The sequence below is a fragment of the Ricinus communis genome, chromosome 9 (genome assembly GCF_019578655.1).
Source record: "Ricinus communis isolate WT05 ecotype wild-type chromosome 9, ASM1957865v1, whole genome shotgun sequence".
In the NCBI taxonomy this organism is placed as follows: domain Eukaryota; kingdom Viridiplantae; phylum Streptophyta; class Magnoliopsida; order Malpighiales; family Euphorbiaceae; genus Ricinus; species Ricinus communis.
The window spans coordinates 25,850,288-25,922,376 of record NC_063264.1 but is presented as its reverse complement, the minus strand read 5'-3'; the positions used below and the strand labels follow the sequence as shown (position 1 = coordinate 25,922,376).

At 30.7% G+C, this 72,089-nt stretch overlaps 7 protein-coding genes and 1 non-coding gene across 10 annotated transcripts; 4 read left to right on the top strand and 4 right to left on the bottom strand.

The window, feature by feature from the left end:
* The first annotated feature begins 16,852 nt into the window (after positions 1-16,852).
* Positions 16,853-20,345, top strand: LOC8269043 (trifunctional UDP-glucose 4,6-dehydratase/UDP-4-keto-6-deoxy-D-glucose 3,5-epimerase/UDP-4-keto-L-rhamnose-reductase RHM1). Its single transcript, XM_015726656.3, has 3 exons — positions 16,853-17,010; positions 17,909-19,493; positions 19,607-20,345. The coding sequence occupies exons 2-3, from the start codon at positions 17,922-17,924 to the stop codon at positions 20,048-20,050; spliced, it is 2,016 nt and encodes a 671-aa protein (XP_015582142.3). The 5' UTR covers positions 16,853-17,010; positions 17,909-17,921; the 3' UTR covers positions 20,051-20,345.
* A 2,039-nt stretch (positions 20,346-22,384) lies between these two features.
* LOC8269042 lies at positions 22,385-24,068 on the bottom strand. The gene is made up of 2 exons (XM_002531193.4): positions 23,332-24,068; positions 22,385-22,871 (listed from the first exon to the last, which is right to left on the bottom strand). Exons 1-2 carry the CDS (start codon positions 23,854-23,856, stop codon positions 22,824-22,826), a joined length of 573 nt encoding a protein of 190 aa, XP_002531239.3. The 5' UTR covers positions 23,857-24,068; the 3' UTR covers positions 22,385-22,823.
* Positions 24,069-30,716: 6,648 nt separating this feature from the next.
* Positions 30,717-35,690, bottom strand: LOC8269047 (eukaryotic translation initiation factor 2 subunit alpha homolog). The gene is made up of 7 exons (XM_002531197.4): positions 35,186-35,690; positions 33,796-33,852; positions 33,626-33,712; positions 33,407-33,553; positions 33,156-33,260; positions 31,408-31,506; positions 30,717-31,146 (listed from the first exon to the last, which is right to left on the bottom strand). Exons 1-7 carry the CDS (start codon positions 35,567-35,569, stop codon positions 30,991-30,993), a joined length of 1,035 nt encoding a protein of 344 aa, XP_002531243.1. The 5' UTR covers positions 35,570-35,690; the 3' UTR covers positions 30,717-30,990.
* A 2,083-nt stretch (positions 35,691-37,773) lies between these two features.
* Positions 37,774-37,880, bottom strand: LOC112536662. The gene has a single exon (XR_003080632.2). It is a non-coding gene; the product is annotated as a small nucleolar RNA R71 (small nucleolar RNA).
* A 2,988-nt stretch (positions 37,881-40,868) lies between these two features.
* On the top strand, positions 40,869-48,248 carry LOC8269048 (protein FLX-like 1). Of its 3 annotated transcripts, none has more exons than XM_015726652.3 (5): positions 40,869-41,001; positions 41,184-41,872; positions 41,987-42,150; positions 43,181-43,263; positions 43,452-43,736. In XM_015726652.3, exons 2-5 carry the CDS (start codon positions 41,265-41,267, stop codon positions 43,542-43,544), a joined length of 948 nt encoding a protein of 315 aa, XP_015582138.2. In that variant the 5' UTR covers positions 40,869-41,001; positions 41,184-41,264; the 3' UTR covers positions 43,545-43,736. The 3 variants fall into 3 exon arrangements, with proteins under 3 accessions (XP_015582138.2, XP_025015231.2, XP_002531244.2); XM_025159463.2 differs by lacking the exon at positions 40,869-41,001 and adding an exon at positions 48,181-48,248 and having other exon boundaries at positions 41,015-41,872; positions 43,452-43,562; XM_002531198.4 differs by lacking the exon at positions 40,869-41,001 and having other exon boundaries at positions 41,016-41,872.
* A 9,998-nt stretch (positions 48,249-58,246) lies between these two features.
* Positions 58,247-61,429, top strand: LOC8269049 (probable sodium/metabolite cotransporter BASS1, chloroplastic). Its single transcript, XM_002531199.4, has 7 exons — positions 58,247-58,901; positions 59,593-59,686; positions 59,773-59,806; positions 59,895-59,949; positions 60,282-60,365; positions 60,443-60,730; positions 60,904-61,429. Exons 1-7 carry the CDS (start codon positions 58,395-58,397, stop codon positions 61,054-61,056), a joined length of 1,215 nt encoding a protein of 404 aa, XP_002531245.1. The 5' UTR covers positions 58,247-58,394; the 3' UTR covers positions 61,057-61,429.
* A 5,657-nt stretch (positions 61,430-67,086) lies between these two features.
* Positions 67,087-69,082, top strand: LOC8269052 (mst2 complex subunit nto1). The gene is made up of 2 exons (XM_002531202.4): positions 67,087-68,652; positions 68,800-69,082. Exons 1-2 carry the CDS (start codon positions 67,672-67,674, stop codon positions 68,851-68,853), a joined length of 1,035 nt encoding a protein of 344 aa, XP_002531248.2. The 5' UTR covers positions 67,087-67,671; the 3' UTR covers positions 68,854-69,082.
* A 634-nt stretch (positions 69,083-69,716) lies between these two features.
* Positions 69,717-71,360, bottom strand: LOC112536661. The gene has a single exon (XM_025159464.2). The coding sequence runs from the start codon at positions 70,548-70,550 to the stop codon at positions 69,783-69,785; it is 768 nt and encodes a 255-aa protein (XP_025015232.2). The 5' UTR covers positions 70,551-71,360; the 3' UTR covers positions 69,717-69,782.
* Between the last annotated feature and the right edge of the window lie 729 nt (positions 71,361-72,089).

Genomic DNA, 72,089 nt, shown 5'->3' with positions numbered 1-72,089 from the left:
CATGGAGAACACCAAAGAATATCTAGAAAATTAGGTATATGTAAGTGATAGATTTATAATAAATTAAACTATAAGTTTTTGTTAGGAATTTATCCAATTACTTACAAGTTGTACACCCCTCAAGGTATTTTCTGGTAAATAGCTCAGATCTAAATTAATTGTTTCATTGGAATTTTTCTGACATTCATCTCTTGTCAAATATTTGAGCATGTATTCTGTTGAATTTTCCAATTGTAGCTGAGAAAATTAAAATATAACAGTTTAGTAAATGAACATTTTCAATTAATGAATATTTTTATTATTGATGTACTCATAAATGGTTGTGTGGAGAAGAAGAGTCTTCTAGGCATGCTTGGAATACTTTTCTCAACCATGTACATTCTTACACTCCATATATCCATAATGTTTACTAAGACTTGTTCATCTCCATATAAGCTCTTGAAATCTTCACGAAAGCCTAGCCATTTTTGAAATCTAAACATACATTCACTATATATAAAAGAAATAATTAGTTAGATGATGTGATATTCTATATATAATTTAAGAAATTAAAATATTAAAATATTAATCTTACTTTTAATAAGTCTCCATAAATGCATATTCTGATATTAAGCTCTCCCTTACAGTGACTTCTGTCAATTTCTGATTGTATCTTGTCCAAAAAGGAGACCTCAACTTGAATGAAAGGCGCTTGTGTTTTCTTACTGGTCTCATTCTTTTGTTTACATCCTTCATTTCTGACTCTGACTCTTCATTTATTCTAGATTATATACAGATAAACATTAATAAAAAAAAGTTAAAAATATTTTACACAGATTTAATGAACATTTTATTAAACAATGATAGAACATTAAACATATAGTTAATGAACATTTAACATTTATGTACTGAACATTCATAATAAAGCAGATACACATTATATAAATAATTAATGAACATTCATGACAAAGTACGTGAATATTATAGAGATGATTAATGAATAAATTTATAAAATTTAATGATAATACTCATCAAATGTTTTTCTATCTTCAACATATTATTTTTCAGCAGTTGGCGTTTGTGGTTCATTGTCTCTTGTTTGTGGTGGATCTTGTGCTAGTTCTAGGTTCTGGAATACCAAGAAATACTGCATTATTGAACATTTCAACATCTTCTTCATTCATTTGATTGTGTCTACTCTCTTCATCTGGTGTAATCCTCAATGAAAATGTAGGTTGGTCAACATTTTTTGTCTGTTTCATAATTGCATTTTCAAGCTTTGCTACTGCTTCAAGAAATTTTGGATCATTGAAGAAATCATCATCTTGATCTTCATTTCTTGAAGCAGTTGGTTTTTCTTTCTAGGAGGTTGTTAAGTTGTTGTACATTTCTGAAACAGAATTAAAGATCTTCTTAAGAATATCATTTCTCCAAACTCTACTACTGCAGTTGCCATTTTCTTCAATGCAGCAACAACTTCTATGGATAAAGTTTCTATTAATGAATATTTATTCTATAACACATGAAACTATTATATCTAAGTAATAAACATTTAGCTTTCTGACATTATCTCTAGTTTATGTTGATTCTTGACCAATGTTATCATCAGCAGCAACATTATCTTCTACCTTTTCTTTTTTCAAAGATTTTTTTAAGGCTCTTACAACCTTTTCTTTTCCAAAAGAGCCTTCTTCCATTTTTTTTTTACTCTTTTTAAAATAGCTTTTTTTTTATCCCAATTCAACAGTACTGAGAATTTTCTATCAACATCTCTTTTTTTGAATTCTACTCTATCTAGGTAAGATAGCTATTTATTGAAAAAATAATACAGAGAAAATACATTATTATACTAATAAACATTCAACATATTTGTAATGAACATTAAGCAGATATGATATAAATATTTTTTTGATAGATAAATGAACATGAAAGATAGTGTGTATGCATATTTTAAAATACATTAAGGAACATTTAATGAGGATGAGGACGGGTTTATGATCGAAGAGGATAATATGGAAGATGATGCCCATGCTAGTCTTATTGATGTTTTAAGACTATTATCTTTCTCTTTTTTCCTTCTTCTAGTCTTTTTTATAGATCTTAAGACTATGATATTGAACTGTCAAGGGACCTCTTTTCTTGATTTTCGCAAGGCCTTTAAAAATATCGTTCATAATCATAATCCTTACTTGGTGGTCTTACTTGAGTTGAGAATCAATAATGTGAAAGCAGATAAATGTATTAGGAGCAGTGGGTTTGTGAGGTCTCATTTTGGTGAAGTTGTGGGGCTTCTGGGTGGGATTTGGTTGTTGTGACATGATGAAGTTATATTATAGTGCTTAAAAGTCTAAGCAATTTGTTCATATTATGCTTGAAGAAAGATAAGGGCAAAAGTCTTACCAATATGTTGTTGTGGCCTCTATTCATAAAATTTTGTGGCTGGTTCTAGATAAAATTCCAAAGTCTATCAATGGAGCTTGGCTTGTGGGAGGGGACTTCAATGTGATTACTCATGCTGCTAATAGGAAAAGGGGTTCAAATCACAAGAGTGGTGTCTATAACTTATTTAATAATTGGAGATGGATAATAAGATGTATAATTTGAAGTTCAAAGGGCCTAGACTTACTTGGGCTAGAGGTGGGATTTGGGAGAGGCTTAATAAAGCAGTCTGTAATGATCAACGATTTATTAGCCATACTAGAGCTATGGTTTTCCACTTACCTAAGATCCAATCGAATCATATGCTGATTATAATCCAGTTTGATGGTCATAAAAGGAATGATGCTCACAAGCCTTTCAAGTTTTTGGCTTCTTGGTTATATTATGAAAGTCTCAATAATTTTGGTTAGACTGATAATTTGGAGGCATCAAAGAATTTCACTATTGAAGTTTGGAAATGGAATCGTGATGTTTATAAAATTATTTTTCAAAATAAACCGGTTCTTATGGCTAAACTCTTAGGAAATCAAAAGGCATTAGAAAATCATGATTCTAAAAATTATATGGAATTGGAAGTCAATTGAAAAAGGAATTGGATGAGATTATGGTGCATAAGGAGCTACTTTGGTTTCAAAAGGCCAGAAAGGAGTGGGTAGTTTATGGAGATCGTAATATATTACCACTGGAAACAATCTAAAGATAGAAAGTTAAAACAGCAATATAATTGTTGTTGTTTTTGTTACTGTTTGAAGTGCTCAACCTTGGTGCCAAGTCTTCAGCCGAAATTCTTGCTTGTTTACTTAATCATGTATACGTTAGTTGTTCCTATTTCATTGCCTAAGAATCCTTCATTTATTTCCTTTATTTTCTATCAAGTAGTTTGTATCTTCTTATATAATACAGGAATAAAATATCAATAAAAATACATAGAGATGCATTATTCAATTACTTTTGTTGTTCTATCTTTATTTTTTAGCTATTACTTCTGTTGTTCTATCTTTTTTCTTAGCTTGGTATCAGAGTCTTTACCTGGGCAAATTTCTCCAATCAAACACCAATCATGACCACTCCTCTAGGAATTCCAAGCTTAAGTGAACCGAATATTTTATCTAGTTTACAAAATAGAAGTTTACCCACTCAATACAACGCAATCAAACTTGATCGCACAAATTATCTTCTATGGGAAACCATGATTATGCCAATCATCAGAGGCCACAGATTAGATGGTTATGTTCTTGGCACCAAGTTAGTCCTCGAGAATTCATGCCAAGAACCACACCAAGGAGTACAGTTAAAATACCAAATCCTGAGTATGAAGAATGGCTTTCAAATGATCAATTACACTTGTGATGGCTTTACAGCACCATGAGTTTAGACATAGCCTCTCAACTAATACGGAAATCAACATTGAAAGAGTTGTAGGATGCAGCAAAAGAATTGTCGGGTGCACATACAAGAGCAAGAGTTGTCTACTACAAAGCTGAATTACAGAAAATAAGGAAAGGAGGAATGAAGATGGAGGAATATCTGACCACCATGAAAGCATTGCTGATAACCTTGCCCTCTCAGGTAATCCAATACCTTTATCTGAACTAATTGTTTCAAATTTTAAGTGGTCTTGACACAGAATACACTCTAATTGTCACTCTTCTTATTAAAAAAGAGTCAGTATCCTAGATTGAATTGCAAACGACTATGTTGACATATGAAAGTAGATTAGAGCAGCTCAATACCTATTAAACAGAGGGTATTAATTTGAACCACGCCACTGCTCACTTTGCAATGATCAACACTAGCAACATGCTATTTAATTCCAACAATGCATAGGGCAAAATCAATCAAACTATAACAATACAGGTGCTAGAGGCAGATTTTGCAGAAGAGGAGGCAAAAGCAATGGAAACAAACTCATGTGCCAACTTTGTGATAAAGGAGGCCACACTGCCTCTATTTACTGAAACAGATTTGATCATAATTTCATAGGAAGCTCATCAAATCAAAATCCAAATGCCCTCATAGCAACTTCTGAGACGATTGAAGATCCCTCATGGTATGCCGATATTGGAGCCAGTCATCATATGACCAACAATCCTCAGAACCTACAACACAAGCAAGACTATAATGGTAAGAATTCTCTTATTGTTGCCAATGGAAGTAAGCTTGGTATCAATCACATAGGTAACATAAAACTTGCAACAAAATGTGTTGTGTGTTCCTAAAATTACAAACAAATCTGCTAAGTGTATCTCAATTGGTGACTGATACCAACATGAATACTATATTTAACTCTTATGGTTGTTTTGTGAAGGACAAGCAGACAGGACTGGTGATGCTCAAAGGGAAGCTTGAATATGGCCTATACAAGCTTGAAGTTGCGCCCTCCTCAAAGAAGTCTATTTTTTCAAAATTAAATTCCATAGTCGTTTCTCTAATTTATCAAAATCAGAGTCATGTTTGAATTCGTTGAGTCCTTCAAATGTGAATGTGTGACATAGGAGGTTAGGCCATCCATCTAAAAGGGTCTTGTTTCAAGTTTTAAAAGAGTGTAATTTTGATTCTACAATTAATAACATTAATTTCTATGATGCCTGTCAGTTTAGAAAATCACATGCCTTACCTTTTAAAAATTCTCTTTTCCAAGCAAAAAGTGTTCTTGATTTAATCCACACTGGCCTTTGTGGACCTGCACCATTACTTTCATCATCTCAATATTAGTTTTACATTTAATTTATGATGAATTTAGTAGATTTACTTGGATTTATCCTCTTAAAGTGAAAAGTGATGTTGTTCAAGCTTTTAACCATTTCAAAAACCTTGTTGAAAATCAGTTTGGAACTAAGATAAAACTGCTTTACTCAAATTGTGGAACAGAATACTTACCTTTCTCGAAAATAGTTCAAAAATCATGAATTATTTTTAAATACACTTGTCCATACACCTCAGTTCAAAATGGTAAAGCAGAAAGAAAACATCGCCACATCGTTAAAATGGGTTCAACTCTCTTGGCTCAAGCTAAAATGCCATTAAAATATTGGTGGCAAGCTTTTAAAAGTGTTGTTTCTTTAATCAATATATTACCAACTCCTATTCTTCATAATATTTCACCAATGCAAAAGTTGTTTGACAAAATTTCAAATTATTCATTTTTAAAAGTTTTTGGATGTAGCTGTTTTCCATGCCTTCAACCATATCAAAGTCATAAATTTCAATTTCACTCCACTAAATGTGTGTTTTTAGGATACGGTAAATTTTTCAAAGGGTACAAATGTCTTACTTCTATAGGAAAAATCTATATTTCAAGGCATGTGGTGTTTAATGAAAAAGAATTTCCTTTTGCTAATGGTTTTCTCAAAACCAAAACTATTTCGAATCCAATTCTCGTTTCTTCACCTTTTTCGTGGCACATGATGTCAAATAATTTGAGTAACGGTGTAGCTTCTCCTTGTATAGATCATCAACAATCTTCTCCAGTAGCTTCACCAAATCCTGAAAGTTCTACTTCGCATTCACCAAGAGAGTCAAGTCAAGTTGAAGCTGCATCAGATTCTGGCATTACTGAACTAGATCAATCCACAAGTGTCGTTGGAAATGAAAGGCTGGAAAAGAGTGGAAAAATTCGGTTGAATGATCACCCTATGGTCACAAGGGGAAAGAATGGTATCTTTAAGCCAAAAGTGTCATTTACTAGTGTTGTCAAAGTTGTTGAAGTTGCTGATAACCAAGATGCAACGGAGCCTCAATATGTATCAGCAGCTTTAAGAAGTGATAACTAGAAAAAGACAATGCAAGCTGAGTATCAAGCTCTAATTCAGAATAAAACATGGCACTTAGTCCCTCCATCTTTGAAGCAATCTTTAGTTTGAAGCAAGTGGATTTTCAAGCTCAAATATAGTCCAAATGAGTTAAATATAGTAGAGTTGATTTCTTTGAGACATTCAGTCTTGTCATCAAGTCCACTATAATAAGGATTATGTTGACTCTTGTTGTCTCAAAAGGATGGGAGGTTCGACAACTGGATATTAATAATACATTTCTGAATGGATTGTTAGCTGAAGATGTGTATATGGTACAACCAGAAGGGTTCGTTGATCTTGAAAAACCAGATTTTGTATGCAAACTTGATAAGGCCATCTATGGACTCAAATAAGCTCCTCGTGCTTGGTTTGACAGGTTGAAGAACACGTTAGTTGATTGGGGTTTCAGTCATTCCAAGTGTGATACATCTCTCTTCTTTTTCAAGTCTCACAACAAAGTCTTGTCTATACTTGTTTATGTTGACAATATTTGGATCACAGGCAATGACAAAGAACTTGTACAAGCTTTCATTCACAAGTTAAATAAGATTTTTGCTCTAAAAGACATGGGGTCTCTACATCATTTTCTCGGCATTGAAGTTTACATAGATGAGATTGGCATGTTTCTTACGCAATCCAAATATATTAAAGATTTGCTACAAAAACCTAAAATGGAAAATGCTAAGGCCTGTTCAACGCCTCTTGCTATTAGGAAAAATCTATCTAAAGAAGAAGGAGAAGTCATGAGGAATCCAACTTCTTATAGACATATTATAGGAGCTCTTCAGTTTCTCACATACACTCGGCCAGATATAGCATATGCTATCAACAAGTTGAGTCAGTTTCTTCAACAACCAACTTTGGTTCATTAGCAAGCAGTCAAAAGGGTTCTTCGTTACTTGAGTGGAACTATTTTAGTTGGGTTGTATATCAAATACAATGACAAGCTTTATTTAAGTGGATTTTCTGATGCTGATTGGGCGAGTTGCCCAGATGATCGTCGATTAGTTGCAGGGTATTGTGTTTACTTTGGTGACACTTTGATTTCTTGGTCTTTTAAGAAATAACATGTTGTAGCAACATCAAGCACTGAGTCTAAGTATAGGGCTTTAGCAAATCTTGCTGCAGAGATGTCGTAGATTACTTCACTTCTCAAAGAATTTTCATTCTCTCTACCTTCCAGACCCATAGTGTGAGTTAATAACTTAAGTACAGCTGCTCTCGCTTCCAACCCTATGCACCATGCCCAAATGAAGCATATTGAAATGGATGTTCACTTTGTTAGAGATATGGTTTTAAGGAAAGATTTGAAAATTCGATATGTTCCATCACATGATCAGATAGCAGACTGTCTTACAAAGGCGCTAACAAATTCTCAGTTTCAATTCTTGTGTGACAAAATCGGTGTGGTTGAATCACCTTTTCGTTTGAGGGGGGAGAGTTAAAACAGTAACGTGATTGTTATTGTGTTCTGTTACTGTTTGAAGTGCTCAACCTTGGTGCCAAGTCTTCAGCCAAAATTCTTGTTTGTTTACTTAGTCATGTATATGTTAGTTGTTCTTATTTCATTGCCTAAGAATCTTTCATGTTTTCCTTTTAATTTATGTCAAGTAGTTTGCATCTTCTTATATAAATACAGGAATGAAATATCAGTGAAAATACATAGAGCTGCATTATTCAATTACTTATGTTGTTCTATCTTTATTTTTTAGTTATTCTATCTCTTTTTTTTTAGCTTAGAAAGAGAATAGAATTAAGGCGCTAAAAGATTTGGATGGATGTTGGCTTAATAAACAAGAGTTAAGGAGCATGTTGATGATTTTTTTTCCAATCTTGACTCAGTGGATTCTTATCCAAATTTTGTTTATATGTTAAGAGGCTAGTTCCTTATGCTTAATCATGATAAGCAGAGTATGCTTCCTAGGAATGTTGATGACCTTGAGATAAAGAATGCCTTTCTTTAGCCCTTTAAAAGCCCCTGGGATCAACGGTCTGCATGCTTTGTTTTTCCAAAGTCAATGGGATAAGATTAAGGGATTTGTTTGCCCTATCATCAAAGGTGTCTTCAATGGTCAGAGTGTGCCTCAAGAACTGAATAAAATTCTTTTGGTTTTAATTCCCAAAACTGAATGAAGATTGTATGAAGCTTCTTCGTTCTATAAGTCTTTGTATGGTCATATATAAAGTAGTTACTAAGATTATTATGAACATATTGAAGAGTCTCTTCCATAGATTTATTTCTCTAAGAATGTGCTAATTAGAGTCAAGCAAGTAGCAATGTGGGCTTCACAATAACAAATGATCTAGGCTGCTATGTAGAAGTCCCTCTTTTAAAAAAAAAGAAGGCTGTGTGAATATGACCACTTATCAATCTATTATTGATAAAGTTGAGAACAAATTGTCGGGATTGAATGTGAGTACTTTGTCTTTAGCTAAGAGAATAACACTGACTCAATTAGTTTTACAAATGGTTACAATTTTTGCCATGCAAACAACAAAGTTCTTGAGTTCAGTCTACGTCAAGAACAAAATGCAGATTCAGAGGTCTATTTGGGGAGGATTTAGGAAGGGAATGATCAGGTTTTATCTTGACAATTGGATCATAAAGGATCTGCCTTGGATTTATTTCTCAACAGTTACAATCCCAAAGCCGCCATTCACTGTTTCTTTCACTACCACTTAAAACAAAGGAAATATAAAACAAAAGAAAAAGGAAATTCTTAATGAAGCAAAAGAAGTTAATATCTGGAGAATAAACTAAAGTTTTATATAAATAAAAAGAATTACATCAGTTGTTGATATTTAAAGACTCAAACATAACTAATTCTCCTTAAATGAAGATACAAGAAAATCCTAATAGATTTGAGTAGAATACTCTTTTATTGATACTTCACTATTTGACTGAAACTAACCCAAAAAATAGGAACAGAAAATGACTTGATCACAGTAAATAAATAACAACAAAATGAACCAAAAGAATGCAGTAATTTATATAAGACTCCCCCTTAGTGCATACTTACGGTCAACGACACTAAGAGTAGCTTTGAAGTTTTCGAACTTAGATCTGCCTAAAGCCTTTATAAATATATCTGCAACTTGATTGCTAGTATGAATTCCTTTTTAACTCAATTTCCTGGTTCAATACTTTTTCCCGAACAAAGTGGTGACGAGTTTCAATATGTTTTGTACGCCCATGAAAAATTGGATTGGAAGCAAGTTTGATTGCACTTTCATTATCACAATGAATTTGCACAGCATAATCGACCTTAGAAAAAATCTCTCCCATCAAACATTTTAACCAAATGCATTCTTGTGCAGCCATTGTTGCTGCCATGTATTCAGCTTCAGTGCTAGACAAAGCAACAGTGGGTTGCTTCTTACTGCACCATGAGACAACAACTGAGCCAATATTAAAACAGTACCGTGAAGTTGAACGACGATCACTTGCATCTCCTGCCCAATCCGCGTCAGTAAAACCATATAACAAAAAATCACCTGATTTCTTGTAAATAAGACCAAAATCAGTTGAACCCTTTACATATCATAGAATTCTCTTGGCAGCATCTAAATGAGGAGTTCTTGGATTTTGCATAAACTGGGAGATAACACTAATAGAATAAGCAATTTCTGGTCTTGTAATTGTCAAGTAGATCAGACTCCCAACAAATTGCCGAAATGTTACAGCATCCTTCAACAATTGCCCTTCTTCTTTGTTAAGCTTGAGATGTGGTTCCATAGGAGTTGACATTTCCTTTGTCTCCCCCATGCCAAAACGCTGCAAAAGACTCTTTGCATATCTTCTTTGAGATATAAAATATCCCTATTCTATTTCCTCCACTTCTAGGCCAAGAAAACATCCAATCTGACCCAAGTTTTTCATTTTAAAACGAATTGATAAATCATTCCTTAAACGAGAAATTTCAGCTTCATCGCTCCCGGTAATTATCATGTCATCAACATACAACAAAACCAGCAAATGTATTTTTTATTCTAATTTGATAAATAAACTCGAATCTGAATCAGAAACTTTGAATCCACAAAAGATGAAATATTGAGAAATTTTACCATACCAAGCACGGGGAGCTTGTTTGAGTCCGTACAATGCCTTCTTCAATCAACAGACATGATTAGGAAGTTGTTCGGAGGCAAAGCCTTGAGGTTGTTCCATTAAAACTTCATGATCCAACTCAACATAAAGAAATGCATTCTTTACATCAAGTTACCAAAGCTTCCAACTTCTAAATGCAGCAAGAGAAATGACTGATCTCACAGTCACCATTTTTGCAACAGGACTAAAAGTCTCCTCATAATCAAACCCATAGCTTTGAGAAAAACCACGAGCAACCAGACGGGCTTTGCATCTGTCAGTTGTGCCATCTAGTTTCTTCTTTAAACGATAAACCCATTTGCATGTAATCGGTGTGCAATTTTCTGGCCTTGGAACAAGCTCCCACGTATCATTTTTCCTTAAAGCTTCAATCTCTTCTTTAATTGTAAGTTCCCATTCTTGACAGCATTTAGCTTCATCATAACACACTGGTTCTTGTTCATTCAGTGCTCCAACAAAGAAGCAAGAGGTTACACTACAGTGATTAAGTTGTACTTCATAGTCTTTAAGGTGACATGGTTGCTTTTTGTCCCTCAACGATCTTCTAATTGTTTGTTCACCATCTTTTGAACTTGTGAAATCCATTCTTAAGGCTGCTGATTCATCACTTCTTTATGCATCTGCTTCAGGGAATATCTCCAAATTTTGTTGATCATCATCAAGCAAAACATTTTTGTTGGTTGATTTTTGAGCTGAGTACAAAAATGTCAGCTCATCGAATACAACATCTCTAGATGTGATAAATTTCTTTGTTTCTGGATCTATACACCTCCATCCTTTCCTACAAGAATCATGGCCAACAAAAACACATTTCTTTGCTCTCGGGTCAAGTTTAGTTCGATTAGTTTTAACAATATGAACATAACAAATAGAATCAAACACCCGAAAGTAATTTACATTTGGCTTTGAATCATACAAAATTTCAAAAAGAGCTTTGGGCAGAAGCATTTAAATGTGCATGCCATGTGATAAATCGGCTACCTCCATGGCCAGGTAAAGATAAAACAAAAGGAAATATAAAACAAAAGAAAGAGAAAATTCTTAATAAAACAAAAGAAGTTAATATCTGGAGAATAAACTGAAATCTTATATAAATAAAAAAAAATTATATCAGTTGCTGATATTTGAAGACTCAAACATAACTAATTCTTCTTAAATGAAGATACAAGAAAATCCTAACAGATTTGAGTAGAATGCTCTTTTATTGATACTTTACTATTTGACTGAAACTAACCTAAAAAATAGGAACAGAAAATGACTTGGTCACAGTAAATAAATAACAGTAAAATGAACCAAAAGAATGCACTAATTTATAAGACCACTTTCTTCTCAGTGATGGCGAACATCAAACCCATCAAAATGCCTTTTAATTTTCTGTACACTTGTTAACAAATCCACTATAAATTAGTAATCGATCAATAAAAAATTTTACAGCAGTGTTTTCTGAAAAGTAAGAATCTATAAAAAAGAGTGAAAAAGTCTTGCTATATATATCCTTGAGAGCTAGGGAGGTGCAAGTGTCGTTTAGTAGGTCAATCCCAATCCCACCTGCTCTTACCTACAAGAAGATGGTGAAAAAATAGATACAAAAAAAAGTGAATGAAACACAAAAAAGAGAATCTTAAATGGGTAATTTCTGATAAGAGAAAAAGATTAATGTAAAATGGATAATTTTGAATGGGTAATTTCTAATTAGGTATTCAATATTTATATTAGGATACAACAGTTGCTTTATTAATAACTAACGATAATTTTTAACAGAGGAGTCGATTAGTGTATTTTAATAAATATATTGTATCATCCAATCTAGTAATTTAAATTAATTTTAAATTATATAAATAATTTTAAATTCTAAAAACAGTAATATCAATTATACTGATAGTGTTAATTTATATAATATTAAAATTAATAAATAAAAATTTTAAAACTATATTTATATTATTATATCAATAAAATTTTAAAAAAAAAGTTAAAGACATTTAAAAATAGTTAGATTGCTATTTTTTTAAAATATTATAAATCAATATTAAAAATTAAAAAAATCTATTAGTTTGTATCTATAAATTTGATTTGTAATCGGAAATAATAATAACAATTTGTACAACACATGAATAAATGACTAGTTAATAATAAATTTAAATATTTTAAAATTATCAAATATAAAATCCTTTCATATAGAGAAGAAAGTAAAGTTGATAATCAAATTATCTATTAAAAGGATAATAATTATAAAATTATTTTAAAAGATAATTTTATTATAATAATTGTTTGTTAAACTAAAAATTAAATACTTAAAAAGAATTTATAATCACTACTTAATAATAAATTATAATCCCACCATCTCAATTCCTATTTGTTATGAAACAAGTAAATAACAATTGTGTTTAAATAGCGTTTTAACAATTTAGATTTTTTTTTTTTTTACTTTGTCAGGAAGCTCCATGATCATTTATATTGAGATTAGAATTTTGAAATTTAATTTTTGATTTTTGTGTATGAAATCGCAATTTTGACGTGATAAATTTCATGGTAATTTATTTATTTTAAGTAGATAATAGTTGTCACAGCTCAACTTATTATATAAACTTGTGATTGGTTGGAAATTGGGTAAAAGAGAACAAGAAAAAAGAAGGAGAGAGGAGTGTAAATGCAGGTGAGAGTTTCGAAGCTTTTATGCAGAGAAAGAAAAAGAAAAAGAGAAAGAGAGAGAGGGGGCAAGTTTAAAGAAATATTGTTGGGATAGAAAATACCCAATAAACCTTAGCAAATCCGTAAAGAAATATTGTATCCTTATCAGACCCGTATTTATAATGGAATCTTATAGCATAAAAGGTAAATAAATGACCCATATATGTATACGTAACGGAATCTTATAGACTAGCAAGTAAATCACACAATACATATTTAAATGATTTCATTCAATCCTCATAATACCCCAATTCAGGGCTTGATGCAAGTTTTATTTGATCTGAATATAATCAAAATATAGAAAGTGAATATATTTTCCAATAATACACGATTTGACTTCATTTCTGGTTTCAGATTGTTCATTATTGCATGCGCCTTCCTTCATGACTCCTTTCCCTAACACAATATATATATATATATGTATCTTAGTAGTCAGGTCAACCATATAACCGTTATTTAGACCCAGAAAACAATTAAGACTTCTATTAGAGATCAGTTCTGATTAGAGATGGCTTCATTCACTCATTTCTTCATGATATTCCTCATTTTCTCAGGTATATGTTTCATTTATCCATCAACTTTTAAAACTATAATTTTGCAGAAAAAAATGCTAGCTGTTGCAACCTATAGGATTCAGGAATTGTTGTTATGACAACAGATTTTAGAAACAAATAAAACTCCATTAGGCTTGAAGTCTTTTGTTTGTCCTGAAGCTGAATACGTGCTTGGTGATTTGATTTTTGGGTCTACCAAACTTTTAAGAAATTAAATTCATATTTTCTTGCAGCTGTATCATTGGTGCCTGATGCAAATGCACAGAAAAGATGCCAAGAGGAGTTGTATCCAATAGGTTGTTCACTTTCTGATTGCGGCAAAAAATGCTTTGACAGGCACAAGCAGATGAGTGGAGTATGCATTCCGAACATCAAAATGGAAGACTATGCTTGCTATTGCATTTGGAATTGCTAGCATCATTCTCTTGGTTTTGTCTTTAGTAATAGAGATGAACAAATGAATAAATAAAATAAGTCTTCAAATAAGAGATATTTATTCTCGGGAGGAGAGATCTTTTCTTTTCTTAAAACCTTCACAGTGAGCATAAGGGAATAGTTACTTCCCTGTTGCATATTACGCCTTTCATAAATTAAAAATTAAATTAATTTAAAATTAATAAAATATAAAATATATTATATTTTATTCATAGTATTTTATTCTAATTTTAAATCATAGAAAAATTAATAGATAAAAATAAAAAAAATGAATGGTGTGCAATGTGTCAAACAATTCTTTTAAAACATTTAATACAATGGGCATAAATAAAGCGCATAAGTATTTAATTTATGAAAATACCATGTAATTAAACAGTTTTATACCACCTGATATGGCTTGATATTTTATTTTGTATAAGTTTTTTATTGTTCAATTATGAAACATCTACTAATATTGTAACATTACATCAAGCGGTACAAAAGTATTTAATAGCATTTGATGTTTATTTATTTATTATCATTTAATGTTATTGTTGTTATAGTGGATGGTTAAAAGCTTTACATGTATATATATAAATTGAATTCTAAAAGCCTATTGAGACATGTGCATAATTTTGGCACATAAGTACAATAATTATTATGTAATTTATATATATATATATATTATAATTTATTTATTATATCTACCAATAAATTATTTCTATAACTAAATAATGGTTTTAATTCCACTTTGATTAGTTTTTATAAATATAATTAATATATTACCTAATCATATTTATAAAAAAAAAAAAGGAAAAGAATTAGAAAAGCCTATTGAAAAGAACTTGAAAATATTGGATTTGATTCTCATATTGTTAATTTTATTTATAATCAATTTATGATTAGCTAAATTTTATACATAAATTTCTTTTTCAAAGAAAATTTATAATATTATATTTTTTAAATTAAAAAACTAATCATAATTAAAGTAATAAAAACAGTTTGCATAACACAAAAATAAACAAGTAATAATGCACACAATAAAAGTTAAATAATATAAATTTATTGTGATTAATTTATTAATTGACAGTTTATGAAAACTGCTTTTTTAAAAATTAAAAAAAAAAAAAAAAAGAAAAAGAAAAGTGATTGATTTTGAAAAGGAAACTTGAATTCATGCTTTAGTTTCCCGTCCTCTTTGCCTCCTTTATAGCGAAATCACGTACCAACGTACCATTCACCACAAATTAAACCTACCACCATTTTTAAAAAACAAAATAAATAAATAAATAAAATCAAAACAAAATAAATAAATAAATAAAATCACCACCAACTCCCTCACCCTCATGAATAATTTTGGCCAAATGCATATATCACCTCTTTACCGAAATAGTAGCACCCCTAAATCTTGTTTTAATCTAATTTAGATTTAATGACGTAATTGAGCCAAACTAATTGCATCAAATAAACTCTTAAAACCTTATTTTAATCTAATTTAATATAATCGAGCTAAGCTAGATCGAGTCGAATCAAGTTTTAGATTGATTTTCTTTTTTATTATAGAGTTGAGCTCTATAAATATAAATTTATTGATGATGAATTAAAAATTAAATTGTATATTAATATATTATATAAAATATATATTTAATTAAGTTTATAACTTTAGTAAATAAATTAACTGGGTTTATATAAATTATATATTTATAGATCAATTTATTAATATTTGATCTAGGAGTTAGCTCACGGATTTATAAACGAGTTCTCTCACGACTTTAACAACTTTAGTTTTTTAAAAATATAAATTTAGCTTATTTATTAAATAAATTTTGTTAAATAATTTAAATAAATATTTTATTAAATTGAATTTTGAGAAATAGCTCAACTTACTTATTACCTTATGAATACTTTTAACTTTTATTTCAATTTTTTAAAGCCCCATATTTTTATTTTAATCTAATGTGCACATTAATTTCTATCTTTCAGGATCTCATCTCTTTCTTTAATTTGAGAATTTTAGTCTTCATTCTTTGGAGCTTAGTCTACACATTCATAGTGCCATTGCATAAAATTTGAAATTTATAATATAGAAGTGAGATCGTCAACAAAAAGGAAAGATTTAAATAAAGCCGAAACAAAATAAAAGAGATTATAGATATAAAAAAAAAAAGTCGGTCATAAGATTTTTTAAATTAAGTATAATGAGAGAGACATTAGATATTTCTTTTTATTTGGACCTATCATGTCATATCAATATATATTTTTTGTTTCTTAGTTATGAATATAATGAATAATTTATTTATTTATAATTTATAATCTATAATATACAAAAGCATAAAAAAAATTTAAATAAGCTAACATACTCTTATATTTATAGTTTACTAATTACTAATTACTCACCACTCATTAGTGAAAAAGGAAAGAGAAAGAACCAATTGAAAGCCCGGCCACTTATTTCTAATCCTAATAAAATTAATTAATAATTAATCTCCTAATTTTAATAAAATTAAGATGTAATTAATCTATAATAATTAAATACATATAATAATTGTTATATTATATATTAATTTATTAGATATATTTATATAATAATAATTTAGGCTCGACGATTAATATTAATATTCATGAAATTTATTTATATTTACGAGATATATAAAATAGAACAGAAGTTGAATAAAATAAAAGTTCTGCCAAGTTGGATTCGATTACAACAATGGCTCTAAACGCCATTATTGTGAAACAACGAATTTGGGTAAACAATTAACAAGTAAATAACTCAATCAGGAAGAATATTTTAGTCATTCTCTCTGATTTTACGGTTCCGCTTAACCATCGCAACACATTAATTGGTAAATAAAGGAGCACAAGTTCACATACATACACTATATATATATACACATTCACTGCTCTTCCTTCTCCAAAACTCTCTGCTTTAAATTTCTCCGCGTCCTGTCTCAGTGTATATCTTTCTCTTTTCTGTCTCTACAATTTTGAATTCTCTTTCTGGATTTGCTTGATCTTGACCTGAATTCTATTTGTAAGTCGATACCCTTTGTCTACTTTGTTTTTCTTTTAATTCTTTGCCTTTTAATGATATGTTAGCATGATATATTGTACGTTGGATCTTGGGATTTTAATATTGTTTACATGTTTTATGATCTGGGTATCTCTCGTTGTTGTTAGATCTGTTGTTAAAGGTGGAGAATTTTGGTGCTGTGGGATAATTTTTAAACTTTGATTGATATGCATTTGTTGCTGAGTTGAATCTGGATCTCTGTATTATGAAAGTAGAACTAGGAATATTTGTTGCAAATAATTTTAATGTCTTCTGCTGTGAAATAGCTGATCGGTGTTGCATTTGCTAGTTTATTGTGGATCTGCTGTGTGATTCTGTTTTGGATCTGGTAATATAGAGGTTGATCTTAATGTTATTATGCTCAAATTGATAGTAATTTATCTATTTTAACTGATTTTGGAGTTGAATTTCTTGAGATGTTGTTTAGGCAGAGAAGTAAGGAAATAATCTTGAAAATTGAAGCTTTTGTTTCTAAGGACTAATAAATTCCAATTGTGTTGAATTTAATTGATTTCTTTGAATTGGTACTGATGATATTCAAAAGAAAAAGGAAACTTGATCATGGTACTCATACAAATAAGGATGAGATTGATTTCCCTTTTTCTCTTCCTTTTGTTATTCAACAACCTACATAGACTCCCTATTAAAAGGGGGGAGATGCACGACGTTAATCTACCTATTTTTTCTATGATCTATTTTATTCTGATTCTTCCTATTCTACTTAAATAAGAATGATATTTGTGCTATTTACGTATTATTTTTCTCTGTTGGAATTTATGAGAGTGATTTCTCTGATATAGGGATCTTTGTCTACTTGCTTGTGGATCTGAGCTTTGTTTTTGTTTTGTTTTATGTGTAGAAACTGTTTTGTCATGGCTACATATAGCCCAAAGAACATCCTCATTACTGGGGCTGCTGGGTTTATTGCATCCCATGTCTGCAATCGGCTTATCCGCAACTATCCTGATTACAAAATTGTTGTCCTTGACAAGCTTGATTACTGTTCAAACCTGAAAAACCTCCTTCCCTCTAAATCATCACCCAACTTTAAGTTTGTCAAGGGGGATATTGGCAGCGCTGACCTTGTCAACTTCCTTCTCATCACTGAATCCATTGACACTATTATGCACTTTGCTGCCCAAACCCATGTGGACAACTCCTTTGGTAACAGCTTTGAGTTTACCAAGAATAATATTTATGGTACCCATGTTCTTTTAGAAGCCTGCAAGGTCACTGGCCAGATTAGGAGATTCATTCATGTGAGTACGGACGAAGTCTATGGGGAGACAGATGAGGATGCTGTCGTGGGAAACCATGAGGCTTCTCAACTCCTTCCAACTAACCCATACTCTGCAACAAAAGCTGGTGCGGAAATGCTTGTTATGGCATATGGCAGGTCTTATGGGTTACCTGTGATAACAACCCGTGGAAACAATGTTTATGGTCCTAATCAGTTCCCTGAAAAATTAATTCCAAAGTTTATCCTCTTGGCCATGCAAGGAAAGCCTCTTCCAATCCACGGGGATGGTTCTAATGTGAGGAGTTATTTATACTGTGAGGATGTTGCTGAAGCTTTTGAAGTCATCCTTCACAAGGGAGAGGTAGGCCATGTTTATAATATTGGGACAAAGAAGGAAAGAAGAGTGATAGATGTGGCAAAAGATATCTGCAAGATTTTCTCAATGGATCCTGAGGCAAGCATCAAGTTTGTAGAGAACAGGCCATTCAATGACCAGAGGTACTTCCTTGATGACCAGAAGCTGAAGAACATAGGTTGGTCAGAACATACCACTTGGGAGGAGGGGCTGAAGAAAACTATGGAATGGTATGTTCAGAATCCTGATTGGTGGGGTGATGTAACAGGGGCTTTGCTTCCTCATCCTAGAATGTTGATGATGCCTGGTGGGAGACACTTTGATGGGTCCGAAGAGAGCAAATCTGCATCTTTTGCTTCTAGTAATTCTAATCAGACCAGAATGGTCATTCCAGTTTCTAGAAGTAGCAGCACTGGTTCTCCTCGAAAATCCTCTCTTAAGTTCTTGATCTATGGCAGGACCGGATGGATTGGTGGTCTACTTGGGAAGTTGTGTGAGAAACAGGGGATTCCCTTCGAATATGGTAGGGGGCGCTTGGAAGATCGGTCATCAATTTTGGCAGACATCCAGAATGTTAGGCCAACCCATGTTTTTAATGCCGCTGGTGTCACTGGCAGACCTAATGTTGATTGGTGTGAATCCCACAAAACAGAAACCATTCGCACCAATGTTTCTGGAACCTTGACATTAGCTGATGTTTGCAGAGAGCATAATCTCTTGATGATGAATTTTGCTACAGGCTGTATATTTGAGTATGATGCTGCTCATCCAGAGGGCTCTGGCATTGGGTATACTGAAGATGACAAACCCAATTTTACTGGTTCTTTTTACTCAAAGACAAAGGCCATGGTAAATTGTTTTTCTTGTTTCTTTTCATTTCTTTTAACATCTGTTAATTTTGCATCCATTTTCATGACAGTTGATTAACTATTAATGCATTTTCTTTCTAAAATTTCAACCAGGTTGAAGAGTTATTGAAAGAATATGACAATGTATGCACGCTAAGAGTTAGAATGCCAATATCATCAGACCTCAACAATCCTCGCAATTTCATCACCAAGATTTCTCGATATAACAAAGTCGTTAACATTCCAAACAGCATGACTGTCCTGGATGAACTTTTACCTATTTCAATTGAGATGGCCAAGCGGAACCTGAGGGGCATATGGAACTTCACAAACCCTGGTGTGGTGAGTCATAATGAGATTTTGGAGATGTACAAGAGTTACATTGACCCAGAGTTTAAGTGGGTTAACTTCACTCTAGAGGAGCAAGCCAAGGTGATTGTCGCCCCACGAAGCAACAATGAGATGGATGCAGCCAAGCTGAAGAAAGAATTTCCTGAGCTGCTCTCAATCAAGGAGTCTTTGATTAAGTATGTCTTCGAAGCCAACAAGAAGACATAAATTGCAGCAGCAGCAGTGATCCCCATTTTGCATGTCTGAAGAGTATTGCTATTGTTTCGATTCTTATAGTTATTATTCATTATTAGGTCATCTCATTGTTTCTACCACAGTAGAAAGTGAAGTTGATTTTATTAGGTATGCTTATTTGATTTCCTCGCTCCCAGTTGTACTGTAGTCTTGCCTAGTTTTCCCTTTTTCACACTGAACTTTCAGTAGGACTTTAATATGTTTCACCATCTGCAAGCTTGCAGGAGGCTGAGTCTTACAATTTACTAGATGTGGTTTGCTGTTTAAATTAATTCTTTATTACTTATTCAGTTCAAAGAAAAATATGGCCTTTTCTTTTTCTTAGCTTCCATTCTTCCATTCCAAGTTTATAGTCCTCCTTTCTCATTCATGTTCCTGTTGTTCTTTTTCAATAATATCAATTTATAAATAAAAATCTTTTTAAATAAAAATAGCCCAAAAACAATTTAAAAAATATTTTCAATAATATCTCATTGCATCACTAAACATATCCAATCTCAATCGCTAATTAATTTTTATTTATTTAATATGATTTATGGTTTGCATCCATTGTTGTGAGGAGCTTGCAAATTGCTGACACAGAGAGTCGTTGGATCTTTGTTGAGTGCAGTATCTCTCATATTAATGTTTGTTTCCCCATTGTTTATATTTGTAAGTTTATTAGAATCATTTCTTTTGGTATCTCTTCTAATTTAACTCTAGAAATCCTAATAACACTCTTTTAAACTCTGTTATCTTTAAACAGTTTTTTAATAACTACTCCATCTCACTATTTTTAGTAAGATTTTTAAATGGTATTTGTAGGAGAAAGAAAAAAAGATTGTTATCCGCGATTGGTATGTACAACACAACTAACATGAGAGTGACACATATATATGAGTGATTTAAATTTTGATATTGAATGATAGAGACATGCTCTATTATTGTCAATTATTTATCGGTTTGGTGTATAGATAGGGATATACATTAAATTTAGATAAAAAAATTTCAAAAATGAATTATTTTATAATTATGTTTAACTATTTTCTTTTCTCAAAATAAGTGTTGTTCATTGTAATATCTACAAACACCAAAAAAGCTTATAGTAAAAAAATTGATATAATTAAAATCCATTTTTATCAAAATATTCAAAATGACTCTAAATTTTATTTCTCATTCTATTATGTTTTTCTCTCTACTTCATTAATATTTTCACTCATAATGAAAAAGGTTAGAATTTAAGAGGGATAATTAATGCTCTATTAATATTTTAAAAAGTAACACTTAGTTTAGAAAAAAATTAAAATAAATATCATTTTAAAATAAAGAAAATATTATAATAGCCTATAAATTTCTAATAAAAATAAGAGATAAATAAAAAAAATAATACCTTATGATTTTACCAACTTTTTAATTTTTAATTATGTGTGAGAGAGATATGGTCATAAATCGGAATAAGAGAAAAGAAATTTCACTGTTAAAAAATTTTGATTCGTAACAATTCAGTCATTTTCACACTGATCGACATTATTATCATATTGTTTTTCTCTGATAGTATGAGTTTTTAGAGTTCAATAACTTATAATTGTTGTTTGACCTCAAATCGTGGTTTAAAAAGTCAACGATCCGATAGAAATTGATTTAACGATCAAACAATAATGTTGTTGTAAGGATTCAACCATCTTCACTTTGATAAGGAATCATTATCATATTGCTCGTGTTTGATGATGGTTAAATCCTTATGAAAAATACTTTAATGACGAAATACTTTTTCTTGTCATAATTTATGACCCCATATATTTTTCTATTTAAAAAAAATTACACACTAAAAAATTATCAAATCCAGGTGATAAATATTTAGCCTTTTATCTCTAAAAATAATAAATCAACCAACCAACTTGTAAACAATATCTAAACAAAGTATAATTAACAGAAAACATTGGTCACGTTTTTTCCTTTTGTACAGTGTGTAACGAAATCTCGTCCATTTTATTGTGTATTTATAGGAATTGGTGATCCAAACAAGGAGTGTTGAGTTTATGCCATTTTATCTTTCCCTTTCCACTTTCTTGATGAGCACCTCTTTCTTGCTCTATGGAATCTTGAATTCTGATGCCTTTGTAAACCTGCTTTTTTTTTATTACAATGTAAACCTGTTTTGTAAATAATAAACAGCAATGCCAGACATGCCAACATTCTGTATTTGTCATGAGGTTTCTAGTGATAGCAGAGCTTGGCCAGATAGCCTTATTAGAATCTCTTTGCTGTTTATGTTTTCATTGCTTTATTCCTAAAAATTCTGCTCTCCTTCATCTGAAAACAGACTGCTTGCTGCATCAGGTTGTAGTAATTTCTTTCATCTGTAAATTGCCCATATTTACTGGTTCTTTTTCCTAGCATATTTTTGCAGTTATATATACATATATATCTCTAACCCTATGGAAAGATATATGATATTGTTTGAATGAATGACAGGTTCCAAATGGCATAGGAAGTATTCTGGGAATCACACAGTTGGCATTATTGCTTGCACTATAGCAGACTCCAGAGTACCCTTGACAGTGTCAGTGCTTTGTTGTAACTGGCTCCCATTTAGTAAGCTTGAGATTGCCTTTCATTGTACCTTAAGCCAACATATAAAATTCATGGTAAATTTTCTTATTCTATTTTTAGTTATTTCCATACTAAAAATTGGACAAATATTCTTTAGATAGAACCTCACTCCCTTAGCCCTAACTCAATTCTTAACTCAAACAAGTGACCAAGACTACAGCAAGTCCTTCAGCCTAGTTCTCACAATACCAGCTGGTTTTTCCTGCATTCACCAAGACAGTAACAAAAAATTGATTAGGATTAGGAAAAAAAAAAAAGAAAAAGGGAAAAGTATTTGACAACTTTCACTATATATATATATATATATATATATATATATATATATATATATATATATATAAGATGAGAAAATTCTTGTTTAGACCTGATTCGTGTCTCCATTTATATACCAAATTCGTAAATAATTGACAAATATTTATTAGTTTTAAATAATAATGTAGCGTTAATTATTCAATATCAAATTATAAAACACATACATATACATATAATTCTCCTATTTATTATTAAAAATTGAATAAAATTATTAAAATAAAATTAACAGAGTTACACATATATTTGTTTTAAAATTTTAAAATAATTGAATAAAATTATTAAAAAATTTAAAGTTAAAGATTTATTTAAAGGGTAATTAGGCCAAAAAGAAAAGTTGTATACTGAATCACCTGATGTTGGTGGATGTTTTCCTCCCGGGATGAGGTAAGTGAGTGATCAAGTAGACGACCTCTTTCATCATAAAGAATAAGCCCACTAAATATTGGTAGCTCACATTTTTCTCCCATTAGTATTGGCCTTTGCCAAACTGGTGAAACTGAGTTATGGCTTTGCCACCCTATGCCAGACGAATCACACCTTTCAAGCCCAAGAAGTGATGCTGATGCTGATGCTGGTGGTGGTGGTGGCCTCCCGCCGCCTTTCTCCTCCCACTTGTGAGCCTCACTCCACCTCATTGACTCCATCAACATCCTCCTTATCTTCACCCAGTTGTTAGAGTCATGAGTTTCAGACCATGTAATGGAACTTTCTGCAACTGTCTCAACATGGTTAGCCATTTGCTTTCTTTGTGCTTTTCTTTTGAGCACAGTTACAGTGCAGAGACCAATGACAGCAAAAGCACTGCACACAAACACAAGGAATGCTTCTTTTGTTGATAGCCTCCATTTATCCTCCAAATTCCACAGTGCTTCCATGGCTGGTTTTCTGTCTCCTGTTAGAACTGCAGAGAGTGAGCCGTTAATCTTTTTAGTTAATAAGCCTAAGCTTGCAAGTGAGTACGGAGAATGGTTGTTAATTTGGATATATGTAAAGGGTAGGTGAGGTTCACGTGGGATCCACCGCCGTCTGCCTCTCCGGGGTTTGCTTGCTCTGCCGTCTGCTGTGGGGTTTTCTCCTGTTTTAGGCCGTCTCACTATAATAAATGCATCTCACGAGGGATGTGAAGTTGCCATAAAATGTCTGTATAATGATAGAGGTGTGTATATATGTTGATTGTTAAATGGACCTATTTGCTTAGATGAAATCATTTTATTAAACCAAACTAAACATCAAATTATAGGTGCTGATTTTTCAATATTTTTACATATTTATTGAATAACAATTATAAAATTTTAAATTAATTTACATAAAAAGATATTTAAAAAAAATTATATAAATATATTTTAGTATATAATTTTATATAAAAGTTATATATTATTATATTTTATGTAAATTTGATCTAAATTTTATAAAAAATTTTAAATAAGTACCTAAAGATATTGAAAAATACCTGGAACTAAAACACTCTAAAATTCATCCAAATTATAATTTAAAAGTTCAGTAATTATTAATTATGTTTCTATAAAATACTCCATCGCTTCAGGTATTTTTATTTTATATAAAACATTTCACTAGTAATATAATTCTCTCTTCTCTTTCTCTTGATCATCAGATTGCAATATAGTTCACTTTGTTTTTACAACAGTTAGTTTAATGAGTAATTGTCAAATATATCATTCATTAATTAATATATGTATAACTATTTATAATTAATAGATAAAGTAAATTGAGAAATATTCAAATTTTTATTAGAATATGATAGATAAGTTGCCAAATCTATTGTCTAAATTACTATACATTACAATGAGACCCTATCAATTAATAAATGCACTATAAGTTTGTATGTATTTGACTTAATTGATATTTGTAATTCTTATTTTTCTATTGGTAAAAATTAAAAATAAAACTGAAAGATGAATTAAAACTACTAACGTTTATGGAAATAAAGTAAAATTTAAGTTTATTAGACTTAAATAAAATATTTCACTCTTTATATGTGAATATTCCTTAAGATGCTTTTTATAATAAAAATTATACTTTTTAAAATAAAGAGCATCATTGGGAATGTTCTAAGAGCATCTTTAATACACTTTTTATATATATCAAGCGACTTATTTTAAAGAGTCATATCATAAAATAACACTCCAATGCACTCTTTATTTTTTAAATATAAAATAGAGAGTCAATTTGGCTCTCTACTAATGGAGAGCCAAACTCCATTCTCTATTCTATTCTACATTTAATAAATGCACTACAAGTTTCTATGTATTTAATTTAATTATTTTTCTATTAGTAAAAGTTAAAAAAAAAACTTTAATGTTTATGAAAATAAATGTAAAATAAATAATAAATATAAAGAATATATGGACTTAAATAAAATATTTTACTCTTTATATTAAAATATCCTTAAAATATTTCTTACTATAGAAATTATGCTCTTTAAAATAAAAAATACAATTGAAAATACTCTAACATGAGCTCTCTCTCTCTCTCTCTATATATATATATATATATTAAACAATTTGAACTTTAATCATTGAGTGACTCTAACACAGTAACTTTTTAATTTAATCTAATAAATACCTTTATTTTATTTTATAACCTCTTAAACACTTTTATTTTTTTTATTTAATCTACGCTACAGCTATTTAAACACTTGAATTTTAGTCTTTCAATTATTAACACTTTTAACTTTCATTTTAACATAATAATACCTAAATTCTATTTATATAACTTTTTAAGTATTTTTATGTAACTTCTTAAGCACTTTTAATTTTTTATTTAATCTAATAGACAACTGAATTTTATTTATTGATAACATTTAAACACTTATGAATAATACATATAGATATTAAATAAAGTCATATGCTAAAAGATATTTAAATATTATTAAAAAACCAATTGAAATGTCTATTAAATAGTAGCTTTTCTGAGGTTAAAAAATAACACAAATTAAAACAATATTCATCTAGCATGTTACTTGAGACAACACTTGCAACCTTAAAATAAAGGGTTAATTACTGTGAGGTCTCTGAGGATAAAGTATAATTAACAATTAAAAAAATAATACAAATATCTATATTTCTTTTAATTAAATTTATAAAAAAAATTATTTTTTGTTGTATTAAAATATCAAAAATACAGTCTTTTAATTTTTTAAATTACAATTTTAGTTATTTTTTTATTTTTTAAATTATTTTTAGATAAAAGAACTAAAGAATAATAAAAAAATAACTAAAGAACAATTAAAAAAAACCAAAGAATAAAAAAAACAACTAAAACGGCACGATAAATTAAAAGAATTATACAATAAAAATTAATATTTTTTATTAATTTTAAAGTATTTCTAACAAATTGCTACTAGGCGTTTATGGAATTATTATAGCATGTCAATCTAGGTAGTTGCTATTGCTCCTAAGAAATTCGTTGTTTCCAGTTTACTTTTTGCATCATTTTTTCTCCCATGCTTGGAGTTGGTCAACAATTTTGAGTTAGCTCCTGTGATTCCCGTTCTTTGTGCATAAATCCTTGTGAGAATTTCGCGTAGTTTCAGAAGTTCTTCTGCTTCCAAGACAAATTCTTCTATTTGAGCCTCATAAAAACCAGCAATAGGTTGATGAATCATTACCCTGATGATATAAGAAAAGAAATGGCTATTCTATCTCGCATAATAAATAAAAAGATGATGAGAAGAGATAAAGAATAATAAGAAAACAAAAAGATAGAATTGAACAACCGTACAGGGATTGTTTATGCATTGCATACGGCTCCACAATGGAATTCACTTTTACTTACCTTTTTTTATCGAATAAAAACATAGAGTTTATCAGGTCTAAATCAGTAAATAATCCAATAATCACCCTTTCCTTGTCTTTGGAGGAGTTCAAAAATAAAACAAAATACTATGGTGGTCCCGTTGCTTTATTTCATCAGTAATTTAGCAATCCCAAAGTTTTTTTATTTGAAAAATAAATCTTTTTTTTCGTACTCTTTTATTTTTATAATATAAATAATGCTAAGAGCCCTCCAGTGCGAAAACAAAAAAAATTTTAACGCTAAAATAGGCCCCTGATAGAATAAAATCAGAAATACCCTTACTTAATATCTCACACTACTCTTTTCATACATAATCTAATATTTAAAAAAATAATTCTTATATCTATATCGAATTTGAACTACCATGCTATTATTACCTAATATTTATATTTCAATATTTCATATGGCGAAGGCATAGTTTTCTTTTTTCTTTCAAATAAAAACCCATTAGCGCCAAGTATGAGGGAATGCTAAATGTTTGGTAATTTTTCCTCCAACTAGGATAAAAAGACCAACTAAAGGCCTGTCTAGTCTCCCCGAGTATCATAGGGGTGGAACCTATTCTATGAATACCTCGAGAGGGGGGTCAACATATGGATTACTCTTTTTGTACATCGACCCAGCGTAGAAAACGGAAGTGCGCAGGAGCGAGATTTTTTAAATTAAATTACAACATGATGACACAATTACTATTCAGAGAAAGGAGGCTAAAGCTAAAGCCTTGAATTCGTCGGTTCGATATATAGATGAGTTCGTATCATTTTTCTTATCTATCTATAATGCATACTTTTTAGCCTCAACAACAAACGAACTGGAATTCTTACTTGACTTGGTTTATGCAACAGATTTTGCTTATTTGACTCCCAGGACGTGCCTAGCTATTAGGTTCTGACTCATGGATCTGCTCTAAGGAAGTACTTTGCTTCGGCGCAGGGAGTAGCGGATTGCGGAATAGTTCCTACTTTGTTTGCTGTGCCTACTTATTGTGCTGATGGTTCCTCTAATAAAGTTTAATAAAAGAAGAGTTTTTAATCTACCTTTCTTTATCTTTATTTTTTATCAATTTTTATATCTTTTCTTTTATATTAATAACATATTAATAACTCAGTCAAAATAAAATTATCTTTAAGAACAAAATGTTCGTTATACTTAATATTTTTAGTTTAATTTGTAGCAAGAAGTAACTTATTTTGAAGCGATAAGCAGATTGATTGCTCGAAAGAGCCGTACCTAGCTAAGGGAAGAACTATTCCTTTACTGATTGTAATGATATTAATGAAATGATATTCCTTTTATTGCTTGCACCTACCAGAAGAGGGAGACGTGGCCCTAAGTTTAGGTTGAGACGGGCCAACCCGAGCAGGCCTATAGGCTTATGGCCCAAGAGGCTAGGTAGCAAACAGAGTATGGCCCCAGTCCCCAAATTTGCCCCGTTAACATCCCGACAAGACAAGCCGCTGGGTTTTAGTGCGAAGCCCTTTTCGATCCACTCTCGCGTGGGCCCTCATCAAAAGGCACATGCTCATGATCAGAAGATGTCTCCCTACTACCCTTTTGAAATTTGAATTGGGTTTGGGATCGATAGACTTACTGCCTGTGATACTTAGTCTAAGTCGAGTCTTTGGTTCGACGATCCACTCGGCCGGTTTGAACTCGGGGCCTCTTGCGCTGAAGTAGCCACATCTCATTTGGTTGTCCTACTCTCATCCCCGTCGAGACCGGATTAGGTCGGAAATAAACCAGCCTTTTAAGATCACCCACTTTATCAATGCGCGCGATGTTGGAATGCCTTTTCCCACTAGGATTTCAATATGAACTCTGGCCTCAACAAGATCATCTAAGTTAAATGTCTCTTCATTAATAGCTACTAGGGAAAAAATGCTTGACACCACTTCGCTCTAGGAAGTGGAATCCCAACAGTGAATAGGCAGACCGTTGATACCAATCCATTGTTTGAGAGTCTCTAGGGGAAAGGTGGCGCAACCCGGCCACCACTCTAGAAGCTGAACTATAGCGATGATACTAACGATGTATAGCGCAGCTTGTGCCATGATTACTGTCGATTTTTCCCATGTGGTGTTGAACTTTGCCCCCATATGCTAGCTCCCAAAGACCAATGGGAGATAGAACTTGTTCCCTAGGAAATGCTTCACCGACCTCTCCAGTTTGGTCGAAGCGCTTTTTCGGGTTTATTTTTGGACCTCGGCAAGGTATCCTTTTCCCAACGCTTTAGCTCTCACCTAGACCACCTCTTCGGATTTTTTTCCGAATGAGCTCTTACTATTTCCCTTTCTTCCTTCTTGCTTATGGGATAATTAAACGGCCTTTCCAGCTTCATCAAAATCAGATTCTTGTATCTATGTTAAAAAGCTAAACTCAGAGCCTGCTGAGAATGCCTCCGGAAGGAGTGGAGCCACTCGACTGTAAAGGAGAGGAGCTCCTGCTTTGATGCTGGCCAATTGGGAGTAGGTTCCGGCTGCTCTTTCTGTGATGCTATTTTGACCTCGTAAAGATATTAGGAAATGGGAGTTGGATTTTCTTAAGATTAAGGGAGAATATCAAAAGTTCTTGGCTTTTAAGAAGCAATTTACTTCTTTTTCTGGAAGCTAGGGCAAGGCAAGGAATTTGAAACCCAAGTGGCGAATCGTAGGGCATGGAAGGCAATTCTATCAAGTAAAGCTAGTTGTCAGTCAGGGTTGAGACAGTAAGGTCGTTCAGGCTTGCTTGAGAAGGTAAGGCCTGATAAGGCTTGCTTGAAAAAGGGACGCGAACATATGGAAAGAATCAAATCCAGCCTCTCACCCCATTTTTGAGTTTATCTGATAGAAAAGTCGAGCTAGCCCCTGCATCTCTCAATCCATCTTTATAGAATTCCCGGCTCATTACAGATATAGCCCTTTCTTGGGAAAAACAAATTTTATAGGCTTTCTCGTAGCTTCTAACGCATTCTCTTCGTTCTTTCTCAAATACCCTCTCATTTGAAAGTTGGTATTCTCCACTTTTGTATTAACGAGAACCATGCTTTCTACTCGTGGAGTTTGACCCATTTCTTCGGGTGGATGCCTCAAACTAATCTCGTGAAAGCAGAACCTTTCTACGAGTCCAATAGCAAGCTCGCCTATTAATAAGCTCAAGGGAATAAACACCACCTAGTGTAGCTGTGAAAGCGGAGCAAGCCTCCATCCGAGCAATAGGTTTTATTTTCATAATGGGCGGGTGACCTTCTCATACTAGGAGTAAAAGACTCTTTAACTGACCTATTGGTGTAATTCTTTCCCTACTGTAATAATCGAATTAATTCGGCCATAAAAGTGGGACTTGCAAATATCCAAAATAGGATCATTTGTTATATATTTCATCATTATATCTTTATAGCACAATATATACTTAGATATTTAAATTTTAATTATTTAGTAATTTTAACACCTTAACTTTTAATTTATCTCATAAATACTTAAAATTTTATTTTTATAATCTCTTAAACTATCTTTAATTTTTATTTTAAATAATAATATTAAAATATCCATATTTATTAAATATAGATATATTCATCTATATTACATATGGATAATATTAAATATAAATATATTATTTGAAGCCACATATAAAAAAATATTTAAATATCACAAAAAAAATATTTAAATATCAAAATAAATATTATAAATTTTCATTAAACTAGATTGAAAATTAAAAGTCGATAAGTCCAATTATGCATTCGGTCTGTCTCTATAATTAATCGACATAAACCAAAAAACATAATTGTGCCCGACTTCAAGACTATTAATGATATCAGCTATTGGGATAGTTCTTTTGCATGCTTCATCCAGTGAACAGTCTCAGCAACATGTACAGCTCATGAATAGGGCAACATGTACAGGGGTACCATACTAAAATTACTCGTGTATAGACAGCATGCATGTAAAGAAATAAATTGACAGGCTAACAGATCCATTACCACCAAGCAGCACATATGCCAACAAAAAGAGAGCAATTTTTGCTGAATAGCAATCTCCTTAATGTTGAAATATCAAGGTTCTCTGCATCCTCCACTAAAATATTCTCACTGATTTGGTATTTTGGCAAAAAAGCTCAACAATACAAATATGCCCAATTGGTTTTTTTTTTTTTTTTACAACCGCCATGTAGAAAAAAATTGCACTTAAATAAAAACAAGGAGTAAGAATCTCTCCTTACTATTCCATTATGCCAGGTCCAGAGTTTTCCACATCAGCATCTCCCATCCCTGTATCTTCTTCTTCTTCGCTGTCTTCATCGCCACTGACCTCCTCATTGTCATTTCGTAGCTTAGCCATGTGTTCAGCAAGCAATTTATCATCTCGTTCGCTCACCTAATGAATGCATCGAGTCAGATGAGTACCAATATGAAATCACAAGTATGCAACAATTAGAAAGAACTATTTGATTGAGACCCATTAGACTTCATTCCATATCCACTTTTTGATATAAATTAACGCTTTATCGTCTATGGGTGGAGGCTATGAGCTCATTTGCTCAACCCCAGGGAAAGGGCCCCCGTCAGCCTTAGCTGGAAGCTAAACCAAATCTAAAGTATATATATTTGAAACCAGAACAAGATAATAAGAACTCACTGCTCTTGGTGGTTCCTTCACAAGAAGTTTTCCCTTGTGCTGCTCTATTGCTTCAGTGCAAGCAACTATCGCCTTACTGAGAACTGATATACCTTGGTCCTGCATGAACAATATCAATTAGAACACTTCAGTAGCAATGTTACCACAGCAAAAATCTAATGGATATTGCCTCCTAGAAAATAGAAAGGGATAAGTACAAAAAAATACCATATGGTTTCACAGTTTTGAAAGTGTTCTTTTAGGCAAAAAACAGATATGTGTTGACAATTCATTATAAAAACATGTAAGTCATTGTGGAAATCTCTTGTTCGCAAGAATCCAATCATCTTTACTCCGATCAGCCATAATTGTTGTATTGGTCATGTTTGGAAATGTATGTTTGGAGCTGAACAACTACTAAAATTGTAGTTTGGATATCAGATCAACCTCATCCCAAACAACGTTAGATGTTGTTCTGCTTTAGACCCACGTTATCAGATACGAGCTAACACACGTTAATGATAACTAATGAAAATGAAGAATATTGAATCCTTATAAACCGAAAATTTCAAAGGTGAAGTGCATACTTTTATACCTAATTTTCACCCCATACTTTTTCTTTCTACAAAATCAATTACACATAATCATCAAAAAAATGGAACCACAAAGTGCTCTTTTGTACTTACCCCAAATAAAAATGTATAGTGGACAGCTTCAATACTTCTAGATTGACAAACAATCAAAGAATAAGATATAATATGATGTAAGATATATAAACTAGGTAATTAATGAAAGAGGAAGAAATATAAAAGAACGACGAAAATTAAGGGACAACATTTGGTAGAGCGAAAGAGGAAGAAATATAAAAGAACGACGAAAATTAAGGGAAGTTGAATTTAAAATCCAAAATTTTTTTCTTCACTTCAATTTAAATCATTAATTATTATAGGGCTATAATAATAACTAAATGTAATTTCCCCATCATTTCCTCTCCAATTTGGAGAGAAAATAGTTTGTGGGCCCATATATTATTTTCCCTTATTTATCTGCTGTGCTTTCCCATATAATTGACAAGGAAAATGCCATTTTATTTTCCCTTCCAGTAGATTTTCCTCCACTTTCACTTTCCCAAATAAAGGTTTATCAAATCACAGATAAAATCAAGTAGAAGATAGAAAGATTAGTCAGCATCTTTCAACTTCAACCAGAAGTCAGGCAACTTAAGCTAGAACAGTGCTAGTGCAAAGATTCCAATAGTACAAAAAACTTTACTATTACTACAAAAAATCTATCTTATGATCTAGACAAATTTGAGAGAGGGAGAAATTAACTACTATGAACTTCGCATGCCAAAGAAATTGATCAAGTCAAGTGTGCTTGAAGGACTGGTTACTTGCATCCTACCATCTACAGATGCACTGAACCAAGAAAGGTAGTAACAGAAGTGTCCAATAGAAAATGAGCTACTGCAGTTTGTTATTATGAGTGATATGAGCAATGATATTTATACTCCAGAGCATTTGATGGTATTCCACTCTTTGAGCCAAAGGAAGAAGAGTGTCAATAACAAATAGCAGAGTACTATTATGATTTTCCAGCATACTAGTAATGTATAGTTTCACTAGATTTCCGCCTGTGTTAAATAGAGGAACTATCAAACATTTCACGACCTTGAGGTAATGACACTCCAATAGGTTACAGAGAACATATAAAAATAAAATCCATGAGCAATTCAAGAGTTCATTTTTATCAGTAGGCACAAGTCTAACCTTGTCTAGTGTTTGCGTGGTAAGAACATAAAGTGGAGGGGCAACCAGTTTAATTTTCACAGGACAGTCCTTGTTGCCTGCAGCCTCAGCTTTCCTCATTGCATCCTGTTAAGTAGATAAATAAAAAGAATATGGAAATTGTTAATGTGTCTTGCCACTAAAGAATTATCCACAATAATAAACTTTCTTAGTCAATTGAAAATACTACAAATTATTGGAACTGCAAAAGAAAAAGGGAAAATAAAGGTGACCTTAATGTGAAGAACCCCATCAAACTGGAAACATTTCATTTCAATATCAGCCCGTATCTTCAATGGTTGAGGAGTCATTCTTCTTCTAATATTCTTTACTAAAGCTTCTTTGATTTCCTCTGTCACAGCAGGTACCACCTTGGTTACCTATACAGCAAAATATGACCTCATTCATCCAAATAAAGGATGCAGAAGAAGATTTTAGTTAATAAGACTTACTTCTTGACCTTCAAGACCAAGTTCTTTGACTTCACGGGTGAGGATATTCAAAACCGAGTCAGGATCAGTCACAATGATTTTAAACGCCTGCACATCAATCGCATTAAGTCGGAAAGAAAAATTCAAGAAAGATTATCAAAAGCTATACAAAAAGCAGCACAAATTCTCACCTCAAAAGCATGGCCATACTTCCGGTACAAAGGCCAGGCTATATGGATATACAATTCCTGTGATAAAAGTTAAGCTGGTTAAACATATAATGACTAAAAGGATTTAAATATTTGGTCATAAAAACCGGATATTGTTGTTGTTGAGATGCTGAGAGAAGAAGCACTTGAACAAGTTAAAAAATAAGGCTTCTTCCACTGATAACCACTATATCTATTAGTAATTTTCGACTCAGTAAATTAATATAAATTGTATCCATAAAATCATTTAATGCCAAATTGTTTTTCAACAAGCAATATTTTCTAAGTTTTAGAAAACATGATTCTTGAGTATAACTTTTTGTGGTATAGTTAGTTAATAATTTCTACTTGATCAACAAATAACAGATTTTTACACATTTCTAAAAAAATGGAAACAACAGTGACCATATTATAACAGAATTAAGAAATTAACTGGAGTGATTATTAATATAGATTCAAGTTTCGTAGAAGCCATAGTGAAATTACAATAAGCTCAGTGATTATTGATGAAACTAAACCATCTCAAATAAACAGACTACATCATACAGCTAGCAGAAACACGAAAATCTTATCCACCACACGACTCAGAGGAGGTGAGAAGGGCCCTTACTCCATTCCACACAGCTTATTACTATCAGCCCTCCCAAGCAACGAATGACACATTGGGAAGGACACAGCCCTAGCGGGCTCTCAGGCTTCACTAATAACATAGAGAAAAAGAGCATGCAAAAGTAACATAACATTAATAGATAGAAATCTCCTGAAGATCTCTCATAAATCTAGGTCTACCTTACCAAGCAGCCACCAATTCAACAAACCAAATATAGCTCGTTAGCTTGAGATAAGCACTAGCTTTGTTATTAATCTCAAACATGGTGTTTGGAAAGTCTAAAAATGCAAGAATCTCATTGAAATCAATTCTATTTAGTCAATTCTCACATTTGAAAAGGTTATAATTGCTAGAATTCAATTCTTTCAATCATACAACAGACTACATGATCTCCCTCCATTTTAATTGACATTTTTTCACGAAAAGCAAACATGAGATAACAAATCTAGTCTTTCACTAAGATTTCGAGTAGCTGTCCTGAATACAAGTTGATTGGCCAAATTGTATGTTACCCCGACAGCCAGTGTTTGAAACGCAACACTAGCATTTACACAATTGAAATAACAATGGAATTTAACTAATAGCAAACTGAGCACAAACAAAAACTGCTGACTCATGAGTCCATGTCCCTTCATTTCATAGGCTACTACTTTAGCATTAGTTTGATTGATCAAATTATGGTTTACATGAAAACACCCTTATCTAAGTTAAATTTAAAATATAAACAACTAACTAAATAAATAAAAGAACAAAAGAAAATACCTCTAAGTCGATACCCATAGTCTCTGCGACATGTCGCATAATAGAGTGGACAAGCTTACTCTTATTATACCTCTCCTCACAAGCTTGAATATCTTCTTCACTAACTCTCCTTTTGCTCAAATCAATATAACCTTTTTCCTTATCAACACGAAGCACCATAACAGGCTCGATACGGCCCACCTTAATCAAGCTACTCACACTACGAATACGACGCCGTGAAAGCTCAGAAAACAAGATCATGCCCTCTATGTTATTGTACTCAAGCAGTGACACGTACGCGCCCATATCCGCTATGTTCTTCACTTGTATCATCACTGCCATATCCACCTCTGGATACTTCGCTTCGTACATCCGGCATTCCAGGTTCGGCGTGTGGGTTCCCATCTTTGATTTCTGTTCTTGTTTTCAGAATTTGGGTCTTTCTTTTTCCTTTTTTTTTTTATTATTTAAGAATTTTTTTGTTCGCGGAGATTTTAGGGTTTTGAAGTAGACGATAATAGAGCAAAAAGGAGGTATTTAAATTAATAAAGGAAGACACCTTGTTCTGGGCTTATCTTCGGTCCGATGGATCAACATAAGAGAGTTGTTGGGCTTTCCGTTTATTGCAAGATTATTAATATATCCTATTCTTTTTCTTATTGATACACTCAATTTATACATAGCATTTTATATGGTTAATTATAATCGTTATATGGCAATTAGATTATCATAAATTTATTTATTTGGTTGAGTTATTGTAATTTCAAGCAACTTTAGTGAAAGAGAGAAGTTTTGGGTTTAATTAAGCAAGTAAGAAAAATAGAAAGGCCTAGAAGCAAGAAGAAGTATATTGGAAACACATCAACAAAGACAAAGCCAGTGCAAGCTCTCGACTCCTCCCGTTAGGTCACACAAAGTACAAAAAAGGAATTTATTATTGCAAGCACAAGGCTATTGCGAGGTCGCACGAGGAAGCTAACAAAAGGTCCTCGCATAGTCACGAGGGTTGCTGATTTTAGCACTCTGATTTTGAGTCTTATTTTATGTATTTTTGGATTTTTAGGTCATTTTAGTAATCTAAAGCTATATAAATATAAACATTAGTATAGGTATTCTTTATGTATTCTAGAATATATTTTATAAAGCAAAGATTGAAGAAATTCCATCAAAATTCAACAGTTCTTTTTTCCTTTCTTGTTTTACTTTATTATTCTCATATTTAATGAATTTAAATTAGTTTTCTTAGTTTCAATTATATTATGAGTAGCTAAGTTATTTTCTAAAATTGAGTAAAAACCTATTAACCTTATTCTATGATATGATTAAGTAATATTTCTTTGATTTAGTTTAAGTGTTTTGACTTATTATTTATATGCTTACTTGATTTGTGAATATAAAGGCCTAATATTTGCAATAGATCTAGATATTAAGCGAGGTAATAAAAATTGAAGTTTGATATTAGTTTGAGGAATATTAAGTAATGACTATTAAGACTTAGACCCAAAGCTTAGGTTCTTAAGATTTACTTTAATTTGCCATAGAACTTAAAGAATTCGATTTAGTAGAATTGATCACAACAATAAAAAAAAAAGGAATTAATCTGAATATGGTGGGTATGATTTGAAAAAATATATTTGCTAATTTGGAGTAAATTATCTTTAAAATCAATTAAGCTAGATTTAAGGAATAAATAATTGAATTATAAACCGGTTAATATAATGAAAACTTAGTTACAGGTTTTTATTAATTTGATTTCACTAGTTATAACTTTTACTAATAATTATACTTATTTTCAAATTCAACCTAAATTATTTTTCATCTAGTTAGTGTAATTATGATATATTTTGGTGCTAAGTACTAAAAATATTTGTGGGATGATAATGTGGATTTATTCATATATTACTATTATGGCAATTGTACACTTGCAGGAATTTTCACAACAAATTTTTGGCGCCGTTATCGGGGATTTATTACAGTATTTTCATTAATTACGATTATAATTTGTGTTCCTAGATATTTTTTTCTTTTAATTATTCAATTATTTCTAGTTTATTTCGTCTAGGTACTTTCCTCTAGCGCATGCAAAGTAATTGAGCACAACCATTATTAGATTTTGATCATGAACTTGAGAAAACTATAAAGAAAAATAAGGAAAAAACAAAGAAATATGGTTGATAACAATGTTAATAATGATCCACCAAAAGTCCTCAAAACTCAAGGACAACAAGTTAATGTGTATGCACAATTGACTTTGAGGCAATATGGTATATCTAATCTTAATGAAGTATAGTCAAGTGTTGTTCGTCCTCCCATTAACAACAAAAATTTTAAGATCAAGTCATGAGCGATTCAAATACTTTAGCAAAAGTAATTTGAAAGGAGACTTGTTGAAGATCCAATTACACACATTAATGATTTTTTCTGGAATAGTGTGAGACCTTCAAAATGAGTGGAGCGAGCAATGATGCTATAAAACTTAAAGTATTCTCTTTTACTTTCACAAGAGTTATTAGTTTTAGTCAACTTGTGATGCTGCAAATACATTCACCACATGGGATGAGTTATCCTAAGCTTTTCTTACAATATATTTTTCTCCTGGTAAAATAGCAGAAATCATACAATAGATTTCTAGTTTTTACCAAAAGGATGACAAATCACTTTATGAAGCTTGGAAAAAGTCAAAGAAGTTGCAAATAAGGTGCTTTTATCATGGTTTTTCTAATTGGATGTTGGTCCAAACATCTATAATGGAATGTTATAAAGAGTGAAGATTAACTAGATATAGTTGTAAAAGGTGATTTGTTAACAAAGACCACCAGTGATGCTCTATAGTTGATTGAGATGACGACATTTAATAACCATCAATGAAATAATGAAAAGGGATGATCAAGAAAGGTTACAGGAGTTCATGACATAGATATGATGTATGTTGAATGCTAAACTATATACATTAACAAAAATGATGGATAAGATGAGTGTTAATGTTATTCTACTAAAGTTGTGAGTTGTGAGCTATATGGAGGAGGTCATTCTTACATGGAGTGTTAATTAAGATGAATTGCAATTTAAGAGCAAGTTAACTATATGGACAACTTTCAAAAGTCAATCAATCCATAATATAATCCATACTCTAACACTTATAATCCAACATGGAAAGACCATCTAAATTTCTCTTAGAGGGATCAAAGTAACAATACAAAGCCAATTTTCTTACCAGGCTTTCAAGATAGACAACAAGGCTTTGTACATCAATAAAGACCTCAAGAGGAGAGGCAACCTTTAGAGAACATAGGTGTTAATCTTGCTAAGACCACTCAAGAATTCATGATGGAAACTAGAACTCAAGAATTCATGAGGAAACCAAAAGAGCAAAAAGCCTTAAAAAGAGAGGATAAATAAAGAAAGACAATAGAAAGAAAGAAAAATTGATTTAGAATTTTGCAAGAGTTAGATGTCTTCTGGGTGTACAATCCAAAAACAACAATAAAGAACATTGTTCTTTTGAGCGTGCGAAGTAGTGAGAAAATGGCACTAGAAATAATTTGATATCTCATGCGTTAAAAGTCCAAAATAACCTCTCTAATTGATGTCGTTTTCATTATTTATTTAGAAGTGAGCAAATGTCGTAAAAGACAAATCAAAGATATTGTAATACCAAAAGTGCCCTCACTTGATCAAAAAATTACAAAATCATTCTCAATTTCTACTATAGCGCGCAATGTTCACAATCCTCAATGATTATATTATCTTAATATTGATATAATATTAAAATATAATTTAATTATTATTATTTAAAATTAAAATTATTGATGATTTATAATTTTAATAAAGTTAAATTTTTAAATCAAATTTGTACCAAATAATTTATTAATTATAAATATTATATAGTATTAAAATAAATTAAGAAAAACTAAATTAATTTAATTAATTAAAATTAATAAAATTTTATTACTACATTTTTTTTCTTTCTATTTGCATTTTTATATATGTTATTAAGTTTTATAGATTTTAAATTATAGATTATAAATAGTGTACATAATGATTGCAAGTCAAGTCGAAACGACAATATATAGAAGATATTAAGCGATTTGGGCATTTTTCGTGATGAAATTAGAAATGGCAACGGGTAAGGTACCCGCTTGTTTAAGAATATCTGAATCCAAACCTGATTAAAATATACATATCTGAATTCGTTCCAAATCTGTTTAAGAAATTGTCTGAATCCAAATAATTATTAAATATATTTATGAATATTTAAATGGTTAGCGATTATTTTATCCATCTATATAAATATTCGAATAGTTAAACGGGTATCCGTTTATTGAACCCATTTATAATAATTAAATTCTAAAATATATTAATAAAATATAATATAAAAAATATAAAATATAAATTAATTAAATCTAAATATTCAGATATTAGTACAATCTAAAAATAAATTTAATAAAATTTAAAATATTAAAAATATAATATAATATAATAATTTTAACATAATTGAGTTCGAGTAATGAATACTTAAATGTTCAAATCTGAATCCTATACGAATCTTATATGAATAGTAAAATTAAAAAGGGTGTAATTAAGACTTTTGTTAACTTTTTTTAAATGAATTACTTTTAAAAAGTTTCTGAATTTTTAATGACTTTTACAGAGTTTGTAATTTAATGAATTATTTTTACAAACTTTACTTAAAATACTTTTATAGACATTGATAAACTTTTATTGATTTCCATAGACTATTATTTAATTATTTAAAAATAAATTTTATCACTTTAATTTTATTATTTTCTTTGTTTGTTTCTACGTATATTTTAAATATTATTCCACATAATGTTATATATAACTTTATACACAAGTAACAGACTTTATTTTATTGTTTTATTAACTTCATAATATTTTTAATTTTTTTATCTCACAACATCATCACTATTTTTTTGTCAAGAGAATAATTTTTTTTTTTAAATTATCATATTACAAATTGTCTATAATTAAACCACTAAATTCATGTCATACTCGTCATATCTTGTTTATTACTTATTTGATAAATACTTAAATCAATAATAATCACGCTTTTAATTATTTAAATACTTAGATCGATAATTACATTTATCAGCATAAAAAGTTATCCAATTAATCTTTTTAATAAAATCTAAAAATCTATATATAGTGGGGTTGTTTGCTCAAAACAATTCATTAAATGCTTCATTTAAAATTTATATTTTTACGAGAGTCCTTTAAAATTAAATTAAAAACTTTAAATAATTTTTTGTATGTATGAGTTTAAAAATTATTATTTAGTAAATAATTTTTAACTTTTAAAATTTTATTTAATTTCTATATCTCTTACGAAAGAAAATATAGTAAGGATAAATGAAGACGATAATGCAAAAAAATTAGAAAGAATAAAGATAATTTTTTTATTTAAAAAACCTATTAAAATTTAAAAAAAATAAAAAAAATTTAATTTTTTTATTTATAACAATACATAAAAATCATTGAAAATATATAAACGTTTATATCTATAAAAGTCAATAATTTTTTAAATATTAATTTATTTTTAAAAATTTTATAAAAATTATAATTATATGGCTTAAATTTTATAAATTTTTTAATTTTTTTAAAAATTTATATTGAATACTTAATAATTTATACAAAACCTTTTTAAAATCATTATAGAATACAACTCCACTTTTAAACTTTATTAAAATATTTAATAGTGGTAATTAAATATATCCTTTTCAATTACAAATCTGTTCCAAACCCCGAATCCTTACTATTAGGATTACCTCGGGTCATATCCATCTGACTGCTATCTGTACCGGAAATTAATTGAATTGGTACTGTTCATCTATTGTAACATCGATACACGCATTTATTGCTAATAGAATAGATTTTCTTGGCATCCAAACAGAGGAGTTGCTAGCATAATTTTGATTCCAGTTGTCGTTGTTGACAAGGCTGGTATGCTAAATTCTTTGGACCGACATTTTTAATTTATTTTTGTATTTATTTTGTTTAGGTCGGAGCATACAGATATCTGAATTAGGTTTTAAGGAACTGAACTTTACGAGTACTTAGAAATTGTAGAGAGAAACAAACAATGTCTGGGAGAAATCGTGGGCCTCCTCTTACGATGAAAGGCGTCCCTCCTCATGGGGGCATGCCGCCTGTCATCCATGAACCACATTTTGGTAGAGGGCTTGGACCCATGCCGCCCCATCCAGCCTTACTCGAGGAATTGAGAGAATCCCAATTTGGGTTGGATCCAAGGCGGCTGCCTCCTCACCCTGCGGTTATGGAGGAGCGTCTTGCTGTGCAACACCAAGATATTCAAGGTTTGTTGGCTGACAATCAGAGATTTTCTGCAACCCATGTTGCGCTTAAGCAGGAACTGGAAGCTGCTCATCATGAGTTGGAAAGGATGGCACACTATGGGAACTCATTGCATGTGGAGAAGGATGTGCAGATGAGGGAATTGCATGAGAAGTCTATGAGGTTGGAGGCCGATCTTCGTGAGGTGGAGGCTATGCGCGCCGAGCTTCATCATGTTCGTGCTGATATTAAGGAACTTAGTGAAGTGAGGCAAGAACTTACAGGTCGTGTACAAATGATGACTCAAGATTTGGCTAGGTATAATGCGGATTTGCAACAAGTGCCAGCTGTGAAGGCTGACATAGAAAGTATGAAACAACAATTGCAGCATGCACGGTATATACTTGCAGGATCCTTATAATTTAATGGCATAGAAAGCGGAGGAAGACTTCATTTCGGGCATCTTTTTGTCTGCAATTAGTTGTTATTGATTTATTTCTCTGTTTGCAGAGCTGCCATTGACTATGAGAAGAAAGGATATGCTGAAAATTATGAGCATGGTCAGGTGATGGAGAAGAAATTGATTGCAATGGCTCGGGAGTTGGAGAAGCTCCGTGCAGAGATTGCTAATGCAGAGAAGAGAGCTCGTGCTGCTGCCGCTGTAGGAAATCCAGGTAGATTGTCCCTTCATTAGTTTCAAAGGGTTTTTGGTGATAAGAAGCATGTAAGAAATGTACACACAGAAATTTTAGGGAAAAGAAGGAAGAAGAAACAGTAAGATATGTAACACATTACTTTTCTAGAAAACGAAAGTTATTAAAAAAAGAATTGCATAATTAGTAGGAGTGGATTGAGGCTTCATACTGAGGAAGTGATTAAGAAATGAAAAACAGTGAAGTTACACCAGCTGTGCTTGATATTAGCTCACGAACTCCTTGGAAATTATAAAGAAGCCAAAATGGAATATCCTACATGGTAACAAAGTTATTCCCAAAGTTTGAAAAGAAATTTTCTGGCAGAATGTTACAGGTAATATTGTATGTTTGTCGATCGGTTTTATTTGTCACATTGTTATACAAAGATGAAGGGGTCTGAGAACTTAATTTAGATCATTTCACTATATTCCCAAACAAACTTAACCAAAGGGAAGAAAACATAAAAACTCCCTCAGCTTAGCTTTTCATTTTTTAGTTCACCTAGCTTATAAATTGCTTCACTTAAGTCAATAGATTTGCTGAGTTGTTCTGACTTTTCATTTACTTGAATTTGCTTCTATATTGGAGCAAGTTGATGTGTGATCAATAGTTTCAGCTTTAGCTTGAGTTTGTATGGATAAAGGGGTTCGATTGATTAATTTGCCTTTGGTTGAGATTCAACCACCACAATTTCTGCTTTTACCCTTGAAATGTGAAGGATGGGATCAGTCATCTAGCTAACATGTGATCTACTTTTGCTGTTTAACTGGTGTCAAAGCCAAATGTTTTAGGTATTGTATTGATGCAGGTCAGGTCTCAACGGATTTTTTGATGAGTTGATCCAGCATGTCTCTCTTTTAGTTTCTGTTCAGATTTGCAATAAATGCATGGTAGATAGAAACTAGGCTTTATATTCTCAATCCATTTGTCCCCCTTAGGAAGCTTGATTTATCATTATTTGAAACATTTGGCTTTTCTCTCATGTTTTTCCGAATATGTTTAATCTTAGGTGCAACTTATAATGCAAACTATGGCAATTCTGAAGCTGGTTATGCAGGAAATCCATATCCTATCGGCTATGGCATGAATCCTGTAAGTTGATTACTTTACATATGATCTCAATGTGTACACATATCTTAATGTGTTTAGATGTTGATGTTTCGATATATGCTTTTTTCTATATCTCTGCACATTTTTAAGCTGGATTTTCATCTGTGTTTGCATACATCATTGAGTTTTGTTAATCAATTGAATGCCATTCTTTCTACCCAAACATTCAGGTGCAAGCTAATGCTGAAAGTTATCCTCAGTATGGAGTTGGACCTGGTTCGTGGGGTGCATATGATATGCAGCGAGCTCAAGGTCACAGATAGACTGGTTTCCAAATAGATGTATGTTAAATGGTACCTTGGGCTGCAACTTACTAGATACTTAAGTTTAAATTGTGAACTGCAATTATGATATTAATTTAGAGATACTTGTTTGTTTCTTTGGGTTAATGGAGATGTACCTGAATATGACAGTTCATATTGTTTTGGGTGCATTATACTATTATCATTTTGGTATCTTCTAATGCAAATATTGGTGTAAACTCTGCTCTTTCCTTCTAAATGCTGTACCTTTCGTCCATACTTAAGTACATGAGTTTTCATGATGTCAGAGAAAGAAAAGGTCAGGTGTATATATTATGTGCTGTTATAATTGGATTTTGCTTCTTAGAAATTAGAATTGAGGTCTTTGCCTCTTTGATTGTAAGATTTCCAATTTTTCAGAGCATCAGAGTCCATTTACTGAAATGAGTGTTTAATTGTAGTATCTTTTAATCATAATGGACAACTGGGTTATGTCAATTGTGTTCCTTTACCTCATTACCCTTATAAGATAATTGCTGCATAGAACCTTGGATGTTAGCAAGCGCTTCAATTGCTGAGTGAGCTCTATTGACTCTGCTATGAAGATGCTGGCAGAGTCCAACATAAGGCTTAATTGAGTTTTCAGCTTAGAAATTCACTCTCTCTCTCCTCTTCTCTTTATCTATCTGAATCTCCTTTCTCTTTCTGCTTGCAAACATGGAGGATTAAGTAAATATATAGAGAGATTATAATTGCTATTTGTTGGTCTCATGGTTGTTGACCTTTTCTCTTGTATTTGAGCATAACCACTTAATCCATTATTATCTCCTAAGGATACTATTATTTTTGTTGGCATTTACCTGTTCTATTAACAACTACATGCTTGTTTTAGCAGAAATTCTTATTGTTGTTATTACACTGTGTTCATAGCTGTGAATCAGTCTTTTAGCATTGAGCATTTAGAGATTGATGACTTTGTGAACCTTTTCTTTAATCCTTAGAACAATAAATTTTTATTTTCCTGGGAGCATGAGCATCTTCAAGATACAATGTGAAAGAACTTGGAGCCCTTGCATGCCTTTGAAGTGAACAGGTTATATACAATGTGTAGTAACATTAAGTTTGCATGTATTTGTTTAGCTACCATCTTTTTACCTTGACCTTTACTTTCGTTTTAATTTTTTTCCTCAATTCCAGAGGAGAAACTTTGCTCTGGTAAACTATAGTAATTTACTGGGGATGGTTTACTTGTTTTAGAAAATATTTCAAAGCATGCAGCTTTATTCTCTTATCTTATACTGTGGCGAAGGTGCAAGCTACTCTACTTCATACCATCCAGTAAGATTTTTCCAAGGACTTGTGAGCAAATCTCATGCTCATTTGGCATCTGCATATTTTGATCATTATCTAGATGTTTCTATTAGCTAGAATTTTAAATAATCTAAGTAATATTAGGAGTGAAGGTTGTTAAACTGATATGGAGCCTCTTGGCTGACAGGCCACCTATTAAAGGAAAACTTTTCATTTAGTAGTTTTGATGTGATAAAATTATAAATCCTGTTTTATTTATTTTTATTTTGGGAGCTAGATCCTGGAATGTCTTGCATAATGAGTTAAGGGGCTTGTCATTTAATCGGGCTTGTGAATTGGTTGGGGTTTTAAAGAATACTGTGGTTGGAGTTTGTTAATTAGATTGCTGAAATTTCATAACAGTTGAAACTGAGTTGTTAAAGGGGATTATTTCCAGGGAATCAATGGCAGTTAATAGTTGGGAAGCTGTCAGGTTTTAGGCCTTCAAATGGTAGAAGAGCATGAGAGGGAGCTGTTTCAGGTGTCTGAATGTGTTGTTGAGGGCTCTTACTTAGTTCTTCTAATTTCATGATAGATTTTAGGGTTTGGAAATTAAAACGGATTGCAAAATATCTTAATGCACAAGGATTGTTTTTGTTGCATTTTAATTTCTGTCATTCCACACTCGAGGGGGGGTTTTGTTTGCCTTCTAATTTCTATCACCTCTAGATGTGAGACAGTGTCATATATGTACAATATATATATGAGCAAGTAATAAACTCAAAGACTTATTCTTCTGTTGAGGATCACAAGTACATGTCCACATTGCAGAAATAGAGATCACATGGAAACCTACTGTTTGGTTCTGTTTTTCAATTATACTATCAAGTATGGTAGTCTTATTATTAGTTAACTGATCAAGGCGTATATGAAATTCAGACATCTTAAACCTGGAGACCTAGCTTTACAGTTTATTTTTGTGTAGCTGTTATTTTCATTAATTTTTTAGCTAATAGCAGGTTATGTATTACAATCACCTGCCATCGCATTGTTTGCAGTCAACTGTTACAGTTAGCATAAGACTAGATCACATAGCATTAGACATGTTAGCAGCTAGATAGTTACCCTAAAAAGTAACTGTTACAGTTAGAACAAATTCTTATGTTTACAGCCTTCTTTGCTGCTTGTTTGTATGTGCTGTAGTCTTAGATTGATTATGTATATTTGCTGTAGTCTTACAAGATTGCCATAGATTTAAGTTTTGCTGTTGGCTGAAACTTGTTTCTCCTTTGAGGAGAAGTTCAGTATCTTTTCTTTCCTTCCATAAAATCTTATTACAGCTTTGCCTTGGTTGGAATTGAAGTGCTATTACCTGTTGCATGGAATGGCTTAAAGTTTTGTCTGACAGGATCTGGCCCTTCTGGATCCTTTCTATCTGCCTCTGTTTTACACACGCAACCATACAGAATTTATTTTTCAGCTTTTCATTTTTTGCCTTGACTGGATTGAAGCTATTAATTGTTATGTTGGTTGACTAAAAGTTTTAATTTGATGGAATCTCTCCCTCCCTTTGGGTCCCTCTCCGCCTCTCCCTCTTTCTCACACACAGAGAGATACACCCATAGAAACATATTTACATATAGCTAGTGTAAGAGAAATAATGAAAACCCTTTCCTCAGTTGATTTCTCATTCCATTTTGGGGTGCTCTGTTAACGTTTTCCATTATCTTTTGACATTTTGATATTTTGACTGATGACAAAATATATGCAGTGGAAATATAAGACTTAAGGTTTAAGGTCAGAGTCTTTTTAACACAAGTAGTAGAGCTTTTTCTCCTCCACTTATATTTTATGGGGTTGGCTTGAAGAAGAACCACTGTCTTTTGCCTTCTGAAAGGGGATTTATCCATCTATCGTGCCTAGAAGACTTTTAGGACTTGAGTAGTGTCTTTTCTCCTGTACTGGTTTATTCTGTGGGGCTGGCTTCGAGGAGAAACATCATTCTGTGTCCCTTTTGAATTTGGATGTATTCATTTATTATCTTGGTTAGAAGAAGGGCATTTTATCATCCTGTTTGGACAAGCATAATCTTGGTTAAAGTTTGCGGCGGCTTGATGGAACATGTTAACAATGAAGCTGCACAATGAGTTTCATGGTCAAGTAAGTGATGTAACTTTCTGCAAATATTAACTCTTTTATTTGCATCCTTCTGCATTTTCACTTCAGTTTTATTGGCCCTAGAGATAAGGATCCTTTTTTCTCTTTTTCCTTTTCTCTTTTCTTTATTGCAATTAGATCTGTATGTGGTTGGCCGTACCTCTCTTTTGTAGCGCTTGCTAAGGAACCTTTTTTACCAGCGCTCAGGAAAATAGATTGGGTGGGCTTTCTTCTGATTGCAATACTGGCAGACATGAATTTGTTTGTTTCCTGTTCAATCATCATAACTTCATGTTCAGTTCCAGTGATGGTTGAGCTTTGATGGATAAGGGGATACTTTAGCTGCAAAGTGGAGGATCTTTCTTGAGTTGGTTTTCATTTGTGCAATTGCTGGACAATTTCCTGATCATTGGAAGCAAAAGAAGGGGGTGGACCTAATTGGACAATGAATTAAATGTAGGGTTAGGTATCAATATGCTGTTTGCTTTAGAGATCTGATGGTTTAATTTATAAGTAGTGAATTAGGAAGTAGTAACATTGAATTTGTTGTGCTACTGAGGATAAAACTGATAATTTGTTCTGATGTTGAAATTGCTGTGTTCTGATGCTTGGATATACTAGAAATGGCAGGACTTTTGCGAAGTCTTGGCATCATGGCATCCATAATTTAGCCATAGTTTATCTTCCAACAGTGAAGTTGGTCTTTGCCTTATACATATTATTCAAAAGTGTGCCATTTTAGTCTGGAACTCTGTGCTCCACATCTCTAGTTTGTAGAGCTTTTTCCCGCTGTGAAATTCTGGCTATTATGATGTGGACTAGTCAATATTCTCCATGATATAACACAACTCAGGCAGCATCGCTACCCTATTTCCCTGATCTGCTGGATATTTCATGTCAGCAAAGTTGCTTGTTATTTTCGGTATAGCTGTTTGAATTATTTCGCTCTTTCATCTTAACTAGGTGCAAGTGGTGCTAAATGCTTCCATGTGTATTGCAGTAGTGAAAGTGAAACCTTGTACATTTTATTTACAATTTATTTATTTACTTTTTGTTTTTTATTCTATATTTTTGTGTTTTTTCATGTCATTATGTTTTTGTATTTTGGTTATCTCAGTTGAATACTCTTCACTAATGACATCTGATTTTCCTAGCATATTTCTCTTGTTTGCTTGACATTTTTTCTTCTTTTTTTTGCTCTTGTTTCTAGGGTTGTAATCTTTGGGCCCTGGGAATTGCTGCCTTTTGCCTCAGCTGAGTGATTTCCTTGAGGTATTTATTTCCACTTATTTCTGTTTTCTTCTATTTTTGTTTCTTTAGGTTTTAATTGATGACAACCTCAGAAAACTTAATCAAAAGAAATAAACAAAAAAATAAAAATAAAAAAGATCATAAGGAGAAAAAAATGCTTCAATGCTTGTCATCTTGTCCCACTGAGTTCTAGTCAACTCGACCTTCTAAGAAATTTACAAATGTTTGAACTATGATCAGGGACCGCCAACTAAAGATTTTAAACTATTTATACATAGGGAAAATTTTGAAAAATTACCAGAGGTAATTGCTGAAACAGAAAATTGCATTTTGGGGTCAGTTTTTGATATATATATATATATATATTGCTCGTCACACGCGTCAATTATTATCACTAAAGTTATAATATAATAATATTTAATAAATTTATGTATAATATAATATTTATTAAACATGCTTAACATTTTATAAGTATTTTTCTTTGCCATATAGTAAGAACTCATGTATTATTATATAGTTTACAAACTTAATGAATAAATTTCCTTCAAATAAATTTATATAAAATCATACAACATTTAAGTTTTTTCTTTGTTTTGATGTAATGATTCATATCAATATTGAACTTAAATGTTTATTTTACCTAATATTAATTTTTATTGAAATTAATTTTTTTTTAACAGAGAAACAAAATATTGTTAATCTTGTTATATTATAGCATTGAGAATTTTCTTAAAAAGCTTAGCCCTACAAATCTCAACATAAACTTACCCATAAACTTAGTAAGTACAATAATTTGAGTAAGATTTTAAACTTAAATTTTCTTCTAATCGTTTATAATTAAAAAAAGTTATATAAAATAATGTTAATGATCCCAAATTATAAAGAAAATAATCACTCAAAACTTCTTATAGGATAATTGGTATAAAAAATAAGTTGTCAAATTATATACATGAAGTGAATAGGATTTAATATGCACCAATAGTAATTAACAAATAATGGAAACTTGTTTTATCAAAATAATGTATAATCGGAACTTTTTTAAATTCTTTTAAGACAAAATTTGTTTATAGTAAGATTTTTTTTCTTTATTTTTAATATTCTTTCCCTATTTGGGCTATCACACGTCATATGGATGGCAATTTTTGCCAGGCCTACAAGCTTTATTTCAGTATAGAATTGATTGTAAAAGTATAAATGGGTAAATATATACAATACAATATTAATTATGTTAGAATCAGGAGATTAATCACTAATTTCATATATATATAGAATTAGGATAAAATTAGTAATTACTAATTAATTATAAAAGATATTTTAGTCAGTTCAAAAATTCTCCCCTCCCTTCATGCTGACATATATACTAGTTTTTTATCCACGTGCATTGACTCATTATTTTATATTTAATTAATAAATATATAATTAGTATACTAATCTATTTAATAATTTAATATATAAATTATATTAAATATATATAATAGCTGTAATTTTTATTAATATATATATAAATGTCTATTTAAATATAAATCACTAATCTTAAACTAAAATTTATTTAGTAGAATTTCACCATTTCAATTGAATTATTCTTCTATATTTTTTTGGATATTTTTTATATTAGTGTTTATGGGTTATATTTCTTTATAGTTACTTTTTGTACTATTTAATTTATTATTTATGATTCCTAATTTTTAAACAATGATCTACTAAAAATATGTTCTTTTATCATACAATATAATCATGTTCTACTTTAATAGTTTTATCCGACGTCTTTATATAATCATTAATAAAGGTCCTTATATTTTTTTATAAATTTTCAATTATTCTTTATTTTCATTTTTTTTTTAATTAAATTTAAAATCCCAATTGAGTTAGGATTTTAGCTAAAATGTCTCTATCCTACAAATATTTTAGTTGATAAAAATTAGTAAATAATATCCAATTACATGAATTGAGTCAATTAGTATATATTTAACCAATCTCAATAAAACATTATGCAATAATTTTTTAGTAAATAAATTTATCTTTTTCTTCTTCCCCTTTCATATACATGGAAAATTTTAATAATTGGATTTGTTATTATTCATAAAAAAATAAACATAAATATTTTCAACTTGAAAAGTTAGCATAATCTTTAAATCATTTATAATATATATCTATATTTTACTTTTTCTTTTTGTTGGATTTATAGAAGTTTATTTAAACTAATATTATAGAAATTACTACTGAGAAAATACTGATAAAGAACTTCTTCAATTTTGCAAATAATGTTTTGCCTAAGAAATAAAAGAAAATCCTCTTGATTTCTCTCATGAAATAAAGGAATTATAGGCTATAAAAACCAACAATTTTCAGTTTTTGTGGTTTTATTCATTAACCGGTAATCAATTTGAGAATTTGATTTTGTTCTTCTATAAGTAAATTATAAAATGTGTATTTTATAATTAATTGAAATTAAAAAAATAGTTTTCAGATTGTCTTAAACACTAATTACTAAATATTCACATGCACAATTTTGATAAATAACTATTCAAATGAAGGAATTTTATACTGAAAATCTCATTATAATTTATTAAACTAAATGAACGTTTAATATTATTAATTAGTGTTTAAGATATTTAATAATATGAATATATAATAAGTTTAATTGAGCTGGAGTTTTCTAAATATAGCTTCATTAAGGGTTTTAATAATTATAAATTTAGTTTAAACTAATATAGTAATTAAATTACATTACTGTTTTTATATATTAGCTAAAATTTATAGGATAAGTATAAAAGGACATCTAATTACTTGCAAAATGTCAATATGGGTGAAAAGGAATTTTTTTGTGGAAGAAATGGATATAATTTCCTTAGTGTTAGTTCCATTTTTGTTGAGAGTTTTACTCAAGGCACAACGGATGAGCTTTTAGTTGTTGTAGGGCTCCTCATGTGTGGGTTCTTAAGTCTTATGATATGTTAATTTCGCACTTGATAATTATAAGAATTTTAATTTTAAGATTTAGTTATTGATTAAAAACTAACCAAATTAACCTAATTAACTAAATAATTAATGAGGCTCTTTTAGTAAATTTCCATGTCCTTCCCTTTCTTCGTACTTTTATTTATGTTATGATATGATATAATATTGTAGTGCCTTATCTCTATATAAATTTTATCTTTATCCTACTACTAACTATTATTTTTCTATTAAATTATAGTGCCCTATCTCTATATAAATTTTATCTTTATATTACTACTAACTATTATTTTTCTATTAAATTATATTAAATTAGTAAAAGACTAAATCAATCAAACATAACAACACTAATTATAAGACTTTTTCAGTAAATTTATCTATCCCTCTTTGCACTTTTATTATATGTTATGATTAAACTATAGTGTCCTATCTCTATATAAATTATCTTTATACTACTACTAACTATTATTTTTCTATTAAATTATACTAAATTAGTAAAAGATTAAATTAACCAATCTTAACAACACTAATTATAAGGGTTTTTCAGTAAATTTATCCGCCCTCTCCCCCTCTTCGCACTTTTATATATATTATCATATGATATAAAGAAGGCCATTTTCCTTGGAACTCCATTTGGCAAACTTTTATAAAGCCATGTCATATATAACTCTAATGAAAAGAAAATATGTAGTTGTAATGTGGCATGCTTATTATTTTAAATATTAATTATGAAATTAAATCATAATATGGATTTGATAAAATATATGACTTATTTAAAGTAAATTGTTATTTTAAAAATTAATAATAACCATACTAATTTTATTTACTATATAATAATAAATTTTCTTAGTTTTTGAATAGTATGCATGTTTGTTTAGATATACATGTGTGTGTGTGTGTGTGTGTGCAAAAATATTAAAAAGGTAATAATAGAAAAATAAAAAATATGAATTCTAAAAATTTGGATCACAAATACAAGGAATTGAGGGAATAAGTAATAAAGAATAATTAAATCCATATATATGTGTGTGAAAGCTAGAATTATTAATAAAAAATTAAAATAATGAAAATTTAGATAAATGATATTATCACTTGAAATAATATGGATATATGAATTTTTTTTTTGATTTAATAGAATAAATAGAAAAATATGGCTAACTTCATATTAAAAATTTAATCAATACATTTATTACCTCCCATATTTGTCTATGCAAGTATATAATAAAAATAAAGAGTAAATAATTTTAATAAAATGTATTATAAGTATGTATTATAAGCATATATTATAAATTTTTTTTTATTAAAAGGTAATGTAGATAGAGAAAAAATTTATAAAAATGAAAGTAAAAATGGAAAAGAGATATTCTTTTTTATAATATAATGTAATTAAAATTAATATAAAATATATTAAACTAAAAATTGACATTATAAAATAATCAATAATCATGTATTAGCATAAGCAAATTGCTAGTGTCCTAATGAGTAAAACATTATAATTTAATGCTTGGACAGTTATGCATTAACCCTGGTAGACTTCTATATTCATAATTTCTTTTATTCTGTCATCTGTTTGACAAAATTGTCTTGAGATATTAATGACATACAAGCTAAAATTACATGCAAGATGCTGTGGGTTTATATGTCATTGCACCTTTCTTTCACTAAATGTTTTCTTTTGGTAATTATGGATGATATAGTTGAGAAAAAAGAGTTTTTGTTAATGGAAGTGTGCAAACTGTTTTTTATTTTTCTCTTCTAATGCAAAGAAAACTATTCAACACTGTAAAGAATAAGATTTATAATTACCATTATTTGCTACTGCACGGTTGTCATCAAATAGTTGCTAATTAGAAAATCCTAGTAGCTATTGATAATTAAAATAAATTAAAAAAAATTTACATTCTAAAATATGTAGGTACAAAAAATAAGTAATTATCAACAACTCTTTTTAAATGAATAAAGTTCAAACGTTAGATTATTAATTCATTTATTGTAATTAATGTGAGATTTTTATCATGCCAAGAAAACATTTTTTTCTTTTATTTCTTTATTCTTTGTTTTTCAATTCTTTAGAAATACTTTCATATTTTTGAAGTGCATAGCTTGTGTTTTCAAGTTATTCTAGATATTAAGTTTTCTAAAAGTTATTGATGTATCCATGTTATTTCACAGTCAATACCTTCTATAACTAATCAATGAGAAGGATATGATCTGAGAGACTAAGGTGGCTTACAACTTAAAAAATTGAAGGACCAAAGTGTAATTCAATTTCACAATTTTAGGATTAGAAAATAGAGCAATTTAAAATAGCAGAACCAAGATAAATGTCAGAAATTTTGTATTTCTATAAAGGAAAAGATTAAATTGTAGGGTCCTTAATGGATTTTAGGAACTACAATTGTTAATTTTGAGATGATAGGACCAAAGAGTATAACTTATTGGAGCAAATCTCAGGTATAGTTTTGTAATTAATCCAATATTTTTATCCTTGTTTAGGGCTCACATTAAGATTGCAAAAGACTTTCAAACTTGCTGGTACTTTGGAAAATTATACATATCATTTTGAAAATTAAAGATAAATGGTATGAGGGGTATTTAATGTATTGCCAAGTACAAGCAAGGTGACTGAAAGCTGCGGGTTTTTTTAACACCTCAGTAACAAAATTTTGCAGATGAATTAATGAGAATATGTGGAAGACAACATTACACTGGTTTTGAATTGTACTTCAAAAATCATGCAGGCCTATAAATTGTGACATTAAAGATTTGAACTAATGCTATGTTTGATCGAAATCCATTAAGGAATTCATTTCATTTGAGAAAAAGATATAAAAGGGAAAATAAAATACAAATAATGAAGTTGAAAAAGATGTTTTAGTGTTATAGAATATATTGATTTACTAACGCAAAATTCATTTGGAAATTCTACTTATTTTGTTCTAATTTAGTTTAGCTATAATTAATTCCACATAGATTTGATTATGTAAAATTCTAAATTAACTTTCACTTCATTTAAAGCACATAAACTTTAAATTTGCAAATAAATTTCATAAATTTTATGGATTTCAATCAAACACAATTATAAATTGGTTCCCATGTAATTATCTCAAAAGTTATATAGCTTATTTTTATTTTTATTTTTCTAAATGGAATTAGGATTTAACTTCGTAATGGCTACATGGATAATATGTCATGGCTTTTGCCATTAGGTTGCTTTTTAGCTTTCTGTTCTTGTACTTGTGTCTGCTTCAGTTAGTAGTTTAGAAAAATTTGTTGGGTTCATATTCTGCCTACCTCATGATCTCACATAGCTCTTCTACTTATTTTTATTTTTTGTTTGACAAATGAATATTTAATAAGCATTTATGACTGGAAAATAAGGCTAAAGGTACAACTAGGCCCTTGAACTATGGTGCACGAACCACTTGGGCCCTTCATGTATTTTTTTTGTTCCCGGTAAGAACTTTTTCTTTTAGAAATGGCACATAAGGTTGAAGTTTAAAAATTAATGTTGTTCATTTGCACCATCTTCTACATATAAAGAGAGAAAGTGTAAAGACAAATCTTTTCTACAGTTTTAATTCCCAATTAACATGCTTTCAACTTCCATTACCGACTCTTATTCAACTTTTATATGTACATCTCCATGATTCTTTTGGTAAGTTCTCAAGTAGTATCCTGTTCCAATGTAGGCTTTTATCAATTTTGTTTTATCTTGCATTTAGTCAATGTGAGCTTTAATACCAATGCCTTTTCATCTCAACCAAGTATTTTGGCTACTTGTGAAGTTAATGTGACTTCATGATAATTTTGATAATCTTTTATGGCATCAGAAAGATTATGTTTAGTTGATTTGTGTGTTTCTGTAGTTGGAGGCAATGATTGTATGTGTGCTACTTCTTTAGATGAAATTTTTGGCATTAATATGTAAATAACAATGTCGTCCAAAATTGTGACATAATCTGTCATTACTAAGCATACTGATGTAACTGTCTTTAGGTTTCTAGAGCCATAAACTGTGATCTTACTTTCAAAGTTAAATTTGTACGCCTTGCTATAAAATACTTTATGGGCTCTTTTCAATTTGTCTTATCATTGAAATTTTTTTGGCTACTTAAGGGTGGCCACGGTTTCGAAACCACTGGTTCACAATTTCGGTTTAAGACCGATGGTTCACGATTTCAGTTCGAAACCGCCAGTTCATGATTTCAGTTCGAAATCGACGGTTTTTACAGTTTCAGTTCAAAACCGGCGTTCGAATTGTCTGGTTTTGGTTTGGACACTGTTAATTATTATTATTATTTTTTTTAAAACTCATCTATCCCCGTAAAAGCTAGGGAGACGGACCGAATGATGGAAATAAATACTTTTGCAAAATGTATTGATTTATAAAAAAAATTGATAAATTTACAAAAAATACTAATTTTTTTTGTAACGTCAAATTTATTGTTAAATTACGAAAAATGACAATCTTTTCATTTTCTGTGAAATTCAATAATTTATGAAAAATTGTCAAATTTATAAAAATACTAGATTTTATTGTAATTGTAAAATTATTGCTAAATTACAAAAAATTGATAATTCTTTTTATATTTTGTTAGGAATTATACTATTTTTCTATAAGTGTTATTGCTTGCGAAAAAATAAATAATATTATAAAAAAATGATTATTTTTATAAAATCTAATGTTTAATAAGAAAATTTATAAATTTATAAAAAATAATAAGTTTTTGTAATTGTAAGATTTATTACGAAATTATAACAAGTGATAATTTTTTTTTTCATTTTTTTGTAAATTATATTAATTTTTTATAAATTTTAAAAGTGTATGAAATTTTAAATTTATCTTACAATACTTTAGTAAACTCCATTGTTATTAATAATCTGTAATTAAGGTAACCAAAATTGATTTTTTAATCGTGCCATCTAACATGGGGACTTCATATAGGTTACAAACATGCACCTTAATATTTCTTGATCAAAGATTGTATCATCTAAAAATATATGAAATTTATTGTTGCACAATATTAATATGCATTAGTTTTTACTTTTTTTGGGAATTATGATCCCATGAAGCCTCCAATACAGTTCCCAATACCTCTTAATTTAAATAGTCTCCATTCAGTATTGCCACTTTTGAACTACAGCTTTATCAAGAAAATGAGCATTTTAAGCAAAAGACAACTATTCCTTTCATTTTATTTGGAGAATAACTGATTCGAGCCAATTTGTGAGCTACTGACTTGATGGTAAATGAGTATAGTTCGAGCTCGAGTTTCATAATATCCGACTCAAGCTGGCTGGCAAGCTTAATCGAACTTAGACTTAATTGAAAAGAAAATCAACTATTCTTATTAAATATAAGAATAAATCTTGATGGCTAGATTCTAGCCGGCTAAAGCGGCTAGATTCTAGTATATTAATAAGGATGGTAAAGTTATTTACTATTTTTTATATTTTATGGAGACAATTTTACCTTTTAGCTTATTCGACAAGTTTAATTAATTTACATATTTTATTCTCGTATTTTATTTAATCTGTGTTGTATTTTCAATAGAGCTTATTTAATTAACAACTCAACTTACAACGAAAGAAGAAAAATTCTTTTAAAAGTTATGCATATAAATTTATATTAATTTCTTCAAATTTAATAAAACATAAATATTTATATGAAACTTTTTTCTTAGAAAAATATTTACATAAAACTTGAATTAATAAAAATTAGAGTAAAACTATCAAATAAAAAATCTAACTAAAAGTAATCAGGGAAAAATAAAAGGTTATGATCTTACTATTTTTCTAATCTTATTTATGCCTTTAAAGTATGTAATTATTTGTCCATAGAAGATATAATATTGACTATTATTATGCATAATATTTCAGTTTGCCGTATATAAAGATATAGTGGTTATATATTAATTTTAGTCGCTAATTAATTTATCCAACAAATAATGTAATTATATAGTTACCATTAGTATTACCTTTTAATACTTGGACCTAATTAAATCAATTAGTTATGATATATTTACTATGGCTATATAGCTAAATAATTGATTATTGCCATGAAATTGAGATATCATAAAAGAATTTAATATATTTACTACATATGGTTAGTTTTTGTGACCAAGAAAATTATATATAATTATAAAGAGTTAGATTTTGTAGAATGTAATGATTTAGCTATAATTTTGCACTCTATAGCTAAGAAGTTGTGACTTCATATGACAATTGTTGTTCTTTTTTCTTCTTCTTTTCTCCTTCATTGTTCCAATCAATGGAAATCAAGAAAAAAATTAACAAATTTGAAGACCTTGAATGAAATAATATTAATAGCTATTTTCTTATAAAAAAATTATTGATATAATATTAATATTTTAGATGGTCATTGCTAAGAGGTTCGATTTTATTTTTTTAAATAAAAAGCATGAGTATAATATTTATCATTCATTATTATAGATAGTATTGAACATAATTTGACATCAACATAATACTATGGCAAAAACAGTAAATATTTTTTTTATCTAAAATAAAATATAAATAATGTATCACATATTATTTGTCCATAACAATATTAATACATCAATGTTGTATGTGGAGGATTGATAGCAACGTTTTTACTCTTGATTTTAGTAATTATAGTTTCATATAAATATAAAAAAAATTATATTTAATTTTAAAAAATTATGTAATAATTAAATATAAATTTGAACCTCATTTCATCTTTATGAATAGTTTCTTAAAGAATTTTTCTTCTTTAAATTATGTTGAATTTAATTAAATGAGTTTTCTTAAAACCATAATATGAATTAATTGAGATGAGAGAATGAAATATATATTTTAATTAAAGATCTTAAATCTAATATTTCAACTAAATTTAAAAAAAGATTAGTGCTTTTCCTTTACTTAATTAAACATTTAGCCTGCTAGAATCTAGTCATTTAACATTGTTCTAAATATAACAATTATAGTTAATTTCCATTTACTTAATTTTAGAATTGCAATTAATTGTCATTTTTAAATTTTGAACTTAAGCAAAATGATGAAATGAAACAGATTGCCATGATAATAATAGAATGGTTCATCTTTTTAAGTTCAGTGCCCATTAATGAGCTTTTTAAGCTGAGATCTGTTGGTTAAGAGCGTTATTTCCATTAAATACCAATTCAAGTTTCAGTATTACTGCTTTTTAATTAAGTAGAAAGTGATCATAGAGAGAAGATGGCGTCGTCACTTCCATTTTCTCCTGTAGGAACATGCAGTTTCAGTTCCAGACCAAAAAGCTATGCACCAACAACTAAACTTCATCCCTTCCTTTTCGCTTCCTCTGTCAAATCCATCTCAAAACTTCAACTTCAGTCTAACCAAATACAAGCCGCACCAAGTAAACCCAACTGGATCTTGCTTTCGGCAACGAAAAGGGCAGCCCAACTTCTTCACTGTGGCATTTCATCAAACGATTTAAGCGCAAACACTGATAAGAGTTTTAGGGATTGGATTGTGGTGATTGGTGAGGCAATATCTACAGCATTTCCCTTATGGGTATCTTTGGGTTGCATATTGGCACTCATAAAACCCACTTCTTTCAATTGGGTCACTCCAAAATGGACCATTCTTGGCATATCCCTTACCATGCTTGGTATGGGTATGACACTTAGCTTTGACGATCTTAAAGCCGCTTTAGCTATGCCTAAAGAGATTTTCTCCGGTTTTGTGCTTCAATACTCGGTTTGTTCTATTTTCTTGAATGAATACTTACTGCAGTACCATTTGAGTTTAACTGCTTTGATATCTCGTTTTATTGACTTACCTGATTTTGTATGTTTTGCATTTATTGGGAGTGCTAAGTAGATATTCTCAAACGAAGAATATCTTTACACAATGTTTGGTTGAAATCCATAAAATTTATGGAATTCATTTGCGAATCTAAAATTTATATGCTTTAAATGGATGAACTTATTTGTGTAGAATTGATTATAGTTAAACTAAATTTTAACAAAATAGGTAGAATTTCCAAATGAATTTCACGTAAGTAAGTTAATACATTTTATACCATCAAAATATCTCTTTCAACTTTATCATTTCCATTTTCTTTTTCATGTCTTTTTCTCAAATGAAATGAATTTTTTTATAGATTTCAACCAAACATAGCATTAGTGAAACTTGAAAACTTCTTTTGGTAGATTGAAAGTCTGATTTGGTTTCGAGAAGTTGCTATACAGTTTCAGACTTGGAGTTTTATGGCACTTGTGTATTTAACTAAGGAACATTATCAAAATTTGTTGAATCATGATACTTATATTGTGTTGATTTTTAATTGAAGTAAAAGCAGAAACTTATGGAAAACAGCAGTTATGGAATATATGTTCAGTTCAGCTTCTAGTTAAATAGTAGCAACTTAATCGGTTTGTGGTTGTAGGTGATGCCGCTCTCAGGATTTCTGGTAAGCAAGATCTTGAATCTGCCATCACATTATGCAGCTGGTCTAATTTTGGTTGGTTGCTGCCCCGGTGGTATAACTATTTGTTAGACTTAATAAATAATACATTTCCATTTCTTCCTTGTCTCCAAGACAATGATCTTGAATTTCTGAATGCAGGAACCGCAAGTAACATCGTGACTTACATTGCACGGTTTGAAATCCTCAACTTTTTGTCTTTCAGAACTTTTTTTTTTTATTCTGTACTAACAATAAGGTATGATGATCTTTTTGTCTTTTAGTGGAAATGTGGCGCTCTCAGTATTGATGACAGCAGCAAGCACTCTAACAGCAGTGGTTGGTAACCTATAGAATTGTCTCATTTATGCTCTTTCTTTTCTTAAGATATCCTATGGTCTTCTCTTTCACTTAATCATCATACGTTCTTTTCTACTTAGCAAAATTTTAGTTTGCATTCGCATAAATTTCATGTTCAAATCAGAAGCAACACCATGTAACATTTTTGAATGAATTCATTGTTCTGTTCATTTTTCTTATTTTTGGCTGCCGTATAAGTTAGAAGAAAGGACCTCAGAGTTACTTGTTTATGTCTCTGTAAAATGCACATCCAATGCGTCTTGCAGCCCTCTCGTTTGCCAGACTAATCCTTCTGAACTTTTAATTTGCAGGTCATGACCCCATTTCTTACAGCCAAACTGGCTGGGCAATATGTTGCCGTAGATGCAGTTGGACTGCTAATGTCAACCTTACAGGTAGCTCCTCTATTGGTGCTGCTCTGCTGTTGTTAATATCATCAGCTATTTGATAATTCCCTCTGTTCTGAATGCAGGTTGTGCTTCTTCCAGTTCTAGCTGGTGCGTTTCTAAATCAATATTTCCAGGGCCTGGTTAAATTTGTATCACCTGTGATGCCGCCCATTGCTGTGGGAACTGTTGCTATTCTATGTGGAAATGCAATTGCACAGAGTGCTTCAGCAATCCTCATGTCTGGTCAACAAGTGGTGCTTGCTGCTTCTCTACTTCATGCATCTGGCTTTTTCTTCGGATATACACTTGCGAGAATGCTTGGACTTGATGTGGCATCTTCACGAACCATCTCCATCGAGGTTGGAATGCAGGTATGCTAATTTATGTAGCTAAATCCCTGAACAGTCTCAGTGCGCATTCATGCTCAGGTTGCCTGGTGTGAATAGTTTCTTCTTGCAAACTAAATGATGCATATGGAAAATAATTTCTGCTATTGATTGATATATTTCTCATAAAGCTTTTAACTTTTATGTTTATGTTTCAGAACTCTGTGCTTGGAGTGGTTCTAGCAACTCAGCACTTTGGAAACCCACTGACTGCCGTACCATGTGCAGTTTCCAGCGTATGTCACTCGGTCTTTGGCAGTCTACTGGCTGGAGTTTGGAGGCGAAGTCTGCCTACCCAAAATAAGGATTGACATGTGGTGTGGAAGCTAGAAATTCAAACTTATAACGTCCTGGCTTCAGAAATGACATGGTAATCACATCTGATAATCCTGTTCTGATATGTACTGAAAATGTAACAAAGCTTTATGCCTTTTCATTCATGTCTACAAGGTAGTAGTGAACTTAGCTAAGCTGAATTCAGCAAACCTGTAAACCTAATAATGAACTTGCTGTGATGTTTTATGTGGGCATCATATAAAGGATCACAGTTGCATTTGGTGCAAATTAGTTGATGGATAGATAACTGGAGCTTGGTATTTTAAGTTTCAGATTACTCCCTCCGCCGCAGCGCCCCAATGAACGGTTATTTTGGCCCCTCCTAAATTATAGTATACTTTTCTTTTCTTTTCTTTTCTAATTATTAGTTTATGTTCATTATTATTTAATTATAAAATAATTGTAAGTTGCCTTATTATATTATTAATGTAGTACTAACAAAACTGAAATACACACATTATAAAATGACTGTTAGTAATACCATTAATGAGTGTTATATTTTTTACTTTTTATAAATATATGGACCGATAAATAGAAAAGGAAAAATTATTATTTTGGTAATAAATATAATTCGACATAATTAATAGATTTGTTACTTTATAATAAACTTAACAATTATGTTATTTGTAATATTTTATGTTTTTATATGTACTAAGTCTATTTATTCACGTGAATATTAACTATTTGACTCGTTATCACTTGAAAAATAAAATAATGTATATATATTAAATTTAACATTAATTATGCATGTTATTTTTTTATTCTTTCTTTCATTTTAATATGCTATTTTTAATTATTTATTTATTCCATTGATATTAAATTAAATATATAATTAATATAAAAATGTAATTAACACGTTATTTTTAGAATTATAAATTATTATATAATCAAAAACTTAATTTATTAGTTAATATAATATTAAAAGTATAATAAAAATGTTATATTTTAGAAATAGAATTAGTATTAATTTAAAATTCTAATAGAATTTGACTTCTATAATTAGATTTGTATTAAATGAATTATATTATATATTATTATATTGAATTAATAAAAGACCAAATTAACTAATAAATTAATAAAGCTCTATTAGTAAATTTATCCATTCTCTTTCACACTTTTGTATATGTTATGATATGATGCGGGCTACGCATTTGTATAAATAAGTAGGTCGATTAGGAAAGATAATAAAATTACTTTATGAAGATATAATAATTTAGCATAAATAAAAATTTGTCATTTATAATAAAATTAAAGTGTATTACTTTCTATATTTATATTTTCTGTTTTCAAACAAATAAAATATATTTTTATTGTCTTGTTTATTGATATTTCGTTACAAAATAATTATTAGTTGCTTATTACATTGAAATAACAAAAGTGAAATACACACATCTCTCTTTCTTTTATAAATATTAATCGTGAAATACACACATCTCTCTTTCTTTTATAAATATTAATCATTTTTTTTACTTATACACGTCGCATATAAATATTAACTATTTGACTTCTTATCACTTAAAAAATAAAATGATATACATTTTTTAAGATTTAGCATTATAATTGAACTTGTCATTTTATTTATTTATTATTTAAGTGTGTTATTTTATTTTTCTGTTTATTACATTAAATATTAGTTAAGAATATAATTAATATGCTATCTTAGGATTATAAATAATTGTATAATTAAAAAAATAATTTGTTAGTTAAATATATTATTAAAAATATAATTAATATCTATGTTTTAAAGTCAGAATTATTATTGATTTAAAATTTTAATGGAATCAAACTTTTAGAAATAGACTTATATTATATGAATTATATTATATATTTTTAAATTAAATTAATAACTAATGAATTAGTAAGGCTTTATCAGTAAAGGTATATGTCCCGCTCTTTCTTCACACTTTTATATATGTTATAATATATGACATAATTGTTATTTTGTAACATCAAAGAGTGTGATATTTTTAAATTTTATATATTTTTTATAAATGTATCAATTGTAAAAAATGTGTTAGCATGAAGAAATATATTAATTAAGAAATAAATAGACATCGTTATGTGAATAAATAATAATTTTGCATATATAATAGACTTAATATTTTATAATAAATTAATAAGTTTGTTATTTCTAAAAAAATTATTTTATGAACACATAGACTATGAGAAATGCATTCATATAAATAAAGCCTAATTGCAATTTTAATCTCGAATTTTAGCATTTTTTTTTTTTTTGTTTCTAGCACAAATTTTAGATGTGGCAGATGAGACACTAGACTTTTATTTTTTTTGCAATCCGAATCACCGATGCTTTATCTGGTGCATTGCTTCTATGTGTCCAATAAACATGCTACATGTATTCAAATAATATGTCATGTCACTGCCATATAACAATACTCCAAAACAATGCGTTTTCATTAAGATTTCCAATTTCACAATTTGAATCCTTACAAACCGAATTTCCAAACATGTATATCCCCCATTTCTAGTAATTAGAGACCCTAATTGCTATAGTTATTGACGAGCTGAAGTGTAGCACCTATTGAACTGCAATAATGTCATCAACAAGTCACAAACACCAAAGTCACTGTTGTCAAGCACACGTGCTGCATACACGAGCTCGGTCCCAACAATGATGTGTACAGGCCATGGTATCAATGCAGACCTGTTAACCTCAATCACCGATGAGAACCTAGCTCAAAGATTCTTCCGATGCCATGTTAGAAAGGTAGAAACCTTACTTCTATTTGTTTTTATTGCTAGTTTCTTTTTTTCATTTTGGGGATCAAGGTTATGTAACTCGAGGCCTTGGTTTGGTGTTTGTTCAGATGATGACCGTATATTTTTTCAGTGGCTTGATCGTGAGCTTCCACCTTTCCAAAAGGGTGCTTTCTGAGGTTAAAGACTCAAAGGGATGCATTACAAGAGCAACTGTGGTGCAAAACTGTAATGGAGGATTAATTAAGAGATAAACTAATATTGAAGATTGTTGAGCTAAAAAAAAAGAATGAAATGCATTGTAAAGCTGTTAATAAGTGTGATGAGCTGAGTTTGAAGAATGTTGTAATGGAAAGAAAGATTGAAAGCTTCGTTATAAGAAGAAGCAGTTAATGGATAAGAACAAAATTTTAAAGGACAAGCTGAGAACAATTAAGTTTGATTCTGATGTGATATTATATTTAGTTATTAGTGTAATTGTGCTTGTATTGTCATGTTCCTTTAGTAGATCTGCTGGTAGCGATGGTCAAAAGATCATGTTGAACTAGTTAATATTTGAACTTATTTGTAATTGATGTAGTGTACGTCTGCTGGTGGTGTTGTGTAGTTGATATTTGTAATTTGAACTTATTTGCAATCAAATTAGCCTTAAGAATATAAATGTATAACTGAGTAATAGAAATTAAAAAACATAACTGATTATCTCATTCCAAAAGAAACTCAGTATATAAAGTATGCTCCACTCAACAGTTTGGTAGATAAAAAAAGGCATCTAAACTACTGCTTGTAAAGCATGCTCCAGTTGTATAGTTTAGTGGATAAAAAAAAAAGTTATATTGCACCATGTGCACAAAAGCCATCCAAAAAAGAGTTAAACTAACAAGCATAAGTAAATATACTCTAATTTAATTTGCATTGCTCTCTTGAGTCCTTATATGTCCTTCATTTGCAGCTGAGCTAGTTGAATGTGATTGTGACAAAGTTGAGCTACTCCTGCTACCTCTTCCAATCCTATCTCATCTTCTAGTCCTACCTCCTTTTCCAGTCTTGCCACCCCTTGCTGTTAATACATATAAAGACATAGTATGCATTGCATAAGATGGTGCATTATTCTGTGGCAAATTAGTTGAGCTTACAACATTGACCCTATTTTGGTATGGCATCTGCAAATAAAGAAATTTAGCTCCTTAGTTTATGCCACACATTTAGCTTGACAGCAAAAATGGTAAGGGTTTATTAATTATAACCTCATGTATATATTTCCCGTGTCCTCAAATACCTTTACTCCATATCCTTTTCTTACTTATAAAAAATACATCACAGTGAATGATTGAATATCATTTACATAGAAATACCAGTATAGGAAACTTCAACTAAAGAGTACAATTACCATTGCTCTCTCTCTTTGCTGGACTGCTTTACCATGTGGATCAGTCACTGTTGTTTGTCCTGATGTTTGGCTACCAGAGTTGATTTTTGAGTGTTATTTCTTGTTCTCATTCTATGTCTAACATTAGATTGTTCGGCATTCATAGCTGGTCTTTAACTAGATACAGTTGCATTTGGTAGAGCATCCACTCTTACCTTTGGTGGCATTCACAACTTGTCTACACTGCAATCCACTTTCAAATCTCATTCCAAGTACAAACTTCAACATTTTATAATCACATTTAGGATCATATGTGACTCTCTTTTTTCTTTTTCTTCTACTTGTTCCTTCTACTCCATCATCATTTTCATCACTTGTGGAGTCAGAATTGATGTCACCTTTAGAGTCTTTATATTCAGAATGCATCTCTTTGTCAAAATCTTCATTAGTCTTAGATTCTCTATTAACTTGTGTAGTTCTTGTATGAAAATCATCAATTATGTTAGATCGCTCTGCCACTTCATCTATAGGAACATGTCTTCTATACTTGGTCTTGTTTTGCCTGGCTTGAATATATTCCTCATCATAAGAAGCTAGCTCATGGTCATTAAGATCATCATCAGTATCACTCTCTCCCACTGGATTATAATCAAGGTCCTCAGAATCTTCATCTTCTTCATTATTAACATTTTCATACTTAACAACATCTATGACCTCCCCTCATTCAATTTCTTTTGTGTAGTTATTGTCTACTTCATTCTTATTACTATCTATATCCTATTACTGTCATTTACATTGTTAGCCACATTCTTCTCTATCACCTTTCCTCCCTCTACTACCATATCACATCCTTTGGAAATAAAATTAAGCATTTTCATAACTCTTTGTATCATCTTGCATAACGGTATAACAACCAGACCTTGTAACACCTAGTATAGTAAATGATAATATATCCCAATAGTTGGAAGCAAGGTTTTGAACTTCATCTTCTAAGTCTAGATACCTAAGCCTATCAACATCAAAACCATATTTGGGCCTGATTTCGTCACCAATATATACCTTATTCCTACCAACATTAACTAATCTACCACCATGGTGGAAATATATAGAGAAGGTTTCACTGTTATATAAAATAAATAAATAAACTCTAATTAGCTTTTTTAGTCACTATTACTCATCTTATTAAACTAAAGATTTTGACTAAAATCCTAAAACAGGCAATAATTATATAAATAAACCAAACACAGAAGTCACAACACTATTTTCATATACATCACCTAAAAGGCAACAACAATGTGAGAGACCAGAAGTTTATTAAAGATTAATGAATGGACTTACTTGTTCGCCATTTTCACAGTAAGAGGTTCCACTTGGGACCACTGCAAATGAGACCATAATGTCTATCTCCTTTGGAGCTATGTTGTAAAATCGTTGCAACTACATTAACTACAAAATATGTGGGATCTCACAATAGAAAATGCTTTGTCTTACATTTTTTTAGGTTTGAATTAAAGATACTTTTTTAGGTCTGAGACATTGGAGGAAATAAAGAAAGTGAAATAGTAGAGTTAGTTGTTGGGGTAGTTGAAATCATATTTGGAAATTCAGTTTTTAGGAATTCAAATTGTAAAATTGGAAATTTTGTAAAAACACATAGTTTTGAAGTATTGTTATATAGCAATGATGTGACATATTATTTGAATACATGTAGCACGTTTGCCGGATACGTAAGCAACAATATACCGGAAAAAGCATCGGCAATTCGGGTTGCAAAAAAAAAATGAAAGTCTAGTGTCTCATCTGCCAAATTTTAAAATTCGTATTAAAAATAAAAAAAAAAACACTAAAATTCAAAATCAAAATTACAATTAGGCCTATAAATAAATATGCTGATTAGAAAAGAGAAAAAAGAAAACTTTTAAGAACAAATATAATTTAGCATAAATATCGTATCTGTTATTTCGGGATAAAATTAGCGAGCTAATTAATTTCAGTATTTATATTTTCTTATAAATTTATTTTATGTGAAAAATATATTCACGTAAATAAAATACATCATTTAGTCTATAAAAGTTCTAAAAGAATAATTTTTTTGTTCAGTAAAAAGAAAATTACACTACTTGCCCCGTATGTATATTTCTTTTTCCTTTAGAAAAAGAAAAGAAAATAAAAACATGAAGAGGAAAGATTCTTGCATATTCTGACGTCAGCATTTTTTAATAAAATGGATGGCGCCAAAAAATTTATAAGGCGGTCTAAATCTGCTCAAATAATATTATAATAATAAAATAATAAAAGGAATCTCTTCTGTTCCCGCCATTATATCTGACTTGAAAACACACACAAAATCGAGAACAAAAGAAAAGTTTCCCTCCAAATCAAAATTTTCCCAGTTCAAAAGAGAAAAAAAAAAGAAGAAAACCTCCCAATTTCACTGCTTTCACATACAGAAACAACAAAAATCTCTCTTTCTGCGTCTCTCTCTGCAACAATTACACAAACAATGGATACCAAATTTCAAGCCTTACCTCCTCTCAAAAGATTAAGGCTTTTGCAGCAGCAGCAGCAGCAAGAAGAAGAAGTTGAAGAAAACAAAGAAAATGAAACCATAATCTCCTTGCAGCTTCCAGCAAAGAAGCGAAAGGAGTCTCGTTATCCACTTCTCCCTGAACCCACCACTACCTACTGTTTACCAGCCAAGAAACGTGTTTGGGCGTTTCAACCTGATTTCATATCAGGTAATGGTGACCCACTTTCACCATTTGATCTCAATGTTGAATATAAACCCTCTTTCGTTGATCGTGAAACCAAAAAAATTGAGGATCATAGCAAAATCCCACTTCCTAATATTACTCTTCAAGAGCTTGGAAACAGTAAAATCAGCAATCAATGTGAAACGGAAGAAGAAAATAAGGAAGAAGAAGAGAATGATGATGATGAAGATGATGGGATCTTATGTTCTATATGTCAAAGCACAGATGGGGACCCAACAGATCCCATAGTGTTCTGTGACGGGTGTGATCTAATGGTACACACTACATGTTATGGCAATCCTCTGATAAAGGGGGTTCCTGAAGGTGACTGGTTTTGTACTCGGTGTTTAAATTCTGAATCTGATAAACCAAATACGGTCTCCTGTTGTTTGTGTACAACAAAGGATGGTGCTTTGAAACCCACAACAGATGGCTTGTGGGCACATATTGTTTGTGCAGTTTTGGTTCCTGAAGTGTTCTTTGAGGACCCAGATGGGCGCGAAGGAATTAATTGCTCAAAGGTTCCTAGAAGGAGGTGGGAAGACAAGTGTTGTGTGTGTAAGACTAGAAATGGGTGTGTCATTCAGTGCTCTGAACCTAAGTGTCACCTGGCATTTCATGTTACTTGTGGATTGAATCAAGACTTCTGTTTTGAGTACAAAGAAGGAAGAAAGAAAGAGGGAACTATTGTTGCTGGGTTCTGCAAAACCCACACTGAATTATGGAAAAAGGTAACAACTCTATGATAACCCTTTCTGATTATGTTCTTGTTGGGGTTAATATTTTAAAAAGTTAAAAAAATATTAGATCTAGTTTGTTAAACACACAACAGCAATTCCAATCACAGTTGCTGATAGATTTTCTTCTTGCTTTTGCAGCAACAAAGGACAGGAAAGTTCAAGATTGTTGCCAGAGAAGAGCATATGAAGTAGCACCTGATTGTCTCAAAATCTACATTACTTCTTTTTCTTCTTTGGTTTAGATTTTAATTTACTGTATTTCATGCTTTGAATTGTTATATGGAATTGAATTTCATATTGTAGGCTTTTGTGAATGCATCAAGTGTTCATGTTAAATTCATATGCCCCCACAAATTAATAATTAGTGTTTAGGCTTCCATCTGTGGTGCAATAATAGGAATAAAATGCGGGCTTTGTGCTGTGTTGTTGCTGGTAAACAAGAAATTATTGTTATTACAAATCAAGGTGTTGGATGCTTACAAGAAATAACTACTTGAACAATATTGAATCAAGCAATTCTAATTTGGGTTCTTGCAAGAAATTATTATTCCAAACTAACAATTTGAAACAATATTTTCAAGAGTGGATTGGTTATACCCTCCAGGTGCTTGCAAGAATAAAGTTTTTATTACAAAATTATTGCTATTACAAACACTTCCTTTCTCTCTGTCATGAAGGATGGCTCAAGTTCTTTGCCATCTCTTCTTTTACCTTTTTTATAAATCATGCTAAAATTCAAACCATATTTTAGTTTCAAACTCCTAATTTTGTTTTAAATCTCTAATTTTCTAAAGAAAGATAGTAAAAAAGGCTATTTTGTAATCTCACATTTGTCTTACACATGTCAGCAAACCCATGTAACCTATTGCCAGGTCATGCGCTTATGTGCCAATATATAACACCATGTCATTATTTTCTTTTATTGACCTGCTAAATAGTCATTTGTAAGTTTGTTTGCAGATTGCAATACTCAGTTATAAGAAATAAAAGTTGAGGCTCTCAATTCTTATTTTAAAAAAAATTTAGACACCAAAAATGTAATTATTCCTATATAATAATAATAATAATAATAATAACTCTGTAACATTACTTTTTTCTTTTTGAAACCCAAACAGCTCCCATTAACCAGCAAAAGGAACAAAAGGAGGAACAAGGTTCCTAATACAATCAGGTGGAACAGAAAACATATTGAAACCATCCTGCAAATGTGAAGCCCTTGCCAAAGAATGTGCCACCAAATTAGCTTGTTTCCTAATGAATTGGACTGAATAATTACAACCATGTTGAAGAAGCAACCTGCAATCAGCAATAACAGCACCAAACTCAAAAAGATCAGCAGCACCAGAAAGCACCGCGTCCACTACTACCTTAGCATCATACTCAAAAATCACATTTGATCTGCCCAACGATAAAACCCACTGGACAGCCTCACGAAGGCCAATAGCTTCCGCTAACTTTACATTAAACAACCCAGGAGAAGAACCATCAGCTCCCATAACAAAACTACCTGCACTATCCCGAATCACCATGCCAAATCCAGACCTCCCAGATGCAGTAAAAACCGCCCCATCAACATTACATTTAACAAAACCAGGTTGAGGTGGACAACAAGTCAGAGCCTCCAACATAACTCTGGCCTCATTACCATTCCTCTGCAAACTACACGCTGATGCCCAATCACAGAGAAAACTTAAAGCACAAAACACAGTTTGAGCAGGCTGCTGCAACTGTCCTTCCCAAAGGCACAAATTACGTTGCTTCCAAAGACACCAGATTAAAACACATACCTTAGCAAATACAACCATATCAAGAGCCTCCAACTGATAAAAGAACCACTCCCTAAGTGTATTCCCACCTCCTGAACTAACATTGAAATTGGCTGCACTCATACACGCCTTTGCGTAATCACAACAAACTAAGACATGATAAGCATTTTCATTTGGTGCCCCACAAACTACACAGACATTCTCCACTTGTAAACCACGGTACTGCAGCCTATTTCTCGTTGGTAAGCAATCTGGACAAGCCTGTCAAAGCATTGATTTCACCCTAGGTGGTAATTTTAAATTCCCAAACTTTATCCACTCCCCAGCAACCCGATCCTCCAATGTCGCATACACTGAATCTGTAATCACCCTATAGCCAGTCTTAACCGAATACAACCCACTTTTTGTAAAATGCCAAATTCTAGTTTCCTCGACTGGCAGCCACCGTAAAGGTATATTGATAATAGCAGCCACATTTCTAGTAGAAAACAACTCGTCTAACAGCTCAACACCCCATTCTTGATGCATAGTAATCATAAGATCATGCACACACAAACTTTCAAAATCCGGAATAAGGGTAGTCTCTAAAAAGAAATTATTCCCATCAATCAACCACGACTCGGTCCAAACATTAATCCCACCACCATTTCCAACCCTCCACCTGCATCCTTTTTGTAGCACAACCCGAGAACTGAAAATGCTCCGTCATGTGAAACTCGGATTAAACCCAAGTTGGCGCTCATGAAATCTCCCCCGAGAGAAATATTTAGCTTTGTAAATTCTTGATAATAGAGCATTCGGTTTAGAAATCAGCTTCCAAGCCTGTTTCCCCAGCATAGCTAGATTAAAACAATGCAAATGCCTATACCCCAAGCCCCCGTACTCCTTCCTAACACACAACCTCTTCCACTTAATCTTACATTTTAGCTTGGTTTTTCTAATGCATTTATTTTAGTTTATAGTAGCTATTAAACATCAATTTCTTAATTTAGCTTGTCAACTTAGGTTTCATTTTCATTAATATAACCCCAGCATTTTGTTAATTGTTTATTGTCAAATTTTATAGCAAATCACCAATCCTCAGCAATTCGTTTCTTATTTATTATCAGTTTCATTAGCATAATCAGGCATACAATTTTTCTGCATTTTATTAGATTAATCATTCACCTAATTATTAATTACAAATTAAACAGCCACATTTAATAAAATAATCTATGATCTTACATCAAAGAGCCAAATATTAGAGAACATTGTCTTACTTATATAATTTGCAATTTTGAATTTAAATATATTTTATTTAAAGGATGTTGATTTAACCTAATAGCTGAATAAAATTATTTAGTAATAATTTAATATCAGCTACCAGTAGCTAATTTAAACTAAAATAGCAACTGATAGGATCACTTACCTACTTTTTAGCATTTTAATTAGATTAATCACTCACCTAATCATTAATTAGAAGTTAAAAACACAAATTTAATAAAATAATTTGTACCTAACATATTCAAAATTATGATCACACATGAAAGAATCAAATAAGAAAACATTATTTTACTCATATAATTTGCAATTTTAAATTTATGCATATTTATTTAGATGGTATTTGATTTAGCTGTTGGAAGTAGTTGTTAGCTGTCTATACCTAACTATTGAACAAAACCT

Coding starts and splice junctions, on each gene's coding strand:
- LOC8269043 (XM_015726656.3), top strand. CDS start 17,922: ATGGCTACATATAGCCCAAAGAACATCCTCATTACTGGGGCTGCTGGG. Junction 19,494..19,606: donor ACTCAAAGACAAAGGCCATG/GTAAATTGTTTT, acceptor AATTTCAACCAG/GTTGAAGAGTTATTGAAAGA.
- LOC8269042 (XM_002531193.4), bottom strand. CDS start 23,856: ATGGAAGCACTGTGGAATTTGGAGGATAAATGGAGGCTATCAACAAAA. Junction 22,872..23,331: donor AAAACATCCACCAACATCAG/GTGATTCAGTAT, acceptor TGGTGAATGCAG/GAAAAACCAGCTGGTATTGT.
- LOC8269047 (XM_002531197.4), bottom strand. CDS start 35,569: ATGGGAACCCACACGCCGAACCTGGAATGCCGGATGTACGAAGCGAAG. Junction 33,713..33,795: donor AGTATGGCCATGCTTTTGAG/GTGAGAATTTGT, acceptor ATTGATGTGCAG/GCGTTTAAAATCATTGTGAC. Junction 31,507..33,155: donor CCACGCAAACACTAGACAAG/GTTAGACTTGTG, acceptor TTGTTCATGCAG/GACCAAGGTATATCAGTTCT.
- LOC8269048 (XM_025159463.2), top strand. CDS start 41,265: ATGTCTGGGAGAAATCGTGGGCCTCCTCTTACGATGAAAGGCGTCCCT. Junction 41,873..41,986: donor CAACAATTGCAGCATGCACG/GTATATACTTGC, acceptor CTCTGTTTGCAG/AGCTGCCATTGACTATGAGA. Junction 42,151..43,180: donor TGCCGCTGTAGGAAATCCAG/GTAGATTGTCCC, acceptor GTTTAATCTTAG/GTGCAACTTATAATGCAAAC.
- LOC8269049 (XM_002531199.4), top strand. CDS start 58,395: ATGGCGTCGTCACTTCCATTTTCTCCTGTAGGAACATGCAGTTTCAGT. Junction 59,950..60,281: donor CAAGCACTCTAACAGCAGTG/GTTGGTAACCTA, acceptor TTTAATTTGCAG/GTCATGACCCCATTTCTTAC. Junction 60,366..60,442: donor TGCTAATGTCAACCTTACAG/GTAGCTCCTCTA, acceptor TTCTGAATGCAG/GTTGTGCTTCTTCCAGTTCT.
- LOC8269052 (XM_002531202.4), top strand. CDS start 67,672: ATGGATACCAAATTTCAAGCCTTACCTCCTCTCAAAAGATTAAGGCTT. Junction 68,653..68,799: donor ACACTGAATTATGGAAAAAG/GTAACAACTCTA, acceptor TTGCTTTTGCAG/CAACAAAGGACAGGAAAGTT.
- LOC112536661 (XM_025159464.2), bottom strand. CDS start 70,550: ATGAGTGCAGCCAATTTCAATGTTAGTTCAGGAGGTGGGAATACACTT.